The 72,089-nt window shown below is 36.2% G+C and overlaps 10 non-coding genes across 10 annotated transcripts; all 10 read left to right on the plus strand.

The window, feature by feature from the left end:
- Positions 1-19,005: 19,005 nt before the first annotated feature.
- On the plus strand, positions 19,006-19,078 carry TRNAA-UGC (transfer RNA alanine (anticodon UGC)). Its single transcript has one exon. It is a non-coding gene; the product is annotated as a tRNA-Ala (tRNA).
- A 2,264-nt stretch (positions 19,079-21,342) lies between these two features.
- On the plus strand, positions 21,343-21,415 carry TRNAA-UGC (transfer RNA alanine (anticodon UGC)). The gene has a single exon. It is a non-coding gene; the product is annotated as a tRNA-Ala (tRNA).
- Positions 21,416-23,678: 2,263 nt separating this feature from the next.
- On the plus strand, positions 23,679-23,751 carry TRNAA-UGC (transfer RNA alanine (anticodon UGC)). Its single transcript has one exon. It is a non-coding gene; the product is annotated as a tRNA-Ala (tRNA).
- A 2,265-nt stretch (positions 23,752-26,016) lies between these two features.
- TRNAA-UGC (transfer RNA alanine (anticodon UGC)) lies at positions 26,017-26,089 on the plus strand. The gene has a single exon. It is a non-coding gene; the product is annotated as a tRNA-Ala (tRNA).
- A 1,098-nt stretch (positions 26,090-27,187) lies between these two features.
- On the plus strand, positions 27,188-27,260 carry TRNAA-UGC (transfer RNA alanine (anticodon UGC)). Its single transcript has one exon. It is a non-coding gene; the product is annotated as a tRNA-Ala (tRNA).
- A 1,127-nt stretch (positions 27,261-28,387) lies between these two features.
- TRNAA-UGC (transfer RNA alanine (anticodon UGC)) lies at positions 28,388-28,460 on the plus strand. Its single transcript has one exon. It is a non-coding gene; the product is annotated as a tRNA-Ala (tRNA).
- Positions 28,461-29,585: 1,125 nt separating this feature from the next.
- TRNAA-UGC (transfer RNA alanine (anticodon UGC)) lies at positions 29,586-29,658 on the plus strand. Its single transcript has one exon. It is a non-coding gene; the product is annotated as a tRNA-Ala (tRNA).
- Positions 29,659-30,781: 1,123 nt separating this feature from the next.
- On the plus strand, positions 30,782-30,854 carry TRNAA-UGC (transfer RNA alanine (anticodon UGC)). The gene has a single exon. It is a non-coding gene; the product is annotated as a tRNA-Ala (tRNA).
- A 7,038-nt stretch (positions 30,855-37,892) lies between these two features.
- Positions 37,893-37,965, plus strand: TRNAA-UGC (transfer RNA alanine (anticodon UGC)). The gene has a single exon. It is a non-coding gene; the product is annotated as a tRNA-Ala (tRNA).
- Positions 37,966-45,294: 7,329 nt separating this feature from the next.
- On the plus strand, positions 45,295-45,367 carry TRNAA-UGC (transfer RNA alanine (anticodon UGC)). Its single transcript has one exon. It is a non-coding gene; the product is annotated as a tRNA-Ala (tRNA).
- Positions 45,368-72,089: the final 26,722 nt, after the last annotated feature.

Raw genomic sequence — 72,089 nt, forward strand, 5'->3', positions numbered from 1 at the left:
TTAGTAATAGTCATTAATTAAAAGGAGAAAATACATAAGGAAATTACGGTTGCATAAACATGCAAAACAGAGAAAAAAAAACAGGAATGCATTCAAAGACAACAAGCAACATGTAATATGCATATGAAGGGCTATTGTCTTAAGTGACGGTGGTCGGGATGGTAGCAGACGCTTGGGTTTCTGCTAGGGTCAGCCAGAGTTTCTAGGTAATCACACACACCTTCCAGATGCCTAAGACTCCCGGTGACAGTCCGATCCAAATTTTCATACCGTTCATTTAGACTTGTGGAGAGGTTGTCGAGCCGCTCATTTTGGGTTTGAAGTTGACTGTTAATTTGAGCAAGTCGGTCATCCTGGGATTGCATGAAGGATTGTTGGGCAAGTTGCATGCTCCGCATCATCTCCAACAGCTCTGAAGAATCAGCTTGATGTGGAGGGGATGGAGGAAATTCTTCCTCAACTTGGTGATACGGCTGGTAAGATTCATGTTGAGTTGTCCATCCCGTATGTTGCCATTCCCCCCAGCCACCCCATCGTGAAACATCTTCTTCATATGTATCCGGCTGCTGTACCCAAGCAGAGCCGGAGTAGTCATGCGTGCCATCGGGTGAAGGACTGTCGTCTCCACCATTGTAAGCAGCATCGTGCCTAGCTTCTTCTTCTTCTTCTTCATTTTCCACTTCATCGTCTTGTTCTTCGCTTTCATCACTGTCAGCACTTGGAGGAACGTATCCTCTTCTAACAAACTTATATTTTCTCCGCTCCTTGCACCAAATATATCCCATCATAGACATGGTTTTTGTGCTAAACTCTTTGTCAGGTGAGATTGATGTGAACGGGAAAGACGGATGATTAACATTGGCGACAGTAATGACTTCTTGAATAAATGATCCGTAGGCAAGAGCAGTCCCTCGCCCGGAATCACGTAGATTATACATTCTACTGGCAATGTAGTATGGCCAGTTGATTTTTATCTTATTTTTCAGAATGTAAATCAAATGAACCTCGGGCTGTTCGACTCTGGAGAGACCGCCCTTCTTCGGCCGCAGGATGCGTGAGACAACCCACTGAAGAATCCTTTCTCCTGCGTTCAGCTTGCCGGCAGTGACGGTTCGTGGGAACAAGTCACTTTGCACGAACTCATCAGAATATGGCCGTGCCAGCATGTCATTTAATGCACTCTTAAACTCATAGCCATCTATGTGTTGAGAGTCAGTCACCTCAGGTAGAGAATTTCCAGCATCATCCACAGACATGTCAAAATACTTGTTCCAGAAATTTGATTTAATCGATACCTTTGTAGAGCCAACTCTGGAGGAAAGCTTGTGCCCGCGAAAGGTCTCATGCAGACCGGCGTAGAAGACTCGGACAAGGTCTTCACTGTATTTGGTGTTACACTCCAAGAAGTTTATGAGGCCTTGATGCTGCAGCAGAGACAGAACTTCCGGTAGGTGCATGCGTTCGGCTTCAAGTTTGTAGAACGCATGTTGTTGCACAACTCCTCGTTTACCGATGTCTTTGTTGAAAATTTCGACACGAGCAGGTGGAACGAGTGATACAGCAGATACGGGAAGAGATGCACCGGATGATTCTCGGGGTCTTTTGCCGGAGGGTCTGCGTGATGAGGAAGCCATTTGAGTAGGTTTGAGACTGAGTGTTTGGATATAGAGAGAAGGTTTAATGAGGGTTTTGAGAGTGATTCTTCTAGAGAGGGGTTTTTCCCAATTTATAGTGGAAAGGTTAGGGTTTTGGGAAGATGGAAGAGCAAAGAACAATAGCCACTAGGTAGATGCAAGTTACAAAGTAGTGGGTAGTTTGAAAGGTGATGGAATGTAATTGCACATTTAATGATGTGAATGCATGAGAGATGATTTAAAAAATTTCTGCAGAAACATGAAATTATCGAGCGATGCGTCGACCATACCCCTGTATGCGTCGACGCATACTGTTTGATGTTTGAGGAAATGCAAAAATTATTTAATCATGCGTCGACCATAGCCCTGCTGCGGTCGACTCATACAGTTCAAATTTCCATTTTTCACTATTCAGCACATGCAATGACCAGTTTGATGCATAATTAACAGTTCATACAGCAATAAACAACCAAAGAGAGATATCAAATATATATATATAAACAACATCATTATGAGACATAACTATTGTAGTCATGAGACTTAGCAGAGAGAGAGAAAGAGAGGAACAATATCACCTTAATGCCGAAGTGACTTAGTGAACGGTAGACTTGTGCTTACAACAACATAGATTTGTTAGAAGTACAAGATTAAAGTCGTATATGGAATTAGGTAAAACAGCAGATTAGGGTGCCCGTTCCGAAATATCAAGAATGCCAAGTTCTCGGCGGATATGAAAGAAAGGTTCAGTGGCTAGCGGCTTTGTAAAAATGTCCGCTAGTTGATTTTCAGTATTTACGTGTTCAAACACAATGTCACCTTTCTCTACATGATCCCGAAGAAAGTGGTGTCGAATTTCGATATGTTTGGTGCGAGAATGTAGCACAGGATTCTTGGTCAGGTTAATAGCACTTGTGTTGTCACAAAAAATAGGAATACGTTCAAGTTTGAGGTTAAAATCCAATAGTTGTTGCTTAATCCATAGGATTTGGGCACAACAACTACCGGCGGCAACGTATTCCGCTTCGGCGGTTGACAAGGCAACAGAAACCTGTTTCTTGCTATGCCAACTAACCAAAGAGTTTGAAAATAAGTGACAGGTGCCACTGGTGCTCTTCCTATCCGATTTGCAACCGGCAAAGTCGGAATCGGAGAAACCTACCAAGGAACAATCATTACCTTTGGAATACCATAGTCCATACTTCGGAGTACCTGACAGATATCGAAGTATCCGTTTAACGGCTTTTAAATGGGATTCCTTGGGACATGATTGATATCTTGCACACATGCATACGCTAAACATAATATCGGGACGAGAAGTAGTAAGATAAAGGAGTGAACCAATTATACCTCTATACCGTTTTACATCTACTTCCTTACCGTCTTCATCTTTGTTCAAGTTGGTACACGTAGGCATGGGGGTGTCTATGGCCTTAGCTTTTGCCATGTCAAATCTCTTGATAAGGTCCAAACAATATTTTGTCTGGTTCACGAAAGTTCCTTCTTTGAGCTGTTTGATTTGCAGACCGAGGAAGTATGTGAGCTCCCCCATCATACTCATCTCGAACTCGCCCTGCATAAGGTTAGAAAATTCTCTCACAAGATTCATGTTAGTAGACCCAAAAATGATATCATCTACATAAATTTGCACTAATATCAAGTGCTTTCCTTGACGTTTAATGAAGAGGGTTGTGTCAACCTTTCCTCTTGAGTAACCTTGATCGAGTAGGAACTTGCTTAGTCTCTCATACCAAGCTCTAGGAGCTTGTTTGAGGCCATACAAAGCCCTTTTTAGTTTATAAACATGATCAGGATACTCATGGGATTCAAAGCCCGGAGGTTGTGCGACATAAACTTCTTCATTTATGTGACCGTTAAGGAACGCGCTTTTGACATCCATTTGGAATAGCTTAAAGTCCTTTGCACAAGCGAAGGCAAGGAGAAGGCGTATAGCCTCGAGTCGGGCAACCGGCGCATAAGTTTCCTCATAGTCGATGCCTTCCTCTTGGTTATACCCTTGCGCGACTAAACGCGCCTTATTACGGGTTATTACCCCGTTTTCGTCCAGCTTGTTCCTAAACACCCATCGGGTGCCGATTACTCGATGATCTCGCGGAGGAGGGACCAGGTCCCAAACCTCATTTCTGGTGAACTGATTAAGTTCCTCCTGCATTGATAAAAACCAGTGTTCATCGAGTAGGGCTTCTTTAGGGTTTTTAGGTTCCATCTGTGAAACGAAAGCGAAGTGATAACAGAAATTACTTAGCTTAGATCGAGTTGTTACACCCTTTGAGATATCTCCGATAATGTTGTCGATTGGATGGTCTTTAGAAGACTTCCAAGCTTGAGGAAGATCATCGTTTGAAGGCGGATGGTCTACCTCGGTTTCATCATGGTGTACATCTTTGTCCTCCTCAATTTTGACTATGTCGGGTTGATCAATCCCCGGCTCGCCACCTTTGAGTATGTCTTCGGTAGATGTACCTGCACCATGAAAAACACTACCCTTTCCGACGTTTCTCGGATTGGATTCATCAAAAGTAACGTGTACAGACTCTTCTACAGTAAGTAATCGCTTGTTGTATATTCTATATGCTTTGCTAGATTGAGAGTATCCGAGGAAGATACCTTCGTCGGCCTTGGAATCGAATTTCCCTAAGTTTTCCTTTCCATTGTTCAATACAAAACATTTGCAACCAAAGACATGTAAGTGAGAAACATTTGGCTTTCGCCCTTTTAAAAGTTCATACGGTGTTTTATTTAGAATGGGGCGTATAAGCACCCTATTCAAAACATAACAAGCCGTACTAATGGCGTCGGCCCAAAAATATTTCGGTAAGCCACTTTCGTTGATCATTGTTCTTCCCAATTCTTCCAAAATTCGATTTTTACGCTCCACAACCCCATTTTGTTGAGGGGTACGTGGAGCGGAGAAGTTATGATCAATACCATGGTTACCGCAATATTCTTCAAATAAGTGATTTTCAAACTCACCTCCATGATCACTTCTAATTGCAACAATGTTTGTATTTAGTTTATTTTGGGAAAGCTTGGCAAATCGTTCAAAGGCGGCGAATGTGTCACTCTTGCTTACTAAGAAAATAGTCCAACAAAATCGAGAAAAGTCGTCCACTATTACGAAACCGTAATAGTTTCCTCCTAGACTTTTAATCCTAGATGGCCCAAATAAATCCATATGGAGAAGCTCGAGAGGTCTAGTTGTTGAAACGATATTTTTGGATTTAAATGAGATCCTCGTTTGCTTCCCTTTTTGACAAGCATCACAAAGGTGATCCTTGGTGAACTTAATTTTGGGGAGACCTAGGACTAGATCTTTTGAGACTACTTTGTTGAGTAAGTCAAAGTTAACATGTGTTAAACGCCTATGCCATAACCATGAGTCTTCACTCATTGTTACGAGACATTTGTCACTTGTTAACGATACTTCATTTAAGTCAAGCATATAGACATTGTTCACACGAAGACCATTAAACATACTCTTCTTATCATCATTGTGTACAATTTTGCAACAATCTTTTGAAAACGATACATTGTATCCTTTGTCGCATAATTGACTGATGCTAAGTAGATTGTGTTTAAGACCTTCGACAAGCAACACATCAGAAATAGTAGTAGAGGAGGGATTACCTACACTACCTTTACCAAGTATTGCTCCACGGTTGTTATCACCATAAGTTACATATCCCTTCTTCTTAGCCACGAAGTCAATGAAGAGAGATATGTCTCCTGACATGTGCCTTGAGCATCCACTGTCGAGAACCCATCTTCTCTCAGTAGTCTCGAGGCATTGTACCTGTTTCTTCTTGTTCTTTTGATGAGCAGAGAGACATAGATTTGCATTTTCATTTTCATCACTAGAGCTTTCATCATCGGAGGAGTCGCTATCGCTTTCCCAAGCAATGTATGCCCTCCTTGGCTTTGATGGTTTCTTATGTGATTTGTATGAATCTTTTTCTTTTGTCTTTTTGTTCATCGGACAGTCCGGTTTGTAGTGACCCGGCTTTCCGCACTTGTAGCACGACCCTCTAGTTGTTTTTCCTTTGGAGTCATCATTTTTGGAGAACCTAGATTGCTTCCGGAAGTTTACTAAGTTCTTCTCGGAATGTTGGATGCCGTTCTTTCTCACGTAACGGTTGTAGCGTTTGACGAACAACCCCATATCTTCACTTTTGTCTTCTTCTTCTTCGTCACTCGATGAATGATCACTTTGCTCTTTTGCTTGAGACTTTGAGGAGGAAGTCTTTAGAGCTATTGATTTCTTTTCACTCACCTTTGCTTTGTCTTTCTTATCTTTCTTTTCATGTTGTTCCAAGCTTAAGAGAACTTGTTCGTGCTCTTGTAGTTTACCGAACAATGTTGTCAAGTCCAATATGGTAAGATCATTTGCCTCTTTGATGGCGGTCACTTTCGGCTGCCATTCCCTGTTAAGACATCTTAAGATCTTATTAGTAGCAACATCATTGGAAATAGGTTTGCCTAGTGAATGTAATCGATTGATTAAATGAGTGAATCTCTTTTGCATGTCGGCAATGGTTTCCCCTTGCTCCATGAAAAAGAGATCAAACTCTTGTGTTAGTGTATTGATTCTAGCCAATTTAACATCGTTTGTCCCCTCATGGGCAATTTGAAGTGAATCCCACATGGCCTTAGCAGTAGGACAATGGGATACACGATAGTATTCGTCTACCCCTAATGAGGAGATTAAGATGTTTTTGGCTTTCCAATCATAGTTGTATTTCTTTTCATCATCATCGGTCCATTGTGCTTCAGGCTTAGGCACTATTTCATTATTCTCATTGGTCATGGTTATTTCAATTGGACCATTGAGAATAACATTTCATATTTTTCTATCTATGGAATTTATGTGCACCCGCATACAGTCTTTCCAATAACTATAATTTTCACCATTGAAAACTGGAGCTCTATTGTAAGCCCCTTTAGGTTCGTTAGCCATTTTCTATCAACGTTGTATTTTGAAGCACGGAGTGAACCAGGCTCTGATACCACTTGTTAGACTATGGCACGGATCTAGAAGGGGGGTTGAATAGATCCCAATTAAAAACTTGAGTCGGCGCTACCAATTTAAAAGAAAATTGGTTTTGAAAATTTGTTTTAAAATGCGGAAGCGGCCGAGGAAAATTTTAGTCTAAACGAACCGTTATTGGAAAACCGGATATGCGTTAAGCTAATGGATAAGTGATAGATTGAGATACAAGTCACTACACTAATTGCACAATCAAGGATATAATTCACTAACTAGCAAGCCTAGTTCCAATGAATCAAAACACCAAATTTAGACTGATGCAAACTTAAGACAATTTGGCTTAAGCAAATTTTACAAACACTTGGTGTGCATAAACACTCCAAGTAATATTTGAGTTGAGTAAGTGATTCAATTTATCCTAGTACAATATAATATTGTACTTAGTATTCAAACAGCAGTTTTAAACTCTTACTCAACTTATATCAACGTTTGGTGAAAAATTGCTTAAACTGAAATCACTTAAATTTTAAGCTGAAAAACAGATTATGCAGAAAATTAAAGAAGACGCAGATTTGATGAGGCAGTTCCCCCGCCGTCCTCGCTTCGGGGTACGTCTGCCCTCAATTCTAAAAATAGAATTGAGATGATTAATTAGATATCACCTGTGAAATTTAATCGTTTATACAAGGATTGCAAAGCACGTAAACAACAGAACTTCCAATGTGTTGAATGATGCTTCCTATCCTTGCTCCTTGATTCAAGATGAATCAAGACCTTCGATCGTTGATGCTAGACCTCCGATTCCAGCCCCTTTGTTGAAGAATCTTCCGTTCTTCAAACCCTCGGCCCGGCTGATCTCAAACACAACGAGTCGAACCCGAATCCTTCACTTCAATGCCACGGAATCCGCTACTAGACTGAAGAAGACTTCCTCTTCTCAATCACCTTCGCTCGGTTGGATATTGATGAAGCGATTCGTCCAAAAACCCCCAAACACAAACCCGTATTGGAGGACAAAACCCTAATGGTTTTATTCAAGAAAGAACCTGCCAAGACTTCAACTCGAACCCGATTCTCCAATCGCAGCTACGAACCTTATCACCTTCTAACTATCACGAATCACATCAAAAGTTATTGTGTGCAGTTGATGTATTGTGAACTGTTGAAGATGAAGATGATGAATCTTTGACACCTTTTTCACTCTTTCTTGTTTCCTTGAACACTTGAATACAAATTGACAAATGTTAGTTAATAGAAGTGTTTTGACTTCTATATATAGTAACAGACAAAATCAAACAAACATAACAGTATTTCAAAAATTTGAAATAACTCAGAAAACTGGGTTGGCGCGCGAACGGTCGACCATAGGTCGGCGTGCGCTGACCCGTGGGGCATGCGCCGACCCTTATGGTCGACTCAAACATTTCATGCGCTGACCCGTGGATAGCATCACTATGCCATGCGTTGACGTATGGTCGAATCAAGGGGTTTACGCGCCGACCCGTGAGCTATGCGCCGACCCTATGGTCGACGCAAGCAGTTTTGCGCTGACCATCCTCCAGTTTGGGTTGAGCTTTGCGCTGACCCGTGAGCTTTGAGCTGACCCCTATGGTCGACTCAAAGCTTTCAAATCTGCAAAAAATTGTGTTTTGTGATTTTCATGCATTTAGTCATGATCACACTTTGTCTACATGTTTTTTGATGATTATAGTAGATTTAGAGGAACGTAGAAAAGGATATGGTGGGTAATGTGTTGCATTTGTTTGTAGACGTGCATGATGGTCTTTTGTCATCATCGAAACTTGATATCGTATGTTGTATGACACTTTGTCTTTACAGCTTTTATATCTTTAATCTCTTTTTTCATATATCTATTTCACAATTATACACGTGTCAGGTAAAAAAAGAGTATTTCTCACACACAATAATTGAAAGATATAGAATCACTACGTATCATTTTTCCATTCTTTTTTTAATTGTGCTATTTTCCATATAAAATCATTTTAAATGCTTATGTTCATTCGGTGCTAATTTTTCTCAATCAATTTGTTCTAAATTTAGATTGTTAATCCATAATATTGACAATATCACGTAAAGGTGATTATATGACTTTTGAAGGGCTAACACAAGTATTTAAAAGTAATTTTATTTATAAAAAAAAGAAGATTTAGATTTATTTGACTTTTTTTTTGTTCTTTCTTCTTTGCATGAATAAATGTGTTTGTATCAAACATGCAACTTATTTACCATTAGTTTTGATGAAATAATATTGTATTGTTGAGTTTAAAAATTAAAGAATAATTTTATATATGGGGATGTAGCTCAAATGGTAGAGCGCTCACTTTGCATGCGAGAGGTACAAGGTTTGATCCCATACATCTCCAATTAAAGTATTGTTAATCAGTGATGTATGTATAGGAATGACTTAGATTTTTATAATTCCTATTTTAGAATTTTCACGTTATATATATATAGAGAGAGAGAGAATCTCGTAATAAAACCCAAAAAAAACAAGAGGGAGATGTAAAAAATGAGAACAAAATTATTTTATTAACAAGTGAAAGCATGATGTGACCTGACCTGAGCCAATACTAATGAACCAATTGAACTAGACTTGCTTTTCGAGGAGTGTTGCACAGTGCACCATACATAAGTCACTATAGCTTCCTAGAAGTCAATTTCCTGCGGCCACTACCTCCAATAACTAGATTCGTGAGTCGTTATTAGTGGCAACATTAGCTACTTCCCCCGAACACTTCCCTACCCGACCTTCGTTTTTCTAGTTTGCTAGCTAATGAAAATAGTACAACGATTGCGATTGATGTGCCTCTTGTGGCTCAAAAACTGTTTATTTGGGGCTTTTAAGCCGCTGTTGATCTCCTTAAGATATTGTTGCTTTGCAGCTCTCATATTCTGTAATGACTTTTGATCCGTTTTTCATGTTTTATAATATCTTCAATTTTTTACCGCCTCGGAACATGTTTTCCTTTTTTTCATCACTTGAGGTTTTAATGTATGCTTCTACATCTTTAATCTCTTTTTTGATATATCTATTTCACAATTATATACGTGTCAGGTAAAAAAGGAGTATTTCTCACACACAATAATTGAAAGATATAGAATCACTATGTATCATTTTTCCATTCTTTTTTTAATCGTGGTATTTTCCATATAAAATCATTTTAAATGCTTATGTTCATTGTAATGGACCAATGAAAGAAATAATTTGAATTGGTCATCAAATAATTAAATGAGAGTTATTGGTTATTATTAGCATTTGATCCTGTCAAGTAGTTAACAAACAGTAGCTATAGTTTAGGCATCACTCTAGCTAATTCTATTTAATTATCATCATGTATTATAGCTTTATATACTGATGCAAATCTCTGTAAAATATCATTCTCATATAAGTGAAAAATATACTCTTATATGGTATCAGTAGTTTACTAGCTTTACAGCAAAACCGATCCACAATCTCACCATGTCTTCCTCGACAACATCTGAATTTTCTATTACACCAAATACCAATTCTGTTATTGCCCTAAACACTCACTCGTCAGTGAAACTGAGCAGCAGCAATTTTCCTGCTTGGCAAGTGCAATTCAATGCACTCCTTGTAGGGTATGATCTCATTGGCTATGTTGATGGCACCACTGCCAGTCCAACCCAAACTGATCCAGCATACAAACGCTGGAAAAGACAGGATCAACTGATCCTGCATGCCATCATATCATCTGTTGATCCAAGCATTATTACCATGTTGGGGAATGTCAAAACCTCAAAACAAGCTTGGGACATTCTCACCAAGATGTTTGCAAGCAAAACTCGTGCAAGAATTATGCACTTAAAAGAGAGACTCTCTCGATTCACAAAAGGATCACAATCTATTTCTGAATACCTCCATGGCATCAAGGCCTTATCTGATGAATTAGCCATCATCAACTCTCCGGTGGACGATGTCGACCTTGTCATCCACACTTTGAATGGTCTTGGAGCTGAATATCGTGAAGTAATAGCTTCTCTAAGAACTAGAGAAAATCCTATCGGATTTGATGATCTTCACGATCTCCTTTCTGATTTTGAAAGTTATTTAAAGAGGGATACACCTGTGCAAGAAACTCCTCTCATTGCCACTGCAAACACTGCACACAAAGGAAAACAATTCTACAACAAAACACCAAAACAGTACCACAATAACACAATGTCCAGATCAACATCACCGGGCTTCTCAAGGCGTGTAGTGTGTCAATTTTGTGACAAACCAGGCCATACTGCCAAGGTCTGCTACAAATTGCATGGCTACCCTCCAAAGCATCAACCACCTACTGCTCTTCATACTAGGGCCATGCCTTCTGGTGCAGCAGATTGGATCCTAGACTCAGGGGCTTCTCATCATATAACAAATGAGTTGGATAACCTGCACTTGTCTCAACCTTACACAGGTTCAGATCAGCTTCTGGTTGGTGATGGATCTGGACACACCATCTCTAACATTGATAAAATTATCTTACAAACTCCTTCTAAATCATTTCATCTTTCAAATGTTTTACATGTGCCTAAAATTACTCAAAAACTATTGTCTGTTTCATCTCTATGTCACACTAATCCAATTTCCATTGAATTTTTTTCTGATCATTTCTTGATAAAGGATTTGAAGACAAGAGAACCTCTTCTAAAAGGACAGCATAGCAATGGACTCTACCACGTGCCCCATCCATCATCATTACCTCAGGCACTTGTCACAACCACACACACTCCTCCACCATGGCATCACATATTGGGGCATCCATCTGATCGCATACTGAGACATCTCCTACCATCTCACAAAATAAAGAGCCACCAACAACCTTGTCTATCATGTAATAGTGTTAAGAGTCACAAATTACCTTTTTCCATTTCCAGTATCAAAACACAAAAACCATTAGAACTTATATATACTGATGTATGGGGTCCATCCCACATCAAGTCTTTAGATGGTTTCTCCTATTATTTACTTCTTGTTGATCACTTCACCAAATATGTATGGCTCTATCCATTAAGAAATAAATCTGATGTCTCTAATGTATTTCCCACATTCAAAAATCTTGCTGAAAACTACTTCAAAGAAAAAATCATTTCATTGCACTCTGATAATGGAGGAGAATTCATCAAACTAAAATCATTTCTCCACACACATGGCATATCTCATTTCACCACATCACCACATACACCTGAACTCAATGCTCCAGCTGAAAGGAGACACATACATGTAGTTGAAACTGGAAGAGCCTTACTACATATGTCAAATCTACCTCCCGAATACTGGTCCTTTGCGTTCAAGACAGCAGTGTACCTAATCAATAGGTTACCAACTCCTATCCTCAACATGAAATCACCATATCAAGTCTTACACAAGAAAAGCCCAACAACATCACATCTTCATTCCTTTGGATGCCTTTGTTTTCCTTGGCTGCGACCTTATGTCTCAAATAAACTTCAACCCCGATCTCAACCTTGCATATTCTTAGGATATGCAGAATCCCAATACAGTTATTTATGTCTTGACCCAACAAATCACAAAATATACACCTCTAGGCATGTCAAATTTTTTGAGCACATTTTTCCATACAACCAACTTGTCAAATCTACACCACCACCATCTCTAAGCATACCCAACATACCACAATCCCCTCATATCATCATACCTATCCTTCAACAACCACCACTTGAGTCACACGCTATGCCCCATGAAGAGGAGGATCTCTTGGTTTCAAATACAATGTCAGGTAATGATACTCATCCACCTACTCTAGTTACTACACCTATTGTCATTCCTAATACCTCTACAGCCCCTACTACTGAAACAAACCAAATCATCACAAGGTCGAAAAATAATATATTCAAGCCAAAAAGGATGTATACTGCATCAAAACACCCTCTACCTGAGAATTTGGAACCTTCAAACATCCGTGAGGCAATGAAACATGCCCATTGGCGTCAGGCAATTGCTGATGAATTTGAAGCCTTAATAAGAAATGGCACATTCTCACTTGTACCACCTAAGGCAGGGCAAAACATTGTTGGATGTAGATGGTTATTTCGTATCAAGAGAAATAGTGATGGTTCCATTGCTCGCTACAAGGCACGTCTTGTTGCCAAGGGTTTCACACAATGTCTTGGCATTGACTTCAAGGAGACATTCGCACCAGTTGCTCGCCCACAAACAATTAAGATTATTCTTACCTTAGCAATCTCTCATCAGTGGTCAATGCACCAACTAGATGTGAACAATGCGTTCTTACAAGGAGCTCTTACAGAAGAGGTCTTCATGGACCAACCGCCAGGTATGAAAGATGCAACACATCCCAACTATGTTTGTAAACTTCACAAGGCCATCTATGGCCTACGACAAGCACCAAGAGCATGGCATGATTCTCTGAAGGAATTTATTATTGCATATGGATTTCAAACAAGCAAAAGTGATCCATCCTTGTTCATTTATCACTCGGGTGATACCAAGGCTTACTTTTTAGTCTATGTAGATGACTTGCTGCTCACTAGTAACAACTCTACATTCCTTCAAAGCTTCATCAAGGCACTATCTCAATGATTTTCGTTGAAAAATATGGGACAACCTCACTACTTTTTGGGTATTGAAATCATACAAACAAGCTCTGGAATTTTTCTTTCTCAACACCGGTACATTCGTGACCTCTTACAAAAGTTTGACATGGAGGGGGCGAAACCATCTCCCACACCACTTTCCTCCACAGCAGTGCTACTACTTCACGATGGTACATCATCCACCGATGCCACGGAGTTTCGTAGAATTATAGGAGGACTTCAGTATCTTAATCTTACTCGTCCAGACTTATCATACTGCATCAATAAATTGTCCCAATTTATGCATAAACCAACTTCCCTTCACCTACAAAACTTAAAACGCATCCTTCGATACATCAAACTAACCATTAATCATGGTCTCATGCTACACAAAACTGCTGCAAACAACTTGTTAGCATACTCTGATGCAGATTGGGGTGGGAACAATGATGATTGCACATCTACCTCAGCTTATATCATTTTCTTCGGAGGCAACCCAATTTCGTGGCTCTCAAGAAAACAAAGAATTGTAGCACGGTCATCTACTGAGGCTAAATATCGTGCAGTTGCTACCGCTACCACTGAGATCATGTGGCTCCAAAACTTACTGCATGAACTAAGAATACCCATACATGACCCTCCACGACTATTGTGTGACAATGTGGGTGCCACATACCTTTGTTCCAATCCTGTACTTCACTCAAGAATGAAACATATATCATTAGATTATCATTTTGTCAGAGAACAGGTTCAAACCAACAAGCTCATCGTAACACATGTGTCTACCAAGGATCAGCTGGCAGATTTACTCACTAAACCACTTCCCACAACCAAGTTCACTGAACTCATGTCCAAGATAAAGGTCTTTGATGGAACCTTCATCTTGAGGGGGCGTAATGGACCAATGAAAGAAATAATTTGAATTGGTCATCAAATAATTAAATGAGAGTTATTGGTTATTATTAGCATTTGATCCTGTCAAGTAGTTAACAAACAGTAGCTATAGTTTAGGCATCACTCTAGCTAATTCTATTTAATTATCATCATGTATTATAGCTTTATATACTGATGCAAATCTCTGTAAAATATCATTCTCATATAAGTGAAAAATATACTCTTATACATTGGGTGCTAATTTTTCTCAATCAATTTGTTCTAAATTTAGATTGTTAATCCATAATATTGACAGTATCACCTAAAGGTGATTATATGACTTTTGAAGGGCTAACACAAGTATTTAAAAGTAATTTTATTTATAAAAAAAAAGAAGATTTAGATTTATTTGACGTTTTTTTTGTTCTTTCTTCTTTGCATGAATAAATGTTTTGTAGCAAACATGCAACTTATTTACCATTAGTTTTGATGAAATAATATTGTATTGTTAAGTTTAAAAATTCAAGAATAATTTTATATATGGGGATGTAGCTCAAATGGTAGAGCGCTCGCTTTGCATGTGAGAGGTACAGGGTTCGATCCTTTGCATCTCCAATTAAAGTATTGTTAATCAGTGATGTATGTATAGGAATGACTTAGATTTTTATAATTCCTATTTTAGAATTTTCACGTTATAGAGAGAGAGAGAATCTCGTAATCAAATCCAAAACAAAGAGGAAGGAGATGTAAAAAATGAGAACAAAAATATCTTATTAACAAGTGAAAGCATGGTGTGACCTGACGTGAGCCAATACTAATGAACTAATTGAACTAGACTTGCTTTTCGAGGAGTGTTGCACATTGCACCATACATAAGTCACTATAGCTTCCTAGAAGTCAATTTCTTGCGGCCACTACCTCCAATAACTAGATTCGTGAGTCGTTATTAGTGGCAACATGAGCTACTTACCCCCAACACTTCCATACCCGACCTTCGTCTTTCTTGTTTGCTAGCTAATGAAAATAGTACAACGATTGCGATTGATGTGCCTCTTGTGGCTCAAAAACCGTTTATTTGGGGCTTTTAAGCCGCTGTTGATCTCCTTAAGATGTTATTGCTTTGCAGCTCTCATATTTTGTAATGACTTTTGATCTGTTTTTCATGTGTTATAATATCTTAAATTTTTTCCCGCCTCGGAACATGTTTTCCTTTTTTTCATCACTTGAGGTTTTAAGGTATGCTTCTATATCTTTAATCTCTTTTTTCATATATCTATTTCACAATTATACACGTGTCAGGTAAAAAAAGAGTATTTCTCACACACAATAATTGAAAGATGGAGAGTCACTCTGTATCATTTTTCCATTCTTTTTTTAATTGTGCTATTTTCCATATAAAATCATTTTAAATGCTTATGTTCATTGGGTGCTAATTTTTCTCAATCAATTTGTTCTAAATTTAGATTGTTAATCCATAATATTGACAGTATCACATAAAGGTGACTATATTGTTGGTGTAAGCCCTAGAGGCCAATACTTTTGGTACTTGTATCGAATTATTTATTAATAATAAAAGGCTTTTTCTTTATTATGTTTGTTTAATAAAGTCCCTAGGATAGCTAGTCCGTTTAATGTATCAAGTGTGACTTGATTATGAGATCACATTAAACATAAGGAGACTATTCATAAAGTTTCCGTAGTCGAGCTTTATTGTGAAGTGAGATAACATTAAAGCATTAAGACTATTATGTATATAGACTGATGATCACATCTCATGGATCATGGATATGGAGTTATCAAGTCTTAAACATAGGTATGAATATTAAGAGTAATATTTATACTGGATTGACCCGCTATGAGAGTACTATATAGAAAGTTATGCAAAGTGTCATAAGTTATTCTCATGGTGATAATGGTGTATACCACCCTTCGACCTGAAACCACTATGGACCCTAGATGTAGAGTCAATACCACCCTTCGACCTGACGTGAGCCAATACTAATGACCTAATTGAACTAGACTTGCTTTTCGAGGAGTGTTGCACATTGCACCATACATAAGTCACTATAGCTTCCTAGAAGTCAATTTCTTGCGGCCACTACCTCCAATAACTAAATTCGTGAGTCGTTATTAGTGGCAACATGAGCTACTTACCCCCAACACTTCCCTACCCGACCTTCGTCTTTCTTGTTTGCTAGCTAATGAAAATAGTACAACGATTGCGATTGATGTGCCTCTTGTGGCTCAAAAACCGTTTATTTGGGGCTTTTAAGCCGCTGTTGATCTCCTTAAGATGTTATTGCTTTGCAGCTCTCATATTTTGTAATGACTTTTGATCTGTTTTTCATGTGTTATAATATCTTAAATTTTTTCCCGCCTCGGAACATGTTTTCCTTTTTTTCATCACTTGAGGTTTTAAGGTATGCTTCTATATCTTTAATCTCTTTTTTCATATATCTATTTCACAATTATACACGTGTCAGGTAAAAAAAGAGTATTTCTCACACACAATAATTGAAAGATGGAAAGTCACTCTGTATCATTTTTCCATTCTTTTTTTAATTGTGCTATTTTCCATATAAAATCATTTTAAATGCTTATGTTCATTGGGTGCTAATTTTTCTCAATCAATTTGTTCTAAATTTAGATTGTTAATCCATAATATTTACAGTATCACCTAAAGGTGACTATATTGTTGGTGTAAGCCCTAGAGGCCAATACTTTTGGTACTTGTATCGAATTATTTATTAATAATAAAAGGCTTTTTCTTTATTATGTTTGTTTAATAAAGTCCCTAGGATAGCTAGTCCGTTTAATGTATCAAGTGTGACTTGATTATGAGATCACATTAAACATAAGGAGACTATTCATAAAGTATCCGTAGTCGAGCTTTATTGTGAAGTGAGATAACATTAAAGCATTAAGACTATTATGTATATAGACTGATGATCACATCTCATGGATCATGGATATGGAGTTATCAAGTCTTAAACATAGGTATGAATATTAAGAGTAATCCGCCTCGGAACATGTTTTCCTTTTTTTCATCACTTGAGGTTTTAAGGTATGCTTCTATATCTTTAATCTCTTTTTTCATATATCTATTTCACAATTATACACGTGTCAGGTAAAAAAAGAGTATTTCTCACACACAATAATTGAAAGATGGAGAGTCACTCTGTATCATTTTTCCTTTCATTTTTTAATTGTGCTATTTTTTATATAAAATCATTTTAAATGCTTATGTTCATTGGGTGCTAATTTTTCTCAATCAATTTGTTCTAAATTTAGATTATTAATCCATAATATTGACAGTATCACCTAAAGGTGACTATATTGTTGGTGTAAGCCCTAGAGGCCAATACTTTTGGTACTTGTATCGAATTATTTATTAATAATAAAAGGCTTTTTCTTTATTATGTTTGTTTAATAAAGTCCCTAGGATAGCTAGTCCGTTTAATGTATCAAGTGTGACTTGATTATGAGATCACATTAAACATAAGGAGACTATTCATAAAGTATCCGTAGTCGAGCTTTATTGTGAAGTGAGATAACATTAAAGCATTAAGACTATTATGTATATAGACTGATGATCACATCTCATGGATCATGGATATGGAGTTATCAAGTCTTAAACATAGGTATGAATATTAAGAGTAATATTTATACTGGATTGCCCGCTATGAGAGTACTATATAGAAAGTTATGCAAAGTGTCATAAGTTATTCTCATGGTGATAATGGTGTATACCACCCTTCGACCTGAAACCACTATGGACCCTAGATGTAGAGTCAAGTGCTTTATTGCTAATCAAACATTGTCTGTAACTGGATAACCATAAAGACAGTTGATGGGTACTCCACGAAGCATGCTGAGGGACATGAGTGACCTAGATGAAATTTGCCCATCCTGTATAACAGGATAAATATCTATGGGCCCAATATTGAACTAGACAAGGATGACACGGTCTATGCCTTGTGTTCAATATAGACATAAGGGCAAAAGGGTAATTATGCACATAAGTATTATCACAGAAGGATTTGTCAAATCACATGACATTTTCGTGTCTTGGGTAGCAGTGATGTGTTGCTAGATACCACTCACTGTTTATTATGTTAAATATGTGATTTAATATAATTGCCAATGCCGCGAAAACCTACAGGGTCACACACAAAGGACGGATTGATGAGAGATAGAGTAACTAAGGAACACCGTAAGGTACGGTGCACTTAAGTGAATTGTAGAACATCGTAAGATATGGTGTACTTAAATAGAATACGAAATTTGGGAAGGTACCGTGGGCTTAAGTGATTTTGGGCATATTATAAGATATGGGCCACATACACTTAAGTGGGTCTTTTAGCTTGAAGCCTACATAAGTGGTTCTATAAATAGAACCCTTGTGCAGAAGCATTCCTTTTTTGCAGTTGCATTTTTTGTTTTCTCTCTCTCTCTCTCTCTCTCTCTCTCTCTCTCTCAAAGCCTTCATTCATAGCAACTAGCACTGAGATTGAAGGAATCTGTTCGTATGGACTGAGTAGAGCCGTTGTCGTCGTTCAACGTTTGTGATCGCTTCGTAGATCCGCATCAAAGGTTTCAATCGTCACAAGAGGTAAATATTCTATCACTGATCATGCCCATTCGTAAGGATCACGAAAGGAGAAAATTTTAATTTCTGCTGCATTTTAGATCGCCGTTCTCTTTCATATATGACTTTTGAAGGGCTAACACAGGTATTTAAAAGTAATTTTATTTATAAAAAAGAGAAGATTTAGATTTATTTAACTTTTTTTTTGTTCTTTCTTCTTTGCATGAATAAATGTTTTGTATCAAACATGCAACTTATTTACCATTAGTTTTGATTAAATAATATTGTATTGTTGAGTTTAAAAATTAAAGAATAATTTTATATATGGGGATGTAGCTCAAATGGTAGAGCGCTCACTTTGCATGCGAGAGGTACAGGGTTCGATCCCCTGCATCTCCAATTAAAGTATTGTTAATCAGTGATGTATCTATAGGAATGACTTAGATTTTTATAATTCCTATTTTAGAATTTTCACGTTAGTGAGAGAGAGAGAATCTCGTAATAAAATCCAAAACAAACAAGAGGGAGATGTAATAAATGAGAACAAAAATATTTTATTAACAAGTGAAAGCATGATGTGACCTGACCTGAGCCAATACTAATGAACCAATTGAACTAGAGTTGCTTTTCGAGGAGTGTTACACAATGCACCATACATAAGTCACTATAGCTTCCTAGAAGTCAATTTCCTGCGGCCACTACCTCCAATAACTAGATTCATGAGTCGTTATTAGTGGCAACATGAGCTACTTCCCCCAACACTTCCCTACTCGACCTTCGTCTTTCTTGTTTGCTAGCTAATGAAAATAGTACAACGATTGTGATTGATGTGCCTCTTGTGGCTCAAAATCTGTTTATTTGAGGCTTTTAAGCCGCTGTTGATCTCCTTAGGATGTTGTTGCTTTGCAGCTCTCATATTCTGTAATGACTTTTGATCCGTTTTTCATGTGTTATAATATCTTCAATTTTTTACCGCCTCGGAACATGTTTTCCTTTTTTCATCACTTGAGGTTTTAAGGTATGCTTCTACATCTTTAATCTCTTTTTTCATATATCTATTTCACAATTATATACGTGTCAGGTAAAAAAGGAGTATTTCTCACACACAATAATTGAAAGATGGAGAATCACTCTGTATCATTTTTCCATTCTTTTTTTAATTGTGGTATTTTCCATATAAAATCATTTTAAATGCTTATGTTCATTCGGTGCTCATTTTTCTCAATCAATTTGTTCTAAATTTAGATTGTTAATCCATAATATTGACAGTATCACGTAAAGGAGATTATACGACTTTTGAAGGGCTAACACAAGTATTTAAAAGTAATTTTATTTATAAAAAAAAGAAGATTTAGATTTATTTGACGTTTTTTTTGTTCTTTCTTCTTTGCATGAATAAATGTTTTGTATCAAACATGCAACTTATTTACCATTAGTTTTGATGAAATAATACTGTATTGTTGAGTTTAAAAATTCAAGAATAATTTTATATATGGGGATGTAGTTCAAATAGTAGAGGGCTCGCTTTGCATGCGAGAGGTACAGGGTTCGATCCCTTTCATCTCCAATTAAAGTATTGTTCATCAGTTATGTATGTATAGGAATGACTTAGATTTTTATAATTCCTAATTTAGAATTTTCACGTTAGTGAGAGAGAGAGAATCTCGTAATAAAATCCAAAACAAACAAGAGGGAGATGTAAAAAATGAGAACAAAAATATTTTATTAACAAGTGAAAGCATGATGTGACCTAACCTGAGCCAATACTAATGAACCAATTGAACTAGACTTGCTTTTCGAGGAGTGTTGCACAGTGCACCATACATAAGTTACTATAGCTTCCTAGAAGTCAATTTCCTGCGGCCACTACCTCCAATAACTAGATTCATGAGTCGTTATTAGTGGCAACATGAGCTACTTCCCCCCAACACTTCCCTACTCGACCTTCGTCTTTCTTGTTTGCTAGCTAATGAAAATAGTACAACGATTGCGATTGATGTGCCTCTTGTGGCTCAAAATCTGTTTATTTAAGGCTTTTAAGCCGCTGTTGATCTCCTTAGGATGTTGTTGCTTTGCAGCTCTCATATTCTGTAATGACTTTTGATCCGTTTTTCATGTGTTAAAATATCTTTAATTTTTTACCGCCTCGGAACATGTTTTCCTTTTTTTCATCACTTGAGGTTTTAAGGTATGCTTCTACATCTTTAATCTCTTTTTTCATATATCTATCTCACAATTATATACGTGTCAGGTAAAAAAGGAGTATTTCTCACACACAATAATTGAAAGATGGAGAATCACTCTGTATCATTTTTCCATTCTTTTTTAATTGTGGTATTTTCCATATAAAATCATTTTAAATGCTTATGTTCATTGGGTGCCAATTTTTTTCAATCAATTTGTTCTAAATTTAGATTTTTAATCCATAATATTGACAGTATCACGTAAAGGTGATTATATGACTTTTGAAGGGCTAACACAAGTATTTAAAAGTAATTTTATTTATAAAAAAAAGAAGATATATATTTATTTTACGTTTTTTTTGTTCTTTCTTCTTTGCATGAATAAATGTTTTGTAGCAAACATGCAACTTATTTACCATTAGTTTTGATGAAATAATATTTTATTGTTGAGTTTAAAAATTCAAGAATAATTTTATATATGGGGATGTAGCTCAAATGGTAGAGCGCTCGCTTTGCATGCGAGAGGTACAGGGTTTGATCCCCTGCATCTCCAATTAAAGTATTGTTAATCAGTGATGTATGTATAGGAATGACTTAGATTTTTATAATTCCTATTTTAGAATTTTCATGTTATAGAAAGATAGAGAATCTCGTAATAAAATCCAAAACAAACAAGAGGGAGATGTAATAAATGAGAACAAAAATATTTTATTAACAAGTGAAAGCATGATGTGACTTGACCTGAGCCAATACTAATGAACCAATTGAACTAGAGTTGCTTTTCGAGGAGTGTTACACAATGCACCATACATAAGTCACTATAGCTTCCTAGAAGTCAATTTCCTGCGGCCACTACCTCCAATAACTAGATTCATGAGTCGTTATTAGTGGCAACATGAGCTACTTCCCCCAACACTTCCCTACTCGACCTTCGTCTTTCTTGTTTGCTAGCTAATGAAAATAGTACAACGATTGTGATTGATGTGCCTCTTGTGGCTCAAAATCTGTTTATTTGAGGCTTTTAAGCCGCTGTTGATCTCCTTAGGATGTTGTTGCTTTGCAGCTCTCATATTCTGTAATGACTTTTGATCCGTTTTTCATGTGTTATAATATCTTCAATTTTTTACCGCCTCGGAACATGTTTTCCTTTTTTCATCACTTGAGGTTTTAAGGTATGCTTCTACATCTTTAATCTCTTTTTTCATATATCTATTTCACAATTATATACGTGTCAGGTAAAAAAGGAGTATTTCTCACACACAATAATTGAAAGATGGAGAATCACTCTGTATCATTTTTCCATTCTTTTTTTAATTGTGGTATTTTCCATATAAAATCATTTTAAATGCTTATGTTCATTGGGTGCTCATTTTTCTCAATCAATTTGTTCTAAATTTAGATTGTTAATCCATAATATTGACAGTATCACGTAAAGGAGATTATACGACTTTTGAAGGGCTAACACAAGTATTTAAAAGTAATTTTATTTATAAAAAAAGAAGATTTAGATTTATTTGACGTTTTTTTTGTTCTTTCTTCTTTGCATGAATAAATGTTTTGTATCAAACATGCAACTTATTTACCATTAGTTTTGATGAAATAATACTGTATTGTTGAGTTTAAAAATTCAAGAATAATTTTATATATGGGGATGTAGTTCAAATAGTAGAGGGCTCGCTTTGCATGCGAGAGGTACAGGGTTCGATCCCTTTCATCTCCAATTAAAGTATTGTTCATCAGTTATGTATGTATAGGAATGACTTAGATTTTTATAATTCCTAATTTAGAATTTTCACGTTAGTGAGAGAGAGAGAATCTCGTAATAAAATCCAAAACAAACAAGAGGGAGATGTAAAAAATGAGAACAAAAATATTTTATTAACAAGTGAAAGCATGATGTGACCTAACCTGAGCCAATACTAATGAACCAATTGAACTAGACTTGCTTTTCGAGGAGTGTTGCACAGTGCACCATACATAAGTTACTATAGCTTCCTAGAAGTCAATTTCCTGCGGCCACTACCTCCAATAACTAGATTCATGAGTCGTTATTAGTGGCAACATGAGCTACTTCCCCCCAACACTTCCCTACTCGACCTTCGTCTTTCTTGTTTGCTAGCTAATGAAAATAGTACAACGATTGCGATTGATGTGCCTCTTGTGGCTCAAAATCTGTTTATTTAAGGCTTTTAAGCCGCTGTTGATCTCCTTAGGATGTTGTTGCTTTGCAGCTCTCATATTCTGTAATGACTTTTGATCCGTTTTTCATGTGTTAAAATATCTTTAATTTTTTACCGCCTCGGAACATGTTTTCCTTTTTTCATCACTTGAGGTTTTAAGGTATGCTTCTACATCTTTAATCTCTTTTTTCATATATCTATCTCACAATTATATACGTGTCAGGTAAAAAAGGAGTATTTCTCACACACAATAATTGAAAGATGGAGAATCACTCTGTATCATTTTTCCATTCTTTTTTTAATTGTGGTATTTTCCATATAAAATCATTTTAAATGCTTATGTTCATTGGGTGCCAATTTTTTTCAATCAATTTGTTCTAAATTTAGATTTTTAATCCATAATATTGACAGTATCACGTAAAGGTGATTATATGACTTTTGAAGGGCTAACACAAGTATTTAAAAGTAATTTTATTTATAAAAAAAAGAAGATATATATTTATTTTACGTTTTTTTTGTTCTTTCTTCTTTGCATGAATAAATGTTTTGTAGCAAACATGCAACTTATTTACCATTAGTTTTGATGAAATAATATTTTATTGTTGAGTTTAAAAATTCAAGAATAATTTTATATATGGGGATGTAGCTCAAATGGTAGAGCGCTCGCTTTGCATGCGAGAGGTACAGGGTTTGATCCCCTGCATCTCCAATTAAAGTATTGTTAATCAGTGATGTATGTATAGGAATGACTTAGATTTTTATAATTCCTATTTTAGAATTTTCATGTTATAGAAAGATAGAGAATCTCGTAATAAAATCCAAAACAAACAAGAGGGAGATGTAATAAATGAGAACAAAAATATTTTATTAACAAGTGAAAGCATGATGTGACTTGACCTGAGCCAATACTAATGAACCAATTGAACTAGAGTTGCTTTTCGAGGAGTGTTGCACAATGCACCATACATAAGTCACTATAGCTTCCTAGAAGTCAATTTCCTGCGGCCACTACCTCCAATAACTAGATTCATGAGTCGTTATTAGTGGCAACATGAGCTACTTCCCCCAACACTTCCCTACTCGACCTTCGTCTTTCTTGTTTGCTAGCTAATGAAAATAGTACAACGATTGTGATTGATGTGCCTCTTGTGGCTCAAAATCTGTTTATTTGAGGCTTTTAAGCCGCTGTTGATCTCCTTAGGATGTTGTTGCTTTGCAGCTCTCATATTCTGTAATGACTTTTGATCCGTTTTTCATGTGTTATAATATCTTCAATTTTTTACCGCCTCGGAACATGTTTTCCTTTTTTCATCACTTGAGGTTTTAAGGTATGCTTCTACATCTTTAATCTCTTTTTTCATATATCTATTTCACAATTATATACGTGTCAGGTAAAAAAGGAGTATTTCTCACACACAATAATTGAAAGATGGAGAATCACTCTGTATCATTTTTCCATTCTTTTTTTAATTGTGGTATTTTCCATATAAAATCATTTTAAATGCTTATGTTCATTGGGTGCTCATTTTTCTCAATCAATTTGTTCTAAATTTAGATTGTTAATCCATAATATTGACAGTATCACGTAAAGGAGATTATACGACTTTTGAAGGGCTAACACAAGTATTTAAAAGTAATTTTATTTATAAAAAAAAGAAGATTTAGATTTATTTGACGTTTTTTTTGTTCTTTCTTCTTTGCATGAATAAATGTTTTGTATCAAACATGCAACTTATTTACCATTAGTTTTGATGAAATAATACTGTATTGTTGAGTTTAAAAATTCAAGAATAATTTTATATATGGGGATGTAGTTCAAATAGTAGAGGGCTCGCTTTGCATGCGAGAGGTACAGGGTTCGATCCCTTTCATCTCCAATTAAAGTATTGTTCATCAGTTATGTATGTATAGGAATGACTTAGATTTTTATAATTCCTAATTTAGAATTTTCACGTTAGTGAGAGAGAGAGAATCTCGTAATAAAATCCAAAACAAACAAGAGGGAGATGTAAAAAATGAGAACAAAAATATTTTATTAACAAGTGAAAGCATGATGTGACCTAACCTGAGCCAATACTAATGAACCAATTGAACTAGACTTGCTTTTCGAGGAGTGTTGCACAGTGCACCATACATAAGTTACTATAGCTTCCTAGAAGTCAATTTCCTGCGGCCACTACCTCCAATAACTAGATTCATGAGTCGTTATTAGTGGCAACATGAGCTACTTCCCCCCAACACTTCCCTACTCGACCTTCGTCTTTCTTGTTTGCTAGCTAATGAAAATAGTACAACGATTGCGATTGATGTGCCTCTTGTGGCTCAAAATCTGTTTATTTAAGGCTTTTAAGCCGCTGTTGATCTCCTTAGGATGTTGTTGCTTTGCAGCTCTCATATTCTGTAATGACTTTTGATCCGTTTTTCATGTGTTAAAATATCTTTAATTTTTTACCGCCTCGGAACATGTTTTCCTTTTTTTCATCACTTGAGGTTTTAAGGTATGCTTCTACATCTTTAATCTCTTTTTTCATATATCTATCTCACAATTATATACGTGTCAGGTAAAAAAGGAGTATTTCTCACACACAATAATTGAAAGATGGAGAATCACTCTGTATCATTTTTCCATTCTTTTTTTAATTGTGGTATTTTCCATATAAAATCATTTTAAATGCTTATGTTCATTGGGTGCCAATTTTTTTCAATCAATTTGTTCTAAATTTAGATTTTTAATCCATAATATTGACAGTATCACGTAAAGGTGATTATATGACTTTTGAAGGGCTAACACAAGTATTTAAAAGTAATTTTATTTATAAAAAAAAGAAGATATATATTTATTTTACGTTTTTTTTGTTCTTTCTTCTTTGCATGAATAAATGTTTTGTAGCAAACATGCAACTTATTTACCATTAGTTTTGATGAAATAATATTTTATTGTTGAGTTTAAAAATTCAAGAATAATTTTATATATGGGGATGTAGCTCAAATGGTAGAGCGCTCGCTTTGCATGCGAGAGGTACAGGGTTTGATCCCCTGCATCTCCAATTAAAGTATTGTTAATCAGTGATGTATGTATAGGAATGACTTAGATTTTTATAATTCCGATTTTAGAATTTTCATGTTATAGAAAGATAGAGAATCTCGTAATAAAATCCAAAACAAACAAGAGGGAGATGTAAAAAATGAGAACAAAAATATCTTATTAACAAGTGAAAGCATGGTGTGACATGACCTGAGCCAATACTAATATACTAATTGAACTAGACTTGCCTTTCGAGGAGTGTTGCACATTGCACCATACATAAGTCACTATAGCTTCCTAGAAGTCAATTTCCTGCGGCCACTACCTCCAATAACTAGATTTGTGAGTCGTTATTAGCGGCAACATGAGCTACTTCCCCCCAACACTTCCCTACCCGACCTTCGTCTTTCTTGTTTGCTAGCTAATGAAAATAGTACAACGATTGCGATTGATGTGCCTCCTGTGGCTCAAAAACCGTTTATTTGGGGCTTTTAAGCCGCTGTTGATCTCCTTAAGATGTTGTTGCTTTGCAGCTCTCATATTTTGTAATGACTTTTGATCCGTTTTTCATGTGTTATAATATCTTCAATTTTTTCCCGCCTCGGAACATGTTTTCATTTTTTTCATCACTTGAGGTTTTAAGGTATGCTTCTATATCTTTAATCTCTTTTTTCATATATCTATTTCACAATTATATACGTGTCAGGTAAAAAAAGAGTATTTCTCACACACAATAATTGAAAGATGGAGAATCACTCTGTATCATTTTTCTATTCTTTTTTTAATTGTGCTATTTTCCATATAAAATCATTTTAAATGCTTATGTTCATTCGGTGCTAATTTTTCTCAATCAATTTGTTCTAAATTTAGATTGTTAATCCATAATATTGACAGTATCACGTAAAGGTGATTATATGACTTTTGAAGGGCTAACACAAGTATTTAAAAGTAATTTTATTTATAAAAAAAAGAAGATTTAGATTTATTTGACTTTTTTTTTGTTCTTTCTTCTTTGCATGAATAAATGTGTTTGTATCAAACATGCAACTTATTTACCATTAGTTTTGATGAAATAATACTGTATTGTTGAGTTTAAAAATTCAAGAATAATTTTATATATGGGGATGTAGCTCAAATGGTAGAGCGCTCGCTTTGCATGCGAGAGGTACAGGGTTCGATCCCCTGTATCTCCAATTAAAGTGTTGTTAATCAGTGATGTATGTATAGGAATGACTTAGATTTTTATAATTCCTATTTTAGAATTTTCACGTTATAGATAGAGAGAGAGAGAGAGAGAGAGAGAGAGAGAGAGAGAATCTCGTAATAAAATCCAAAAAAAACAAGAGGGAGATGTAAAAAATGAGAACAAAAATATTTTATTAACAAGTGAAAGCATGATGTGACCTGACCTGAGCCAATACTAATGAACCTATTGAACTAGACTTGCTTTTCGAGGAGTGTTGCACAGTGCACCATACATAAGTCACTATAGCTTCCTAGAAGTCAATTTCCTGCGGCCACTACCTCCAATAACTAGATTTGTGAGTCGTTATTAGCGGCAACATGAGCTACTTCCCCCCAACACTTCCCTACCCGACCTTCGTCTTTCTTGTTTGCTAGCTAATGAAAATAGTACAACGATTGCGATTGATGTGCCTCTTGTGGCTCAAAAACCGTTTCTTTGGGGCTTTTAAGCCGCTGTTGATCTCCTTAAGATGTTGTTGCTTTGCAGCTCTCATATTTTGTAATGACTTTTGATCCGTTTTTCATGTGTTATAATATCTTCAATTTTTTCCCGCCTCGGAACATGTTTTCATTTTTTTCATCACTTGAGGTTTTAAGGTATGCTTCTATATCTTTAATCTCTTTTTTCATATATCTATTTCACAATTATATACGTGTCAGGTAAAAAAAGAGTATTTCTCACACACAATAATTGAAAGATGGAGAATCACTCTGTATCATTTTTCCATTCTTTTTTTAATTGTGCTATTTTCCATATAAAATCATTTTAAATGCTTATGTTCATTCGGTGCTAATTTTTCTCAATCAATTTATTCTAAATTTAGATTGTTAATCCATAATATTGACAGTATCACGTAAAGGTGATTATATGACTTTTGAAGGGCTAACACAAGTATTTAAAAGTAATTTTATTTATAAAAAAAAAGAAGATTTAGATTTATTTGACTTTTTTTTTGTTCTTTCTTCTTTGCATGAATAAATGTGTTTGTATCAAACATGCAACTTATTTACCATTAGTTTTGATGAAATAATACTGTATTGTTGAGTTTAAAAATTCAAGAATAATTTTATATATGGGGATGTAGCTCAAATGGTAGAGCGCTCGCTTTGCATGCGAGAGGTACAGGGTTCGATCCCCTGTATCTCCAATTAAAGTGTTGTTAATCAGTGATGTATGTATAGGAATGACTTAGATTTTTATAATTCCTATTTTAGAATTTTCACGTTATAGATAGAGAGAGAGAGAGAGAGAGAGAGAGAGAGAGAGAATCTCGTAATAAAATCCAAAAAAAACAAGAGGGAGATGTAAAAAATGAGAACAAAAATATTTTATTAACAAGTGAAAGCATGATGTGACCTGACCTGAGCCAATACTAATGAACCTATTGAACTAGACTTGCTTTTCGAGGAGTGTTGCACAGTGCACCATACATAAGTCACTATAGCTTCCTAGAAGTCAATTCCCTGCGGCCACTTCCTCCAATAACTAGATTCGTGAGTCGTTATTAGCGGCAACATGAGCTACTTCCCCCCAACACTTCCCTACCCGACCTTCGTCTTTCTTGTTTGCTAGCTAATGAAAATAGTACAACGATTGCGATTGATGTGCCTCTTGTGGCTCAAAAACCGTTTCTTTGGGGCTTTTAAGCCGCTGTTGATCTCCTTAAGATGTTGTTGCTTTGCAGCTCTCATATTTTGTAATGACTTTTGATCCGTTTTTCATGTGTTATAATATCTTCAATTTTTTCCCGCCTCGGAACATGTTTTCATTTTTTTCATCACTTGAGGTTTTAAGGTATGCTTCTATATCTTTAATCTCTTTTTTCATATATCTATTTCACAATTATATATGTGTCAGGTAAAAAAAGAGTATTTCTCACACACAATAATTGAAAGATATAGAATCACTATGTATCATTTTTCCATTCTTTTTTTAATTGTGCTATTTTCCATATAAAATCATTTTAAATGCTTATGTTCATTCGGTGCTAATTTTTCTCAATCAATTTATTCTAAATTTAGATTGTTAAACCATAATATTGACAGTATCACGTAAAGGTGATTATATGACTTTTGAAGGGCTAACACAAGTATTTAAAAGTAATTTTATTTATAAAAAAAAAGAAGATTTAGATTTATTTGACTTTTTTTTTGTTCTTTCTTCTTTGCATGAATAAATGTGTTTGTATCAAACATGCAACTTATTTACCATTAGTTTTGATGAAATAATACTGTATTGTTGAGTTTAAAAATTCAAGAATAATTTTATATATGGGGATGTAGCTCAAATGGTAGAGCGCTCGCTTTGCATGCGAGAGGTACAGGGTTCGATCCCCTGTATCTCCAATTAAAGTGTTGTTAATCAGTGATGTATGTATAGGAATGACTTAGATTTTTATAATTCCTATTTTAGAATTTTCACGTTATAGATAGAGAGAGAGAGAGAGAGAGAGAGAGAGAGAGAGAATCTCGTAATAAAATCCAAAAAAAACAAGAGGGAGATGTAAAAATGAGAACAAAAATATTTTATTAACAAGTGAAAGCATGATGTGACCTGACCTGAGCCAATACTAATGAACCTATTGAACTAGACTTGCTTTTCGAGGAGTGTTGCACAGTGCACCATACATAAGTCACTATAGCTTCCTAGAAGTCAATTCCCTGCGGCCACTTCCTCCAATAACTAGATTCGTGAGTCGTTATTAGCGGCAACATGAGCTACTTCCCCCCAATACTTCCCTACCCGACCTTCGTCTTTCTTGTTTGCTAGCTAATGAAAATAGTACAACGATTGCGATTGATGTGCCTCTTGTGGCTCAAAAACCGTTTCTTTGGGGCTTTTAAGCCGCTGTTGATCTCCTTAAGATGTTGTTGCTTTGCAGCTCTCATATTTTGTAATGACTTTTGATCCGTTTTTCATGTGTTATAATATCTTCAATTTTTCCCGCCTCGGAACATGTTTTCATTTTTTTCATCACTTGAGGTTTTAAGGTATGCTTCTATATCTTTAATCTCTTTTTTCATATATCTATTTCACAATTATATACGTGTCAGGTAAAAAAAGAGTATTTCTCACACACAATAATTGAAAGATATAGAATCACTATGTATCATTTTTCCATTCTTTTTTTAATTGTTCTATTTTCCATATAAAATCATTTTAAATGCTTATGTTCATTCGGTGCTAATTTTTCTCAATCAATTTGTTCTAAATTTAGATTGTTAATCCATAATATTGACAGTATCACGTAAAGGTGATTATATGACTTTTGAAGGGCTAACACAAGTATTTAAAAGTAATTTTATTTATAAAAAAAAAGAAGATTTAGATTTATTTGACTTTTTTTTTGTTCTTTCTTCTCTGCATGAATAAATGTGTTTGTATCAAACATGCAACTTATTTACCATTAGTTTTGATGAAATAATACTGTATTGTTGAGTTTAAAAATTCAAGAATAATTTTATATATGGGGATGTAGTTCAAATGGTAGAGCGCTCGCTTTGCAAGCGAGAGGTACAGGGTTCGATCCCCTGCATCTCCAATTAAAGTATTACTTAATCAGTGATGTATGTATAGGAATGACTTAGATTTTTATAATTCCTATTTTAGAATTTTCACGTTATATATATAGAGAGAGAGAATCTCGTAATAAAATCCAAAAAAAACAAGAGAGAGATGTAAAAAATGAGAACAAAAATATTTTATTAACAAGTGATAGCATGATGTGACCTGACCTGAGCCAATACTAATGAACCAATTGAACTAGACTTGTTTTTCGAGGAGTGTTGCACAGTGCACCATACATAAGTCACTATAGCTTCCTAGAAGTTAATTTCCTGCGGTCACTACCTCCAATAACTAGATGTTATATATATAGAGAGAGAGAATCTCGTAATAAAATCCAAAAAAAACAAGAGGGAGATGTAAAAAATGAGAACAAAAATATTTTATTAACAAGTGATAGCATGATGTGACCTGACCTACGCCAATACTAATGAACCAATTGAACTAGACTTGTTTTTCGAGGAGTGTTGCACAGTGCACCATACATAAGTCACTATAGCTTCCTAGAAGTCAATTTCCTGCGGTCACTACCTCCAATAACTAGATTCGTGAGTCGTTATTAGCGGCAACATGAGCTACTTCCCCCCAACACTTCCCTACCCGACCTTCGTCTTTCTTGTTTGCTAGCTAATGAAAATAGTACAACGATTGCGATTGATGTGCCTCTTGTGGCTCAAAAACCGTTTCTTTGGGGCTTTTAAGCCGCTGTTGATCTCCTTAAGATGTTGTTGCTTTGCAGCTCTCATATTTTGTAATGACTTTTGATCCGTTTTTCATGTGTTATAATATCTTCAATTTTTTCCCGCCTCGGAACATGTTTTCATTTTTTTCATCACTTGAGGTTTTAAGGTATGCTTCTATATCTTTAATCTCTTTTTTCATATATCTATTTCACAATTATATATGTGTCAGGTAAAAAAAGAGTATTTCTCACACACAATAATTGAAAGATATAGAATCACTATGTATCATTTTTCCATTCTTTTTTTAATTGTGCTATTTTCCATATAAAATCATTTTAAATGCTTATGTTCATTCGGTGCTAATTTTTCTCAATCAATTTATTCTAAATTTAGATTGTTAAACCATAATATTGACAGTATCACGTAAAGGTGATTATATGACTTTTGAAGGGCTAACACAAGTATTTAAAAGTAATTTTATTTATAAAAAAAAAGAAGATTTAGATTTATTTGACTTTTTTTTTGTTCTTTCTTCTTTGCATGAATAAATGTGTTTGTATCAAACATGCAACTTATTTACCATTAGTTTTGATGAAATAATACTGTATTGTTGAGTTTAAAAATTCAAGAATAATTTTATATATGGGGATGTAGCTCAAATGGTAGAGCGCTCGCTTTGCATGCGAGAGGTACAGGGTTCTATCCCCTACATCTCCAATTAAAGTATTGTTAATGAGTGATGTATGTATAGGAATGACTTAGATTTTTATAATTCCTATTTTGGAATTTTCACGTTATAGAGAGAGAGAGAGAGAGAGAGAATCTCGTAATAAAATCCAAAAAAAACAAGAGGGAGATGTAAAAAATGAGAACAAAAATATTTTATTAACAAGTGAAAGCATGATGTGACCTGACCTGAGCCAATACTAATGAACCAATTGAACTAGACTTGCTTTTCGAGGAGTGTTGCACAGTGCACCATACATAAGTCACTATAGCTTCCTAGAAGTCAATTTCCTGCGGCCACTACCTCCAATAACTAGATTCGTGAGTAGTTATTAGTGGCAACATTAGCTACTTCCCCCGAACACTTCCCTACCCGACCTTCGTCTTTCTAGTTTGCTAGCTAATGAAAATAGTACAACGATTGCGATTGATGTGCCTCTTGTGGCTCAAAAACTGTTTATTTGGGGCTTTTAAGCCGCTGTTGATCTCCTTAAGATATTGTTGCTTTGCAGCTCTCATATTCTATAATGACTTTTGATCCGTTTTTCATGTGTTATAATATCTTCAATTTTTTACCGCCTCGGAACATGTTTTCCTTTTTTTCATCACTTGCGTTTTTAATGTATGCTTCTACATCTTTAATCTCTTTTTTGATATATCTATTTCACAATTATATACGTGTCAGGTAAAAAAGGAGTATTTCTCACACGCAATAATTGAAAGATATAGAATCACTATGTATCATTTTTCCATTCTTTTTTTAATTGTGGTATTTTCCATATAAAATCATTTTAAATGCTTATGTTCATTGTAATGGACCAATGAAAGAAATAATTTGAATTGGTCATCAAATAATTAAATGAGAGTTATTGGTTATTATTAGCATTTGATCCTGTCAAGTAGTTAACAAACAGTAGCTATAGTTTAGGCATCACTCTAGCTAATTCTATTTAATTATCATCATGTATTATAGCTTTATATACTGATGCAAATCTCTGTAAAATATCATTCTCATATAAGTGAAAAATATACTCTTATATGGTATCAGTAGTTTACTTGCTTTACAGCAAAACCGATCCACAATCTCACCATGTCTTCCTCGACAACATCTGAATTTTCTATTACACCAAATACCAATTCTGTTATTGCCCTAAACACTCACTCGTCAGTGAAACTGAGCAGCAGCAATTTTCCTGCTTGGCAAGTGCAATTCAATGCACTCCTTGTAGGGTATGATCTCATTGGCTATGTTGATGGCACCACTGCCAGTCCAACCCAAACTGATCCAGCATACAAACGCTGGAAAAGACAGGATCAACTGATCCTGCATGCCATCATATCATCTGTTGATCCAAGCATTATTACCATGTTGGGGAATGTCAAAACCTCAAAACAAGCTTGGGACATTCTCACCAAGATGTTTGCAAGCAAAACTCGTGCAAGAATTATGCACTTAAAAGAGAGACTCTCTCGATTCACAAAAGGATCACAACCTATTTCTGAATACCTCCATGGCATCAAGGCCTTATCTGATGAATTAGCCATCATCAACTCTCCGGTGGACGATGTCGACCTTGTCATCCACACTTTGAATGGTCTTGGAGCTGAATATCGTGAAGTAATAGCTTCTCTAAGAACTAGAGAAAATCCTATCGGATTTGATGATCTTCACGATCTCCTTTCTGATTTTGAAAGTTATTTAAAGAGGGATACACCTGTGCAAGAAACTCCTCTCATTGCCACTGCAAACACTGCACACAAAGGAAAACAATTCTACAACAAAACACCAAAACAGTACCACAATAACACAATGTCCAGATCAACATCATCGAGCTTCTCAAGGCGTGTAGTGTGTCAATTTTGTGACAAACCAGGCCATACTGCCAAGGTCTGCTACAAATTGCATGGCTACCCTCCAAAGCATCAACCACCTACTGCTCTTCATACTAGGGCCATGCCTTCTGGTGCAGCAGATTGGATCCTAGACTCAGGGGCTTCTCATCATATAACAAATGAGTTGGATAACCTGCACTTGTCTCAACCTTACACAGGTTCAGATCAGCTTCTGGTTGGTGATGGATCTGGACACACCATCTCTAACATTGGTAAAATTATCTTACAAACTCCTTCTAAATCATTTCATCTTTCAAATGTTTTACATGTGCCTAAAATTACTCAAAAACTATTGTCTGTTTCATCTCTATGTCACACTAATCCAATTTCCATTGAATTTTTTTCTGATCATTTCATGATAAAGGATTTGAAGACAAGAGAACCTCTTCTAAAAGGACAGCATAGCAATGGACTCTACCACATGCCCCATCCATCATCATTACCTCAGGCACTTGTCACAACCACACACACTCCTCCACCATGGCATCACATATTGGGGCATCCATCTGATCGCATACTGAGACATCTCCTACCATCTCACAAACTAAAGAGCCACCAACAACCTTGTCTATCATGTAATAGTGTTAAGAGTCACAAATTACCTTTTTCCATTTCCAGTATCAAAACACAAAAACCATTAGAACTTATATATACTGATGTATGGGGTCCATCCCACATCAAGTCTTTAGATGGTTTCTCCTATTATTTACTTCTTGTTGATCACTTCACCAAATATGTATGGCTCTATCCATTAAGAAATAAATCTGATGTCTCTAATGTATTTCCCACATTCAAAAATCTTGCTGAAAACTACTTCAAAGAAAAAATCATTTCATTGCACTCTGATAATGGAGGAGAATTCATCAAACTAAAATCATTTCTCCACACACATGGAATATCTCATTTCACCACATCACCACATACACCTGAACTCAATGCTCCAGCTGAAAGGAGACACAGACATGTAGTTGAAACTGGAAGAGCCTTACTACATATGTCAAATCTACCTCCCGAATACTGGTCCTTTGCGTTCAAGACAGCAGTGTACCTAATCAATAGGTTACCAACTCCTATCCTTAACATGAAATCACCATATCAAAACTTACACAAGAAAAGCCCAACAACATCACATCTTCATTCCTTTGGATGCCTTTGTTTTCCTTGGCTGCGACCTTATGTCTCAAATAAACTTCAACCCCGATCTCAACCTTGCATATTCTTAGGATATGCAGAATCCCAATACAGTTATTTATGTCTTGACCCAACAAATCACAAAATATACACATCTAGGCATGTCAAATTTTTTGAGCACATTTTTCCATACAACCAACTTGTCAAATCTACACCACCACCATCTCTAAGCATACCCAACATACCACAATCCCCTCATATCATCATACCTATCCTTCAACAACCACCACTTGAGTCACACGCTATGCCCTATGAAGAGGAGGATCTCTTGGTTTCAAATACAATGTCAGGTAATGATACTCATCCACCTACTCTAGTTACTACACCTATTGTCATTCCTAATACCTCTACAGCCCCTACTACTGAAACAAACCAAATCATCACAAGGTCGAAAAATAATATATTCAAGCCAAAAAGGATGTATACTGCATCAAAACACCCTCTACCTGAGAATTTGGAACCTTCAAACATCCGTGAGGCAATGAAACATGCCCATTGGCGTCAGGCAATTGCTGATGAATTTGAAGCCTTAATAAGAAATGGCACATTCTCACTTGTACCACCTAAGGCAGGGCAAAACATTGTTGGATGTAGATGGTTATTTCGTATCAAGAGAAATAGTGATGGTTCCATTGCTCGCTACAAGGCACGTCTTGTTGCCAAGGGTTTCACACAATGTCCTGGCATTGACTTCAAGGAGACATTCGCACCAGTTGTTCGCCCACAAACAATTAAGATTATTCTTACCTTAGCAATCTCTCATCAGTGGTCAATGCACCAACTAGATGTGAACAATGCGTTCTTACAAGGAGCTCTTACAGAAGAGGTCTTCATGGACCAACCGCCAGGTATGAAAGATGCAACACATCCCAACTATGTTTGTAAACTTCACAAGGCCATCTATGGCCTACGGCAAGCACCAAGAGCATGGCATGATTCTCTGAAGGAATTTATTATTGCATATGGATTTCAAACAAGCAAAAGTGATCCATCCTTGTTCATTTATCACTCGGGTGATACCAAGGCTTACTTTTTAGTCTATGTAGATGACTTGCTGCTCACTGGTAACAACTCTACATTCCTTCAAAGCTTCATCAAGGCACTATCTCAATGATTTTCATTGAAAAATATGGGACAACCTCACTACTTTTTGGGTATTGAAATCATACCAACAAGCTCTGGAATTTTTCTTTCTCAACACCGGTACATTCGTGACCTCTTACAAAAGTTTGACATGGAGGGGGCGAAACCATCTCCCACACCACTTTCCTCCACAGCAGTGCTACAACTTCACGATGGTACATCATCCACCGATGCCACGGAGTTTCGTAGAATTATAGGAGGACTTCAGTATCTTAATCTTACTCGTCCAGACTTATCATACTGCATCAATAAATTGTCCCAATTTATGCATAAACCAACTTCCCTTCACCTACAACACTTAAAACGCATCCTTCGATACATCAAACTAACCATTAATCATGGTCTCATGCTACACAAAACTGCTGCAAACAACTTGTTAGCATACTCTGATGCAGATTGGGGTGGGAACAATGATGATCGCACATCTACCTCAGCCTATATCATTTTCTTCGGAGGCAACCCAATTTCGTGGCTCTCAAGAAAAAAAGAACTGTAGCACGGTCATCTACTGAGGCTGACTATCATGCAGTTGCTACCGCTACCACTGAGATCATGTGGCTCCAAAACTTACTGCATGAACTAAGAACACCCATACATGACCCTCCACGACTATTGTGTGACAATGTGGGTGCCACATACCTTTGTTCCAATCCTGTACTTCACTCAAGAATGAAACATATATCATTAGATTATCATTTTGTCAGAGAACAGGTTCAAACCAACAAGCTCATCGTAACACATGTGTCTACCAAGGATCAGCTGGCAGATTTACTCACTAAACCACTTCCCACAACCAAGTTCACTGAACTCATGTCCAAGATAAAGGTCGTTGATGGAACCTTCATCTTGAGGGGGCGTAATGGACCAATGAAAGAAATAATTTGAATTGGTCATCAAATAATTAAATGAGAGTTATTGGTTATTATTAGCATTTGATCCTGTCAAGTAGTTAACAAACAGTAGCTAAAGTTTAGGCATCACTCTAGCTAATTCTATTTAATTATCATCATGTATTATAGCTTTATATACTGATGCAAATCTCTGTAAAATATCATTCTCATATAAGTGAAAAATATACTCTTATACATTGGGTGCTAATTTTTCTCAATCAATTTGTTCTAAATTTAGATTGTTAATCCATAATATTGACAGTATCACCTAAAGGTGATTATATAACTTTTGAAGGGCTAACACAAGTATTTAAAAGTAATTTTATTTATAAAAAAAAAAGAAGATTTAGATTTATTTGACGTTTTTTTTGTTCTTTCTTCTTTGCATGAATAAATGTTTTGTAGCAAACATGTAACTTATTTACCATTAGTTTTGATGAAATAATATTGTATTGTTGAGTTTAAAAATTCAAGAATAATTTTATATATGGGGATGTAGCTCAAATGGTAGAGCGCTCGCTTTGCATGCGAGAGGTACAGGGTTCGATCCCCTGCATTTCCAATTAAAGTATTGTTAATCAGTGATGTATGTATAGGAATGACTTAGATTTTTATAATTCCTATTTTAGAATTTTCACGTTATAGAGAGAGAGAGAATCTCGTAATAAAATCCAAAAAAAACAAGAGGGAGATGTAAAAAATGAGAACAAAAATATTTTATTAACAAGTGAAAGCATGATGTGACCTGATCTGAGCCAATACTAATGAACCAATCGAACTAGACTTGCTTTTCGAGGAGTGTTGCACAGTGCACCATACATAAGTCACTATAGCTTCCTAGAAGTCAATTTCCTGCGGCCACTACCTCCAATAACTAGATTCATGAGTCGTTATTAGTGGCAACATGAGCTACTTCCCCCCAACACTTCCCTACTCGACCTTCGTCTTTCTTGTTTGCTAGCTAATGAAAATAGTCCAACGATTGCGATTGATGTGCCTCTTGTGGCTCAAAAACTGTTTATTTGGGGCTTTTAAGCCGCTGTTGATCTCCTTAGGATGTTGTTCCTTTGCAGCTCTCATATTCTGTAATGACTTTTGATCCGTTTTTCATGTGTTATAATATCTTCAATTTTTTACCGCCTCGGAACATGTTTTCCTTTTTTTCATCACTTGAGGTTTTAAGGTATGCTTATACATCTTTAATCTCTTTTTTCATATATCTATTTCACAATTATATACGTGTCAGGTAAAAAAGGAGTATTTCTCACACACAATAATTGAAAGATGGAGAATCACTCTGTATCATTTTTCCATTCTTTTTTTAATTGTGGTATTTTCCATATAAAATCATTTTAAATGCTTATGTTCATTGGTTGCTAATTTTTCTCAATCAATTTGTTCTAAATTTAGATTTTTATCCATAATATTGACAGTATCACGTAAAGCTGATTATATGACTTTTGAAGGGCTAACACAAGTATTTAAAAGTAATTTTATTTATAAAAAAAAAAAGATTTAGATTTATTTGACTTTTTTTTTGTTCTTTCTTCTTTGCATGAATAAATGTTTTGTAGCAAACATGCAACTTATTTACCATTAGTTTTGATGAAATAATATTGTATTGTTGAGTTTAAATTTTCAAGAATAATTTTATATATGGGGATGTACTTCAAATGGTAGAGTGCTCGCTTTGCATGCGAGTACAGGGTTCGATCCCCTGCATCTCCAATTAAAGTATTGTTAATCAGTGATGTATGTATAGGAATGACTTAGATTTTTATAATTCCTATTTTAGAATTTTCACGTTATAGAGAGAGAGACTCTCGAAATAAAATCCAAAACAAAGAGGAAGGAGATGTAAAAAATGAGAACAAAAATATCTTATTAACAAGTGAAAGCATGGTGTGACCTGACGTGAGCCAATACTAATGAACTAATTGAACTAGACTTGCTTTTCGAGGAGTGTTGCACATTGCACCATACATAAGTCACTATAGCTTCCTAGAAGTCCATTTCTTGCGGCCACTACCTCCAATAACTAGATTCGTGAGTCGTTATTAGTGGCAAGATGAGCTACTTCCCCCCGACACTTCCCTACCCGACCTTCGTCTTTCTTGTTTGCTAGCTAATGAAAATAGTACAACGATTGCGATTGATGTGCCACTTGTGGCTCAAAAACCGTTTATTTGGGGCTTTTAAGCCGCTGTTGATCTCCTTAAGATGTTATTGCTTTGCAGCTCTCATATTTTGAATGACTTTTGATCTGTTTTTCATGTGTTATAATATCTTAAATTTTTTCCCGCCTCGGAACATGTTTTCCTTTTTTTCATCACTTGAGGTTTTAAGGTATGCTTCTATATCTTTAATCTCTTTTTTCATATATCTATTTCACAATTATACACGTGTCAGGTAAAAAAAGAGTATTTCTCACACACAATAATTGAAAGATGGAGAGTCACTCTGTATCATTTTTCCATTCTTTTTTTAATTGTGCTATTTTCCATATAAAATCATATTAAATGCTTATGTTCATTGGGTGCTAATCTTTCTCAATCAATTTGTTCTAAATTTAGATTGTTAATCCATAATATTGACAGTATCACCTAAAGGTGACTATATTTTTGGTGTAAGCCCTAGAGGCCAATACTTTTGGTACTTGTATCGAATTATTTATTAATAATAAAAGGCTTTTTCTTTATTATGTTTGTTTAATAAAGTCCCTAGGATAGCTAGTCCGTTTAATGTATCAAGTGTGACTTGATTATGAGATCACATTAAACATAAGGAGACTATTCATAAAGTATCCGTAGTCGAGCTTTATTGTGAAGTGAGATAACATTAAAACATTAAGACTATTATGTATATAGACTGATGATCACATCTCATGGATCATGGATATGGAGTTATCAAGTCTTAAACATAGGTATGAATATTAAGAGTAATATTTATACTGGATTGACCCGCTATGAGAGTACTATATAGAAAGTTATGCAAAATGTCATAAGTTATTCTCATGGTGATAATGGTGTATACCACCCTTCGACCTGAAACCACTATGGACCCTAGATGTAGAGTCAAGTGCTTTATTGCTGATCAAACATTGTCTGTAACTGGATAACCATAAAGACAGTTGATGGGTACTCCACGAAGCATGCTGAGGGACATGAGTGACCTAGATGAAATTTGCCCATCCTGTATAACAGGATAAATATCTATGGGCCCAATATTGAACTAGACAAGGATGACACGGTCTATGCCTTGTGTTCAATATAGACATAAGGGCAAAAGGGTAATTATGCACATAAGTATTATCACAGAAGGATTTGTCAAATCACATGACATTTTCGTGTCTTGGGTAGCAGTGATGTGTTGCTGGATACCACTCACTGTTTATTATGTTAAATATGTGATTTAATATAATTGCCAATGCCGCGAAAACCTACAGGGTCACACACAAAGGACGGATTGATGAGAGATAGAGTAACTAAGGAACACCGTAAGGTACGGTGCTCTTAAGTGAATTGTAGAACGTCCTAAGGTATGGTGTACTTAAATAGAATACGAAATTTGGTAAGGTACCGTGGGCTTAAGTGATTTTGGGCATATTATAAGACATGGGCCACATACACTTAAGTGGGTCTTTTAGCTTGAAGCCTACACAAGTGGTTCTATAAATAGAACCGTTGTGCAGAAGCATTCTTTTTTTGCAGTAGCATTTTTTGTTTTCTCTCTCTCTCTCTCTCTCTCTCTATCTCTCTCTCTCTCTCACTCACTCAAAGCCTTTATTCATAGCAGCTAGCACTGAGATTGAAGGAATCTGTTCGTGTGGACTGAGTAGAGCCGTTGTCGTCGTTCAACGTTTGTGATCGCTTCGTAGATCTGCACCAAAGGTTTCAATCGTCACAAGAGGTAAATATTCTATCACTGATCATGCCCATTCGTAAGGATCACTAAAGGAGAAAATTTTAATTTCTGTTGCATTTTGGATCGCCGTTCTCCTTCATATATGTCTTTTGAAGGGCTAACACAGGTATTTAAAAGTAATTTTAGTTATAAAAAAAAGAAGATTTAGATTTATTTGACTTTTTTTTTGTTCTTTCTTCTTTGCATGAATAAATGTTTTGTATCAAACCTGCAACTTATTTACCATTAGTTTTGATGAAATAATACTGTATTGTTGAGTTTAAAAATTCAAGAATAATTTTATATATGGGGATGTAACTTAAATGGTAGAGCGCTCGCTTTGCATGCGAGAGGTACAGGGTTCGATCCCCTGCATCTCCAATTAAAGTATTGTTAATCAGTGATGTATGTATAGGAATGACTTAGATTTTTATAATTCCTATTTTAGAATTTTCACGTTAGTGAGAGAGAGAGAGAATCTCGTAATAAAATCCAAAACAAACAAGAGGGAGATGTAAAAAAGCATGATGTGACCTGACCTGAGTCAATACTAATGAACCAATTGAACTAGACTTGCTTTTCGAGGAGTGTTGCACAGTGCACCATACATAAGTCATTATAACTTCCTAGAAGTCAATTTCCTGCGGCCACTACCTCCAATAACTAGATTCATGAGTCGTTATTAGTGGCAACATGAGCTACTTCCCCCCAACACTTCCCTTCTCGACCTTCGTCTTTCATGTTTGCTAGCTAATGAAAATAGTACAACGATTGCGATTGATGTGCCTCTTGTGGCTCAAAAACTGTTTATTTGGGGCTTTTAAGCCGCTGTTGATCTCCTTAGGATGTTGTTGCTTTGCAGCTCTCATATTTTGTAATGACTTTTGATCCGTTTTTCATGTGTTATAATATCTTCAATTTTTTACCGCCTCGGAACATGTTTTCCTTTTTTTCATCACTTGAGGTTTTAAGGTATGCTTATACATCTTTAATCTCTTTTTTCATATATCTATTTCACAATTATATACGTGTCAGGTAAAAAAGGAGTATTTCTCACACACAATAATTGAAAGATGGAGAATCACTCTGTATCATTTTTCCATTCTTTTTTTAATTGTGGTATTTTCCATATAAAATCATTTTAAATGCTTATGTTCATTGGGTGCTAATTTTTCTTAATCAATTTGTTCTAAATTTAGATTGTTAATCCATAATATTGACAGTACCACGTAAAGCTGATTATATGACTTTTGAAGGGCTAACACAAGTATTTAAAAGTAATTTTATTTATAAAAAAAAGAAGATTTAGATTTATTTGACTTTTTTTTGTTCTTTCTTCTTTGCATGAATAAATGTTTTGTAGCAAACATGCAACTTATTTACCATTAGTTTTGATGAAACAATATTGTATTGTTAAGTTTAAATTTTCAAGAATAATTTTATATATGGGGATGTAGTTCAAATGGTAGAGTGCTCGCTTTGCATGCGAGAGGTACAGGGTTTGATCCCCTGCATCTCCAATCAAAGTATTGTTAATCAGTGATGTATGTATAGGAATGACTTAGATTTTTATAATTCCTATTTTAGAATTTTCACATTATAGAGAGAGAGAGAGAATCTCGTAATAAAATCCAAAACAAAGAGGAAGGAGATGTAAAAAATGAGAACAAAAATATCTTATTAACAAGTGAAAGCATGGTGTGACCTGACGTGAGCCAATACTAATGAACTAATTGAACTAGACTTGCTTTTCGAGGAGTGTTGCACATTGCACCATACATAAGTCACTATAGCTTCCTAGAAGTCAATTTCCTTCGGCCACTACCTCCAATAACTAGATTCGTGAGTCGTTATTAGTGGCAACATGAGCTACTTCCCCCCAACATTTCGCTACCCGACCTTCGTCTTTCTTGTTTGCTAGCTAATGAAAATAGTACAACGATTGCGATTGATGTGCCTCTTGTGGCTCAAAAACCGTTTATTTGGGGCTTTTAAGCCGCTGTTGATCTCCTTAAGATGTTGTTGCTTTGCAGCTCTCATATTTTGTAATGACTTTTGATCTGTTTTTCATGTGTTATAATATCTTCAATTTTTTCCTGCCTCGGAACATGTTTTCCTTTTTTTCATCACTTGAGGTTTTAAGGTATGCTTCTATATCTTTAATCTCTTTTTTCATATATCTATTTCACAATTATACACGTGTCAGGTAAAAAAAGAGTATTTCTCACACACAATAATTGAAAGATGGAGAGTCACTATGTATCATTTTTCCATTCTTTTTTTAATTGTGCTATTTTCCATATAAAATCATTTTAAATGCTTATGTTCATTGGGTGCTAATTTTTCTCAATCAATTTGTTCTAAATTTAGATTGTTAATCCATAATATTGACATTATCACCTAAAGGTGATTATATTGTTGGTGTAAGCCCTAGAGGCCAATACTTTTGGTACTTGTATCGAATTATTTATTAATAATAAAAGGCTTTTTCTTTATTATGTTTGTTTAATAAAGTCCCTAGGATAGCTAGTCCGTTTAATGTATCAAGTGTGACTTGATCATGAGATCACATTAAACATAAGGACACTATTCTTAAAGTATCCGTAGTCAAGCTTTATTGTGAGGTGGGATAACATTAAAGCATTAAGACTATTATGTATATAGACTGATGATCACATCTCATGGATCATAGATATGGAGTTATCAAGTCTTAAACATAGGTATGAATATTAAGAGTAATATTTATACTGGATTGACCCGCTATGAGAGTACCATATAGAAAGTTATGGAAAGTGTCATAAGTTATTATCATGGTGATAATGGTGTATACCACCCTTCGACCTGAAACCACTATGGACCCTAGATGTAGAGTCGAGTGCTTTATTGCTGATCAAACATTGTCCGTAACTGGATAACCATAAAGACAGTTGATGGGTACTCCACGAAGCATGCTGAGGGACATGAGTGACCTAGATGAAATTTGCCTATCCTGTATAACAGGATAAATGTCTATGGGCCCAATATTGAACTGGACAAGGATGACACGGTCTATGCCTTGTGTTCAATATAGACATAAGGGAAAAAGGGTAATTATGCACATAAGTATTATCACAGAAGGATTTGTCAGATCACATGACATTTTCGTGTCTTGGGTAGCAGTGATGTGTTGCTAGATACCACTCACTGTTTATTATGTTAAATATGTGATTTAATATAATTGCCAATGCCGCGAAAACCTACAGGGTCACACACAAAGGACGGATTGATGAGAGATAGAGTAACTAAGGAACACCGTAAGGTACGGTGCACTTAAGTGAATTGTAGAACATCGTAAGATATGGTGTACTTAAATAGAATACGAAATTTGGGAAGGTACCGTGGGCTTAAGTGATTTTGGGCATATTATAAGATATGGGCCACATACACTTAAGTGGGCCTTTTAGCTTGAAGCCTACACAAGTGGTTCTATAAATATAACCCTTGTGCAGAAGCATTCTTTTTTTGCAGTTGCATTTTTTGTTTTCTCTCTCTCTCTCTCTCTCTCTCTCTCTCAAAGCCTTCATTCATAGCAGCTAGCACTGAGATTGAAGGAATCTGTTCGTATGGACTGAGTAGAGGCGTTGTCGTCGTTCAACGTTTGTGATCGCTTCGTAGATCTGCATCAAAGGTTTCAATAGTCACAAGAGGTAAATATTCTATCACTGATCATGCCCACTCGTAAGGATCACTAAAGGAGAAAATTTTAATTTCTGCTGCATTTTAGATCGCCGTTCTCTTTCATATATGACTTTTGAAGGGCTAACACAGGTATTTAAAAGTAATTTTATTTATAAAAAAGAGAAGATTTAGATTTATTCGACTTTTTTTTTGTTCTTTCTTCTTTGCATGAATAAATGTTTTGTATCGAACATGCAACTTATTTACCATTAGTTTTGATTAAATAATACTGTATTGTTGAGTTTAAAAATTCAAGAATAATTTTATATATGGGGATGTAGCTTAAATGGTAGAGCGCTCGCTTTGCATGCGAGAGGTACAGGGTTCGATCCCCTGCATCTCCAATTAAAGTATTGTAAATCAGTGATGTATGTATAGGAATGACTTAGATTTATATAATTCCTATTTTAGAATTTTCACGTTAGTGAGAGAGAGAGAATCTCGTAATAAAATCCAAAACAAACAAGAGGGAGATGTAATAAATGAGAACAAAAATATTTTATTAACAAGTGAAAGCATGATGTGACCTGACCTGAGCCAATACTAATGAACCAATTGAACTAGACTTGCTTTTCGAGGAGTGTTGCACAATGCACCATACATAAGTCACTATAGCTTCCTAGAAGTCAATTTCCTGCGGCCACTACCTCCAATAACTAGATTCATGAGTCGTTATTAGTGGCAACATGAGCTACTTCCCCCAACACTTCCATACTCGACCTTCGTCTTTCTTGTTTGCTAGCTAATGAAAATAGTACAACGATTGCGATTGATGTGCCTCTTGTGGCTCAAAATCTGTTTATTTGAGGCTTTTAAGCCGCTGTTGATCTCCTTAGGATGTTGTTGCTTTGCAGCTCTCATATTCTGTAATGACTTTTGATCCGTTTTTCATGTGTTATAATATCTTCAATTTTTTACCGTCTCGGAACATGTTTTCCTTTTTTCATCACTTGAGGTTTTAAGGTATGCTTCTACATCTTTAATCTCTTTTTTCATATATCTATTTCACAATTATATACGTGTCAGGTAAAAAAGGAGTATTTCTCACACACAATAATTGAAAGATGGAGAATCACTCTGTATCATTTCTCCATTCTTTTTTTAATTGTGGTATTTTCCATATAAAATCATTTTAAATGCTTATGTACATTGGGTGCTCATTTTTCTCAATCAATTTGTTCTAAATTTAGATTGTAATCCATAGTATTGACAGTATCACGTAAAGGTGATTATCTGAATTTTGAAGGGCTAACACAAGTATTTAAAAATAATTTTATTTATAAAAAAAAGAAGATTTAGATTTATTTGACGTTTTTTTTGTTCTTTCTTCTTTGCATGAATAAATGTTTTGTATCAAACATGCAACTTATTTACCATTAGTTTTGATGAAATAATACTGTATTGTTGAGTTTAAAAATTCAAGAATAATTTTATATATGGGGATGTAGTTCAAATAGTAGAGGGCTCGCTTTGCATGCGAGAGGTACAGGGTTCGATCCCTTTCATCTCCAATTAAAGTATTGTTCATCAGTTATGTATGTATAGGAATGACTTAGATTTTTATAATTCCTATTTTAGAATTTTCACGTTAGTGAGAGAGAGAGAATCTCGTAATAAAATCCAAAACAAACAAGAGGGAGATGTAAAAAATGAGAACAAAAATATTTTATTAACAAGTGAAAGCATGATGTGACCTAACCTGAGCCAATACTAATGAACCAATTGAACTAGACTTGCTTTTCGAGGAGTGTTGCACAGTGCACCATACATAAGTTACTATAGCTTCCTAGAAGTCAATTTCCTGCGGCCACTACCTCCAATAACTAGATTCATGAGTCGTTATTAGTGGCAACATGAGCTACTTCCCCCCAACACTTCCCTACTCGACCTTCGTCTTTCTTGTTTGCTAGCTAATGAAAATAGTACAACGATTGTGATTGATGTGCCTCTTGTGGCTCAAAATCTGTTTATTTGAGGCTTTTAAGCTACTGTTGATCTCCTTAGGATGTTGTTGCTTTGCAGCTCTCATATTCTGTAATAACTTTTGATCCGTTTTTCATGTGTTATAATATCTTCAATTTTTTCCCGCCTCGGAACATGTTTTCATTTTTTTCATCACTTGAGGTTTTAAGGTATGCTTTTATATCTTTAATCTCTTTTTTCATATATCTATTTCACAATTATTTACGTGTCAGGTAAAAAAAGAGTATTTCTCACACACAATAATTGAAAGATGGAGAATCACTCTGTATCATTTTTCCATTCTTTTTTAAATGTGCTATTTTCCATATAAAATCATTTTAAATGCTTATGTTCATTCGGTGCTAATTTTTCTCAATCAATTTGTTCTAAATTTAGATTGTTAATCCATAAAATTGACAGTATCACGTAAAGGTGATTATATGACTTTTGAAGGGCTAACACAAGTATTTAAAAGTAATTTAATTTATAAAAAAAAAGAAGATTTAGATTTATTTGACTTTTTTTTTGTTCTTTCTTCTTTGCATGAATAAATGTGTTTGTATCAAACATGCAACTTATTTACCATTAGTTTTGATGAAATAATACTGTATTGTTGAGTTTAAGAATTCAAGAATAATTTTATATATGGGGATGTAGCTCAAATGGTAGAGCGCTCGCTTTGCATGCGAGATGTACAGGGTTTGATCCCCTACATCTCCAATTAAAGTATTGTTAATCAGTGATGTATGTATAGGAATGACTTAGATTTTTATAATTCCTATTTTAGAATTTTCACGTTATAGAGAGAGAGAGAGAGAGAGAGAGAGAGAGAGAGAATCTCGTAATAAAATCCAAAAAAAACAAGAGGGAGATGTAAAAAATGAGAACAAAAATATTTTATTAACAAGTGAAAGCATGATGTGACCTGACCTGAGCCAATACTAATGAACCAATTGAACTAGACTTGCTTTTCGAGGAGTGTTGCACAGTGCACCATACATAAGTCACTATAGCTTCCTAGAAGTTAATTTCTTGCGGCCACTACCTCCAATAACTAGATTCGTGAGTCGTTATTAGCGGCAACATGAGCTACTTCCCCCCAACACTTCCCTACCCGACCTTCGTCTTTCTTGTTTGCTAGCTAATGAAAATAGTACAACGATTGCGATTGATGTGCCTCTTGTGGCTCAAAAACCGTTTATTTGGGGCTTTTAAGCTGCTGTTGATCTCCTTAAGATGTTGTTGCTTTGCAGCTCTCATATTTTGTAATGACTTTTGATCTGTTTTTCATGTGTTATAATATCTTCAATTTTTTCCTGCCTCGGAACATGTTTTCCTTTTTTTCATCACTTGAGGTTTTAAGGTATGCTTCTATATCTTTAATCTCTTTTTTCATATATCTATTTCACAATTATATACGTGTCAGGTAAAAAAAGAGTATTTCTCACACACAATAATTGAAAGATATAGAATCACTATGTATCATTTTTCCATTCTTTTTTTAATTGTGCTATTTTCCATATAAAATCATTTTAAATGCTTATGTTCATTCGGTGCTAATTTTTCACAATCAATTTGTTCTAAATTTAGATTGTTAATCCATAATATTGACAGTATCACGTAAAGGTGATTATATGACTGTTGAAGGGCTAACACAAGTATTTAAAAGTAATTTTATTTATAAAAAAAAAGAAGATTTAGATTTATTTGACTTTTTTTTTGTTCTTTCTTCTTTGCATGAATAAATGTGTTTGTATCAAACATGCAACTTATTTACCATTAGTTTTGATGAAATAATACTGTATTGTTGAGTTTAAAAATTCAAGAATAATTTTATATATGGGGATGTAGTTCAAATAGTAGAGGGCTCGCTTTGCATGCGAGAGGTACAGGGTTCGATCCCTTTCATCTCCAATTAAAGTATTGTTCATCAGTTATTTATGTATAGGAATGACTTAGATTTTTATAATTCCTAATTTAGAATTTTCACGTTAGTGAGAGAGAGAGAATCTCGTAATAAAATCCAAAACAAACAAGAGGGAGATGTAAAAAATGAGAACAAAAATATTTTATTAACAAGTGAAAGCATGATGTGACCTGACCTGAGCCAATACTAATGAACCAATTGAACTAGACTTGCTTTTCGAGGAGTGTTGCACAGTGCACCATACATAACTCACTATAGCTTCCTAGAAGACAATTTCCTGCGGCCACTACCTCCAATAACTAGATTCGTGAGTCGTTATTCGTGGCAACATTAGCTACTTCCCCCGAACACTTCCCTACCCGACCTTCGTCTTTCTAGTTTGCTAGCTAATGAAAATAGTACAACGATTGCGATTGATGTGCCTCTTGTGGCTCAAAAACTGTTTATTTGGGGCTTTTAAGCCGCTGTTGATCTCCTTAAGATACTGTTGCTTTGCAGCTCTCATATTCTGTAATGACTTTTGATCCGTTTTTCATGTGTTATAATATCTTAAATTTTTTACCGCCTCGGAACATGTTTTCCTTTTTTTCATCACTTGAGGTTTTAATCTATGCTTCTACATCTTTAATCTCTTTTTTGATATATCTATTTCACAATTATATACGTGTCAGGTAAAAAAGGAGTATTTCTCACACACAATAATTGAAAGATATAGAATCACTATGTATCATTTTTCCATTCTTTTTTTAATTGTGGTATTTTCCATATAAAATCATTTTAAATGCTTATGTTCATTGTAATGGACCAATGAAAGAAATAATTTGAATTGGTCATCCAATAATTAAATGAGAGTTATTGGTTATTATTAGCATTTGATCCTGTCAAGTAGTTAACAAACAATAGCTATAGTTTAGGCATCACTCTAGCTAATTCTATTTAATTATCATCATGTATTATAGCTTTATATACTGATGCAAATCTCTGTAAAATATCATTCTCATATAAGTGAAAAATATACTCTTATATGGTATCAGTAGTTTACTAGCTTTACAGCAAAACCGATCCACAATCTCACCATGTCTTCCTCGACAACATCTGAATTTTCTATTACACCAAATACCAATTCTGTTATTGCCCTAAACACTCACTCGTCAGTGAAACTGAGCAGCAACAATTTTCCTGCTTGGCAAGTGCAATTCAATGCACTCCTTGTAGGGTATGATCTCATTGGCTATGTTGATGGCACCACTGCCAGTCCAACCCAAACTGATCCAGCATACAAACGCTGGAAAAGACAGGATCAACTGATCCTGCATGCCATCATATCATTTGTTGATCCAAGCATTATTACCATGTTGGGGAATGTCAAAACCTCAAAACAAGCTTGGGACATTCTCACCAAGATGTTTGCAAGCAAAACTCGTGCAAGAATTATGCACTTAAAAGAGAGACTCTCTCGATTCACAAAAGGATCACAACCTATTTCTGAATACCTCCATGGCATCAAGGCCTTATCTGATGAATTAGCCATCATCAACTCTCCGGTGGACGATGTCGACCTTGTCATCCACACTTTGAATGGTCTTGGAGCTGAATATCGTGAAGTAATAGCTTCTCTAAGAACTAGAGAAAATCCTATCGGGTTTGATGATCTTCACGATCTCCTTTCTGATTTTGAAAGTTATTTAAAGAGGGATACACCTGTGCAAGAAACTCCTCTCATTGCCACTGCAAACACTGCACACAAAGGAAAACAATTCTACAACAAAACACCAAAACAGTACCACAATAACACAATGTCCAGATCAACATCATCGGGCTTCTCAAGGCGTGTAGTGTGTCAATTTTGTGACAAACCAGGCCATACTGCCAAGGTCTGCTACAAATTGCATGGCTACCCTCCAAAGCATCAACCACCTACTGCTCTTCATACTAGGGCCATGCCTTCTGGTGCAGCAGATTGGATCCTAGACTCAGGGGCTTCTCATCATATAACAAATGAGTTGGATAACCTACACTTGTCTCAACCTTACACAGGTTCAGATCAGCTTCTGGTTGGTGATGGATCTGGACACACCATCTCTAACATTGGTAAAATTATCTTACAAACTCCTTCTAAATCATTTCATCTTTCAAATGTTTTACATGTGCCTAAAATTACTCAAAAACTATTGTCTGTTTCATCTCTATGTCACACTAATCCAATTTCCATTGAATTTTTTTCTGATCATTTCTTGATAAAGGATTTGAAGACAAGAGAACCTCTTCTAAAAGGACAGCATAGCAATGGACTCTACCACATGCCCCATCCATCATCATTACCTCAGGCACTTGTCACAACCACACACACTCCTCCACCATGGCATCACATATTAGGGCATCCATCTGATCGCATACTGAGACATCTCCTACCATCTCACAAAATAAAGAGCCACCAACAACCTTGTCTATCATGTAATAGTGTTAAGAGTCACAAATTACCTTTTTCCATTTCCAGTATCAAAACACAAAAACCATTAGAACTTATATATACTGATGTATGGGGTCCATCCCACATCAAGTCTTTAGATGGTTTCTCCTATTATTTACGTCTTGTTGATCACTTAACCAAATATGTATGGCTCTATCCATTAAGAAATAAATCTGATGTCTCTAATGTATTTCCCACATTCAAAAATCTTGCTGAAAACTACTTCAAAGAAAAAATCATTTCATTGCACTCTGATAATGGAGGAGAATTCATCAAACTAAAATCATTTCTCCACACACATGGCATATCTCATTTCACCACATCACCACATACACCTGAACTCAATGCTCCAGCTGAAAGGAGACACAGACATGTAGTTGAAACTGGAAGAGCCTTACTACATATGTCAAATCTACCTCCCGAATACTGGTCCTTTGCGTTCAAGACAGCAGTGTACCTAATCAATAGGTTACCAACTCCTATCCTCAACATGAAATCACCATATCAAGTCTTACACAAGAAAAGCCCAACAACATCACATCTTCATTCCTTTGGATGCCTTTGTTTTCCTTGGTTGCGACCTTATGTCTCAAATAAACTTCAACCCCGATCTCAACCTTGCATATTCTTAGGATATGCAGAATCCCAATACAGTTATTTATGTCTTAACCCAACAAATCACAAAATATACACCTCTAGGCATGTCAAATTTTTTGACCACATTTTTCCATACAACCTGTAACACCCCGATTAAAATAAGAGAATTATTTAATTGAGTTAATATTATTTTATTAATTTAATTAAATAAAGTGAGTTATTGGATTATTTTTATTATTACTATAGATGTTATTTATTTTAATAATAATTAAATAAATAAAATAAATGGAATATGAAGAGTGGAAGGGTAAAAGTGGAAATTGGATAAAAGAGGCCAAAGTGAGGACTCAGGTTGTTTTCACGTGTTTTGCCTCAGAGTCAGAGAAAGGGGGGAGAAACGCTGAAGAGAAAGAGAAGGAAGAGGAAAAGGCCAAAGATTGCTCAGAGCTTCCTTCAATCCAAAGAGGTAAGGGGTCTGAACCTTATTAAACAATAATATGCTGAAAATGGTGAAATATTGGATGAACGAAATTGGGATTTTAATCGAAGGAATTCGTAGAAATTATATGCAATGATGTTAGGATTTGTGAAATCGAATAGGGGACTATTTGTATTAGATGATATGAGTGATTTTGTGTGAAATTTGGACTGTGGAAGGATGAATTTGGATAGATCTCGTAGCAGAAAAAGCCATTGCAGATCTAGAAATCTGGTTTCTGGTCATACGCGTATGGCACTAGGCAATACGCGTATGAGATTGCTGGTACGCGTATGGCACTAGGCAATACGCGTATGGATGAGGAAGATGATGTTTTGAACGTGTTTTGGTCTCTGTTGGTACGCGTATGGGAATGTGATACGCGTAGCATACGCGTATGGACATGGGCAATACGCGTATGGATTTGGTCAGGCGTGGGCAATACGCGTATGGGCATAGGCAATACGCGTATGGGCAGACTTGTGGTCCTTCCTGGGCTGTGGTTGTGCAGTTTTGGTTGTTTAGGCTGAGCGAGGTAACTTAGCTGATGCATGGTATACGAGGGATCATTTCCCGTTGCTTTGAGTGGTACAGATATTAGTAGAGTGTGATAATACTGTGTTTGATTATGTGGCATGATGTGATATGCTTTTGTGATAGAATGTGTTAATGATGATGATAACATGAATATATGATGCTGTTGTTGCTATGTTGATTATGATGCATGCTTGGTGTGCATGCATTCATGAAAGGCCGATGCCTAGTGATGAACGGACTGAGTTCCAATGATGTTGTTGACTCCGGGCTTGTTGAGAGGCTTGGTTCCTTGCGGGGAACTCGGATTCTATGGTGATGAATCTGGGAGTGGTGATCCTATAGTTGGTCACAAAATGGATATACCGAGTCGTGTTGAGTCATGCATGGGTGTGTGCATTGCATTTGATATGTTGTTTTGTTGATGTTCATGAATATGTTGATTATGATGATTATGATGAGCTGTGTTGGCATATGTGAAATATATTTATGTTTATATTTCTGTCTTTATATTATTATTTAATAATGTAATTCTCACCCCTTCTGCATGTGTTTATGTTCATCTATGATGAGCAATGTGCAGATAAAGAGGAGTAGCTATTGTTGAGGTTTGAAGGATAAGTGTAGAGTTATTCTACAGAGTCGAGTCAAATGCTCTGGTCATGTGACACCGGGGTTATGGGATTCGATAGATAATTGATTATTATTTACGTTGCTTATGATGACTAACATGTTGAGATGTTTTGTTGAGATAATGTTGAACCATTATTATGAATTGTTATATGATGAATGATAATATTGTTGTTGTCCGCTGCGAAGTTTTAATAAAATAATAATATGTTTTATGTTGTGATGCGATAATTGTTATGTTGTAAGAAATGTAAACTCTTCTACATGTTGTACTCTGATAATCTATTTAAATATGTCGTTTGGGTAGAAGGGTGTTACATTAGTGGTATCAGAGCATGGTCAGTCCAGTCGAGTCATAATGTGATGTTTTCCCTGTTGGTCGATTAGTGTAAATGACACTGCGATATTTAACGGTTGTAGTTGTGTCGTGCAGAGTATGGCTGGAGAAAATGATCGTGCGACTGCTGAGGCTTTGGCTGCTATGGCGCAGGCTATGCAGGCGCAGCAGAATCCGCCGGTCGACGAGTTTAGGAATTTGGGAAGGTTTCTGAAGAATAACCCTCCTACATTCAAGGGGCGCTATGATCCAGATGGTGCTCAGATTTGGCTGAAGGAAATTGAGAAGATTTTCCGGGTGATGACGTGTACTGAAGCACAGAAGGTGCAGTTTGGTACGCATATGTTATCTGAAGAGGCTGAAAACTGGTGGGATAACACTCGCCAGAGAATTGAAGTACCAGGTGCTGAGATGACTTGGGAAAGGTTCAAGGCGGCCTTTCTGGAGAAATATTTTCCTGCTGATGTGCGATGTAAGAAGGAGATGGAATTTCTAGAACTGAAGCAGGGTAACATGTCTGTTGCTGATTACGCTTCGAAGTTTGAGGAGCTGGTGCAGTATTGTCCTCATTATAATAATGCTGATGCTGAGGAATCCAAGTGTGTCAAGTTTGAGAACGGGTTGCGTCCCGAAATCAAACAAGGCATTGGTTACCAGGAGATTCGTAGGTTTCCTACACTGGTTAATAAGTGCAGGATATTTGATGAAGATAGCAAGGCTAGGACTGCTCACTACAAGAGTCTTAGTGAGAAGAAGAATAAGGATCGTGGTAGTCCTTATGCATCTCCGAATGGTAAAGGTAAGCAGAAAGTGGTAGATGCGAAGAAGCCAAGTGGGGGAGGATCTCCCATAGCTGGTAAATGTTTCAAGTGTGGCGAGCCAGGCCACCGTGCTGATAGCTGTGCCAAGAAAGTGCTGAGATGTTTCCGATGCGGTCAGGCTGGTCATAGAGTTACTGAATGTAAGGATGCTGGTCCGACATGTTTTAATTGTGGCGAGAAAGGCCATATCAGTTCGCAGTGCTCGAAACCGAAGAAGGCGGCTACTGCAGCTCATACTGCTGGTAGGGTGTTTGCTCTGAGTGGGGCTGAAGCTCCTACAGAAGATAATCTGATTAAAGGTACTTGCTTGATTAATAATGTTGAATTGCTTGCTATTGTTGACACTGGTGCTACTAATTCGTTTATTTCGTATGAGTGTGCGACCAGGATTGGTGTGATTATGTCGTCCCTAGGCGGAAGTATGGTGATAGATACTCCTGCTAATGGTTCTGTGAAGACTTCTGTGGTCTGTCGAGGTTGTCAGTTGACGATCTTTGAGAGAGAGTTCGTGGTTGATTTGGTGTGCTTACCCTTGCACCAAATTGATATTATTCTGGGAATGAATTGGCTAGAATTCTATGGCGTGTTTATCAACTGCTATAGGAAGACGGTGCGATTTTCTGAAGTTGGTGAGAAGGATGAGGCAAGATTTCTATCTGCTAAGCAGGTGGGGGATTTTGTGAAAGATGAAGCTCAGATATTCGCTTTATTTGCGTCTCTGCAAGCGGATAAGAAAGTGGTGGGTGTAGATTTGCCTGTTATCTGTGAATTTCAAGATGTGTTTCCGGAGGATGTAAGTGAATTACCTCCAGAACGTGAAGTCGAATTTGCCATTGACTTAGTACCAGGTACGAGTCCAGTGTCGATGTCTCCTTATAGAATGTCGGCAACTGAATTAGTTGAATTGAAGAATTGCTTGAGAAGAAGTTTGTGCGTCCAAGTGTTTCTCCTTGGGGTGCACCAGTATTGTTAGTGAAGAAGAAAGAAGGTACGATGAGGTTGTGTGTCGATTACCGGCAGTTGAATAAGGTGACTATCAAGAATCGGTATCCATTGCCGAGGATTGATGATTTGATGGACCAGTTGGTTGGAGCTCATGTTTTCAGTAAGATTGATTTGCGGTCGGGTTATCATCAGATCCGAGTGAAGTCAGATGATATTGCGAAGACTGCTTTCCGTACGAGGTATGGTCATTATGAATACACTGTGATGTCGTTCGGTGTATCTAATGCTCCAGGTGTGTTTATGGAATATATGAATCGTATATTTCATCCGTACCTTGATAATTTTGTTGTGGTGTTCATAGATGATATATTGATATATTCTAAGACGGGAGAAGAGCATGCAGGACATCTGAGAATTGTTTTGCAGGTGTTAAGAGAAAAGAAATTATATGCAAAGTTATCTAAATGTGAGTTCTGGTTGAAGGAAGTGAGTTTCCTTGGCCATGTGATTTCGAGTGGTGGGATTTCTGTTGATCCTGCTAAAGTTGATGTCGTATTACAGTGGGAGACTCCGAAGTCTGCTACTGAGATACGCAGTTTTCTGGGGTTAGCTGGTTATTATCGCAGATTTATTGAGGGCTTCTCTAAGTTGGCATTGCCGTTGACGCAGTTGACTAAGAAGGGTCAAGTGTATGTGTGGGATGCAGCTTGTGAAGCGAGTTTTGTTGAGTTGAAGAGGCGGTTGACCAGTGCTCCAGTGTTGATCTTGCCTAATCCTGGTGAGTCCTTCGTTGTTTATTGTGATGCTTCTTTGATGGGTCTTGGTGGTGTTTTGATGCAGAATGGTAAAGTTGTAGCTTATGCTTCTAGACAGTTGAAAGTTCATGAGAGGAATTATCCTACGCATGATCTAGAACTTGCAGCTGTTGTAATTGTGTTGAAAATGTGGAGGCATTATCTGTATGGTTCCAGATTCGAAGTGTTCAGTGATCACAAGAGTCTGAAGTATCTGTTTGATCAGAAAGAGTTAAATATGAGGCAGAGAAGGTGGTTAGAATTACTGAAGGATTTTGACTTTGAATTGAGTTATCATCCCGGTAAGGCTAATGTAGTTGCAGATGCGCTGAGTAGAAAGTCTCTACATATGTCTATGATGATGGTTCGGGAGCTTGAGTTAATTGAACAGTTCCGTGATATGAGTTTGGGTTGTGAAGTTTCCGCTGATAGTGTAAAGTTGGGTATGCTGAAGTTGACTAGTGGAATTCTAGAAGATATTCGGAATGGTCAGCAAGTTGATGTCGCTCTCGTTGATCATATTACTATGGTTAACCAGGGTAATGGTGGTAATTTTGAGATTGATGAGAATGGCATCCTGCGATTTAAAGGTAGAGTTTGTGTTCCTGAGGTGTCGGAATTGAAAAAGAGTATTCTTGAAGAGGGCCATAGGAGTAGATTGAGCATCCATCCAGGTGCAACTAAAATGTATCAAGATTTGAAGAAGTTGTTTTGGTGGGCTGGTATGAAAAGAGATGTTGCTAAGTTTGTGTATGCCTGTTTGACTTGTCAGAAGTCAAAGATTGAACATCAGAAACCGGCAGGTATGATGCAACCTTTGAAGATTCCTGAATGGAAGTGGGATAGCATTTCCATGGATTTTGTGACGGGATTGCCGAGGACGGTGAAAGGTAATGATTCTATTTGGGTGATTGTGGATCGATTGACTAAGTCGGCGCATTTCTTGCCGATGAAGATTAATCACTCTTTAGAGAAGTTGGCAGAGTTGTATATTGAGGAGATAGTGAGGCTGCATGGTATTCCATCCAGTATTGTGTCTGATAGAGATCCCAGATTTACTTCTAGATTTTGGGAAAGTTTGCAGAAAGCGTTGGGGACTAAGTTGAGGTTGAGTTCAGCTTATCATCCTCAGACTGATGGTCAGACTGAAAGAACTATCCAATCCTTGGAGGATTTGTTGAGAGCTTGTGTGTTGGAGCAGAGTGGTTCTTGGGATAGTTATATGCCGTTGGTGGAGTTTACTTATAATAATAGTTTTCATGCTAGTATCGGTATGGCTCCATATGAAGCATTGTATGGTAGGAGGTGTAGAACTCCATTGTGTTGGTATGAATCAGGTGAGGGTGTTGTACTCGGACCTGAGATTGTGCAGCAGACGACTGAAAGGGTTAAGATGATTCAGGAGAAAATGAAGATTTCTCAGAGTCGTCAGAAGAGTTATCATGATAACAGGAGAAAGGCACTTGAGTTCCAAGAGGGAGATCATGTGTTCTTGAGAGTTACTCCGACGACAGGTGTGGGTAGAGCTTTAAAGTCTAAAAAGCTTACTCCGAGGTTTGTGGGTCCGTATCAGATTTTGAAGAGGGTTGGGGAAGTGGCGTATCGGATAGCTTTACCGCCGTCGCTTTCTAATCTGCATGATGTGTTTCATGTATCTCAGTTGAGAAAATATATTGCGGATCCTTCGCATGTTGTTCAGTTGGATGATATCCAGGTGAGGGATAATTTGACCGTTGAGGTGTTGCCAATTCGGATAGATGACCGAGAAGAGAAGACCCTGAGAGGTAAGAAGATTGCTCTAGTGAAAGTTGTTTGGGGAGGTCCAGCTGGTGAGAGCTTGACTTGGGAGCGTGAAGATCAGATGAAGGAGTCGTATCCGGCTCTATTTGCTTGAGGTATGTTTTCGAGGACGAAAACTCTTTTAGTGGGGGAGAGTTGTAACACCCCGATTAAAATAAGAGAATTATTTAATTGAGTTAATATTATTTTATTAATTTAATTAAATAAAGTGAGTTATTGGATTATTTTTATTATTACTATAGATGTTATTTATTTTAATAATAATTAAATAAATAAAATAAATGGAATATGAAGAGTGGAAGGGTAAAAGTGGAAATTGGATAAAAGAGGCCAAAGTGAGGACTCAGGTTGTTTTCACGTGTTTTGCCTCAGAGTCAGAGAAAGGGGGGAGAAACGCTGAAGAGAAAGAGAAGGAAGAGGAAAAGGCCAAAGATTGCTCAGAGCTTCCTTCAATCCAAAGAGGTAAGGGGTCTGAACCTTATTAAACAATAATATGCTGAAAATGGTGAAATATTGGATGAACGAAATTGGGATTTTAATCGAAGGAATTCGTAGAAATTATATGCAATGATGTTAGGATTTGTGAAATCGAATAGGGGACTATTTGTATTAGATGATATGAGTGATTTTGTGTGAAATTTGGACTGTGGAAGGATGAATTTGGATAGATCTCGTAGCAGAAAAAGCCATTGCAGATCTGGAAATCTGGTTTCTGGTCATACGCGTATGGCACTAGGCAATACGCGTATGAGATTGCTGGTACGCGTATGGCACTAGGCAATACGCGTATGGATGAGGAAGATGATGTTTTGAACGTGTTTTGGTCTCTGTTGGTACGCGTATGGGAATGTGATACGCGTAGCATACGCGTATGGACATGGGCAATACGCGTATGGATTTGGTCAGGCGTGGGCAATACGCGTATGGGCATAGGCAATACGCGTATGGGCAGACTTGTGGTCCTTCCTGGGCTGTTGTTGTGCAGTTTTGGTTGTTTAGGCTAAGCGAGGTAACTTAGCTGATGCATGGTATACGAGGGATCATTTCCCGTTGCTTTGAGTGGTACAGATATTAGTAGAGTGTGATAATACTGTGTTTGATTATGTGGCATGATGTGATATGCTTTTGTGATAGAATGTGTTAATGATGATGATAACATGAATATATGATGCTGTTGTTGCTATGTTGATTATGATGCATGCTTGGTGTGCATGCATTCATGAAAGGCCGATGCCTAGTGATGAACGGACTGAGTTCCAATGATGTTGTTGACTCCGGGCTTGTTGAGAGGCTTGGTTCCTTGCGGGGAACTCGGATTCTATGGTGATGAATCTGGGAGTGGTGATCCTATAGTTGGTCACAAAATGGGTATACCGAGTCGTGTTGAGTCATGCATGGGTGTGTGCATTGCATTTGATATGTTGTTTTGTTGATGTTCATGAATATGTTGATTATGATGATTATGATGAGCTGTGTTGGCATATGTGAAATATATTTATGTTTATATTTCTGTCTTTATATTATTATTTAATAATGTAATTCTCACCCCTTCTGCATGTGTTTATGTTCATCTATGATGAGCAATGTGCAGATAAAGAGGAGTAGCTATTGTTGAGGTTTGAAGGATAAGTGTAGAGTTATTCTACAGAGTCGAGTCAAATGCTCTGGTCATGTGACACCGGGGTTATGGGATTCGATAGATAATTGATTATTATTTACGTTGCTTATGATGACTAACATGTTGAGATGTTTTGTTGAGATAATGTTGAACCATTATTATGAATTGTTATATGATGAATGATAATATTGTTGTTGTCCGCTGCGAAGTTTTAATAAAATAATAATATGTTTTATGTTGTGATGCGATAATTGTTATGTTGTAAGAAATGTAAACTCTTCTACATGTTGTACTCTGATAATCTATTTAAATATGTCGTTTGGGTAGAAGGGTGTTACACAACCAACTTGTCAAATCTACACCACCACCATCTCTAAGCATACCCAACATACCACAATCCCCTCATATCATCATACCTATCCTTCAACAACCACCACTTGAGTCACACGCTATGCCCCATGAAGAGGAGGATCTCTTGGTTTCAAATACAATGTCAGGTAATGATACTCATCCACCTACTCTAGTTACTACACCTATTGTCATTCCTAATACCTCTACAGCCCCTACTACTGAAACAAACCAAATCATCACAAGGTCGAAAAATAATATATTCAAGCCAAAAAGGATGTATACTGCATCAAAATACCCTCTACCTGAGAATTTGGAACCTTCAAACATCCGTGAGGCAATGAAACATGCCCATTGGCGTCAGGCAATTGCTGATGAATTTGAAGCCTTAATAAGAAATGGCACATTCTCACTTGTACCACCTAAGGCAGGGCAAAACATTGTTGGATGTAGATGGTTATTTCGTATCAAGAGAAATAGTGATGGTTCCATTGCTCGCTACAAGGCACGTCTTGTTGCCAAGGGTTTCACAGAATGTCCTCGCATTGACTTCAAGGAGACATTCGCACCAGTTGTTCGCCCACAAACAATTAAGATTATTCTTACCTTAGCAATCTCTCATCAGTGGTCAATGCACCAACTAGATGTGAACAATGCGTTCTTACAAGGAGCTCTTACAGAAGAGGTCTTCATGGACCAACCGCCAGGTATGAAAGATGCAACACATCCCAACTATGTTTGTAAACTTCACAAGGCCATCTATGGCCTACGGCAAGCACCAAGAACATGGCATGATTCTCTGAAGGAATTTATTATTGCATATGGATTTCAAACAAGCAAAAGTGATCCATCCTTGTTCATTTATCACTCGGGTGATACCAAGGCTTACTTTTTAGTCTATGTAGATGACTTGCTGCTCACTGGTAACAACTCTACATTCCTTCAAAGCTTCATCAAGGCACTATCTCAATGATTTTCATTGAAAAATATGGGACAACCTCACTACTTTTTGGTATTGAAATCATACCAACAAGCTCTGGAATTTTTCTTTCTCAACACCGGTACATTCGTGACCTCTTACAAAAGTTTGACATGGAGGGGGCGAAACCATCTCCCACACCACTTTCCTCCACAGCAGTGCTACAAATTCACGATGGTACATCATCCACCGATGCCACGGAGTTTCGTAGAATTATAGGAGGACTTCAGTATCTTAATCTTACTCGTCCAGACTTATCATACTGCATCAATAAATTGTCCCAATTTATGCATAAACCAACTTCCCTTCACCTACAGCACTTAAAACGCATCCTTCGATACATCAAACAAACCATTAATCATGGTCTCATGCTACACAAAACTGCTGCAAACAACTTGTTAGCATACTCTGATGCAGATTGGGGTGGGAACAATGATGATCGCACATCTACCTCAGCTTATATCATTTTCTTCGGAGGCAACCCAATTTTGTGGCTCTCAAGAAAACAAAGAACTGTAGCACGGTCATCTACTGAGGCTGAATATCGTGCAGTTGCTACCGCTACCACTGAGATCATGTGGCTCCAAAACTTACTGCATGAACTAAGAATACCCATACATGACCCTCCACGACTATTGTGTGACAATGTGGGTGCCACATACCTTTGTTCCAATCCTGTACTTCACTCAAGAATGAAACATATATCATTAGATTATCATTTTGTCAGAGAACAGGTTCAAACCAACAAGCTCATCGTAACACATGTGTCTACCAAGGATCAGCTGGCAGATTTACTCACTAAACCACTTCCCACAACCAAGTTCACTGAACTCATGTCCAAGATAAAGGTCGTTGATGGAACCTTCATCTTGAGGGGGCGTAATGGACCAATGAAAGAAATAATTTGAATTGGTCATCAAATAATTAAATGAGAGTTATTGGTTATTATTAGCATTTGATCCTGTCAAGTAGTTAACAAACAGTAGCTATAGTTTAGGCATCACTCTAGCTAATTCTATTTAATTATCATCATGTATTATAGCTTTATATACTGATGCAAATCTCTGTAAAATATCATTCTCATATAAGTGAAAAATATACTCTTATACATTGGGTGCTAATTTTTCTCAATCAATTTGTTCTAAATTTAGATTGTTAATCCATAATATTGACAGTATCACCTAAAGGTGATTATATGACTTTTGAAGGGCTAACACAAGTATTTAAAAGTAATTTTATTTATAAAAAAAAAGAAGATTTAGATTTATTTGACGTTTTTTTTGTTCTTTCTTCTTTGCATGAATAAATGTTTTGTAGCAAACATGCAACTTATTTACCATTAGTTTTGATGAAATAATATTGTATTGTTGAGTTTGAAAATTCAAGAATAATTTTATATATGGGGATGTAGGTCAAATGGTAGAGCGCTCGCTTTGCATGCGAGAGGTATAGGGTTCGATCCCCTGCATCTCCAATAAAAGTATTGTTAATCAGTGATGTATGTATAGGAATGACTTCGATTTTTATAATTCCTATTTTAGAATTTTCACGTTATAGAGAGAGAGAGAGAATCTCGTAATAAAATCCAAAACAAACAAGAGGGAGATGTAAAAAATGAGAACATAAATATCTTATTAACAAGTGAAAGCATGGTGTGTGCCTCTTGTGGCTCAAAAACTGTTTATTTGGGGCTTTTAAGCCGCTGTTGATCTCCTTAAGATGTTGTTGCTTTGCAGCTCTCATATTTTGTAATGACTTTTGATCCGTTTTTCATGTGTTATAATATCTTCAATTTCTTACCGCCTCAGAACATGTTTTCCTTTTTTTCATCACTTGAGGTTTTAATGTATGCTTCTACATCTTTAATCTCTTTTTTGATATATCTATTTCACAATTATATACGTGTCAGGTAAAAAAGGAGTATTTCTCACACACAATAATTGAAAGATATAGAATCACTCTGTATCATTTTTCCATTCTTTTTTTAATTGTGGTATTTTCCATATAAAATCATTTTAAATGCTTATGTTCATTGGGTGCTAATTTTTCTCAATCAATTTGTTCTAAATTTAGATTGTTAATCCATAATATTGACAGTATCACCTAAAGGTGATTATATGACTTTTGAAGGGCTAACACAAGTATTTAAAAGTAATTTTATTTATAAAAAAAAAACAGATTTAAATTTATTTGACGTCTTTTTTGTTCTTTCTTCTTTGCATGAATAAATGTTTTGTAGCAAACATGCAACTTATTTACCATTAGTTTTGATGAAATAATATTGTATTGTTGAGTTTAAAAATTCAAGAATAATTTTATATATGGGGATGTAGCTCAAATGGTAGAGCGCTCGCTTTGCATGTGAGAGGTATAGGGTTCGATCCCGTGCATCTCCAATTAAAGTATTGTTAATCAGTGATGTATGTATAGGAATGACTTAGATTTTTATAATTCCTATTTTAGAATTTTCACGTTATAGAGAGAGAGAGAATCTCGTAATTAAATCCAAAACAAACAAGAGGGAGATGTAAAAAATGAGAACAGAAATATCTTATTAACAAGTGAAAGCATGGTGTGACTGACCTGAGCCAATACTAATGAACTAATTGAACTAGACTTGCTTTTTGAGGAGTGTTGCACATTGCACCATACATAAGTCACTATAGCTTCCTAGAAGTCAATTTCCTGCGGCCACTACCTCCAATAACTAGATTCATGAGTCGTTATTAGTGGCAACATTAGCTACTATCCCCCAACACTTCCCTACCCGACCTTCGTCTTTCTTGTTTGATAGCTAATGAAAATAGTACAACGATTGCGATTGATGTGCCTCTTGTGGCTCAAAAACTATTTATTTGGGGCTTTTAAGCCGCTGTTGATCTCCTTAAGATGTTGTTGCTTTGCAGCTCTCATATTTTGTAATGACTTTTGATCCGTTTTTCATGTGTTATAATATCTTCAATTTTTTACCGCCTCAGAACATGTTTTCCTTTTTTTCATCACTTGAGGTTTTAAGGTATGCTTCTATATCTTTAATCTCTTTTTTCATATATCTATTTCACAATTATATACGTGTCGGGTAAAAAAAGAGTATTTCTCACACACAATAATTGAAATATGGAGAATCACTCTGTATCATTTTCCATTCTTTTTTTAATTGTGATATTTTCCATATAAAATCATTTTAAATGCTTATGTTCATTGGGTGCTAATTTTTCTCAATCAATTTGTTCTAAATTTAGATTGTTAATCCATAATATTGACAGTATCACCTAAAGGTGATTATATTGGTTGTGTAAGCCCTAGAGGCCAATACTTTTGGTACTTGTATCGAATTATTTATTAATAATAAAAGGTTTTTTCTTTATTATGTTTGTTTAATAAAGTCCCTATGATAGCTAGTCCGTTTAATTGTGATATTTTTTTTAATTGAGAATCACTCTGTATCATTTTCCATTCTTTTTTTAATTGTGATATTTTCCATATAAAATCATTTTAAATGCTTATGTTCATTGGGTGCTAATTTTTCTCAATCAATTTGTTCTAAATTTAGATTGTTAATCCATAATATTGACAGTATCACCTAAAGGTGATTATATTGGTTGTGTAAGCCCTAGAGGCCAATACTTTTGGTACTTGTATCGAATTATTTATTAATAATAAAAGGTTTTTTCTTTATTATGTTTGTTTAATAAAGTCCCTATGATAGCTAGTCCGTTTAATGTATCATGTGTGACTTGATCATGAGATCACATTAAACATAAGGACACTATTCTTAAAGTATCCGTAGTCGAGCTTTATTGTGAAGTGGGATAATATTAAAGCATTAAGAATATTATGTCTATAGACTGATGATCACATCTCATGGATCATGGATATGGAGTTATCAAGTCTTAAATATAGGTATGAATATTAAGAGTAATATTTATACTGGATTGACCCACTATGAGAGTACTATATAGAAAGTTATGCAAAGTGTCATAAGTTATTCTCTAGGTGATAATGGTGTATACCACCCTTCGACCTGAAACCACTATGGACAATAGATGTAGAGTCGAGTCCTTTATTGCTGATCAAACATTGTTCGTAACTGGATAACCATAAAGACAGTTGATGGGTACTCCACGAAGCATGCTGAGGGACATGAGTGACCTAGATGAAATTTGCCCATCCTATATAACAGGATAAATGTCTATGGGCCCAATATTGAACTGGACAAGGATGACACGTGTAAGAACAAAAATAGTTCTACAATAGATTCCATGATTTTGATGATAACAAAGGATGAAACCAAAAGTGGCACCCTAACGAAAAGTTTCTAAGTGTGCAGGGTTCTAAAGAAAGAAGAAATAAATCTGATGATGTCATCAGATGCAAAACAAGATCAGATGCAAAATCTCAAGTATCAGAAGCATCTAAAGAGGAATCTCATTCAAGAAGCTCTAAACTCTGGACAAAACTGCAAATATCAGAAGCATCTGAACATGAAGTAAAGTCTAGAAGCTCTGACTCTGAACAAATGCCTTCTGCAAAGTCTGAAGTTATCAAGCGTCATCTGAACTTTCAAGAGATAACATCAGAAGCAATTTCTCCAGATACACAAAGACTCTAATCAGAATTGTTAATCATGATGAAGTAACGTTTAAGCCAAGTTAAAATTCTGCAAATGGATTTCCTCAATTAGAAAGAGACGTTAATCTCCACTTCCAAGAGAAAAGATACTAATTGTGGTAAGTAGTCACTTCTAAGTGAAAAAGTCTACTGCAGAAGCTATTAATGGAATGGCGTAATTACATCTCAATATCCAATAGATTCAACGCTACTTCAACTCTACTTCAACTCCTATAAATAGAGAAGAAATCTCATTCAGTAAATACCAAGAAATCACTAGCCAAAACTATACTGAAATTATATCACGCTCAAGAAAAACTTCTTTGTTCTTCAAAGATTTTCACTAAGCTGTTGCTTATCAAGTGAAAAAATTTGTTCTTAAGTTTGTAATATTTGCTTTCTTAGAAGCACTTTAGATTACACATCTTGTATCTATTTTTATTTGATTTCCTCAAGTGACTCTTTGTAGTCTGTAGACTTGAGAGGACTAAGAGATTTTCTTTTCTCTTAGGGGTTGTTTGTAATCTTTCAAGATTAGTGGATTAAGTCCTTGTTGAAGGCGAAATCACCTTGGCCGGGTGGACTGGAGTAGCTTTGTGTTATAAGCGAACCAGTATAAAATCTTTGTGTGATTTTCATTTTGTAAAAGCGCTTAATTTTTCAAACAATTCAAACCCCCCCTTTCTTGTTTTTCTCACCTTCAATTGGTATCAGAGCTCCGGCTCTGTTATTGATTTTCAAATCAAACACTTAACCGTGTAGAGAGATCCAGTGCGAGAAAAACAAATGGCCCACTCAAATGAGAAAGATTCTTACAATGCCAAGCCTCCTGTTTTTGATGGAGAAAAGTTTGATTACTGGAAAGATAGAATCGAAAGTTTCTTTCTTGGTTATGATGCTGACCTCTGGGACATTGTCACAGATGGATACAAACCTCCAACCTTAAATGGAGCTGAAGTTCCCAGAAGCAAAATGTCAGAAGATCAGAAACGTGAGTTCAAAAATCATCACAAGGCCAGAACAATACTTCTAAATGCCATATCATACAACGAATATGAGAAGATCACCAACAGAGAGACAGCCAAAGATATACTTGACTCTCTAAGGATGACCCATGAAGGAAACTCCCAAGTCAAGGAGACGAAGGCTCTGGCGTTGATCCAGAAATATGAAGCCTTCAAGATGGAAGATGACGAAGCTATAGAAGCTATGTTTTCCAGATTCCAAACTCTTATTGCAGGTCTTAAAGTGCTAGACAAGGGATACACAACTGCAGATCATGTTAAGAAGATTGTCAGAAGTCTGCCAAAGAAATGGAGACCTATGGTTACTGCTCTGAAGTTATCAAAGGATCTGAACAGTATCAGCCTTGAAGAACTTGTTAGTTCTCTCAGAAGCCATGAGATAGAACTAGAGGAGGATGAGCCTCAGAAAAGGAACAAGTCAGTGGCGCTGAAGTCCAGACCTGAAAGACGGAAGTCAGACAGAACCAAAGCTCTCCAGGCAGAAACTGCAGATACTGACGACTCTGAACCTGAAGACTCTGATGATGAAGAAGAACTGTCCTTACTAACCAGAAGAGTTAAGCAACTCTGGAAAAGAAGGAACAACAACAACTTCAGAAGATCAAGACCCAGAGGGGATAGATCAGAGTCAACTTCAAAAGGTAAACCTAATAAAGATATTACCTGTTTTGAATGTAAAGAAACAGGTCATTATAGAAATGAATGCCCCAAGTTGAAGAAAGATAACTCTAAGAAGGAAAGCTTCAAGAAAAATGCCTTCAGAACAAAGAAAGGATTAATGGCCACCTGGGACGATAGTGATTCAGGATCATCAGAATCTGACTCTGATGAACAAGCCAACGTAGCATTTATGGCTACCACATCCAGCAGCTCAGATGAAGAATCTGAAGAGGTATTCTCTGAACTTTCTAGATCTGACTTAGAATCATGTTTATCAGAAACTCTTACCTCTCTTCAGAAATTAAAACAAAAAGTTAAAAGCATTAAAGGTCTTCTTAAAGCAAAATCTGAAGAATGTAGTGAACTTGAGACAACAATTCTAGCACATGAAGATACAATCAAATCTTTAACGTTAGAAAGAGATGGAGCTAAAACAAAAAGCTTAAAATTAGAAGAAGTGTTGTCTCAAGCACCACAAACTTCAAATGAAATTATTTATAAGTATGAAGAAGCCTTTCAACAATTTCTGAAGAATGGGATAAATAGGAGTATTATGGCATCCATGATTTATGGAGTAGGTCAGAATAATAAAAGGGGAATTGGGTATGATTCTGATTCTGATAAAACTTCTACCAGTAACCAAATTAAATCACCTTTTTCATACCACTATACACACACACAAGAACACAAATTTAAAAATGCTAGAAGACCCAAAGTTGTAAGAAACTCTGGGAAAACTAATCTGAAAGGACCCAAGAGATTCTGGGTACCGAAAGATAAGATTATCTATGTTGCAGATATCCTATGCAGCAAAGTTCAGACACCAGTCATGGTACCTGGACTCTGGATGCTCGCGACATATGACGGGAAGAAAGTCTATGTTCCAAAGCCTGGAACTTAAAGACGCTGGCTTTGTAGGCTTCGGAGGAGATCAGAAAGGAAGGATCAGAGGCTCCGGAACTATTGGTAATGGTACTCTTCCCTCTATATCTGATGTTCTTTATGTAGAAGGTTTAATGCATAACCTGTTATCCATAAGTCAATTAAGTGATAACGGTTATGATGTAATCTTTAATCAAAAAACGTGTAAAGCCATTAATCAGAACGATGGCTCTGTCCTTTTCACAGGCAAGAGGAAAAACAACATTTATAAAATAAATCTTTCTGATTTAAAAGATCAAAATGTTAAATGTTTAATGTCAGTTCACGAAGAGCAATGGGTATGGCATAGACGCTTAGGCCACATTAGCATGAGGAAACTTTCTCAGCTAACTAAACTTGAGTTAGTCAGAGGCTTACCTAAACTGAAGTTTTCTTCAGATGCTCTGTGTGAAGCTTGTCAGAAAGGAAAGTTTTCAAAAACATCTTTTAAAAAGAAAAATGTTGTTTCTACCTCCAAGCCTCTGGAGCTTCTTCACATTGACTTATTTGGTCCTGTGAAAACAGCATCAGTCAATGGAAAGAAGTATGGACTAGTAATCGTTGATGATTACAGCCGCTGGACATGGGTAAAATTCCTAAAGCACAAGAGTGAGTCTCACTCTGTATTCACCAGTTTCTGTTCTAAAGTGCAAAAAGAATTTGACTCTAAAATTATTAGAGTCAGAAGTGATCATGGTGGAGAATTTGAAAATAAAGATTTTGAAGAATTATTTGATTCTAATGGAATATCCCATGATTTCTCCTGCCCTAGAACTCCACAACAAAATGGAGTTGTAGAGAGGAAGAATAGGACACTCCAAGAAATGGCCAGAACCATGATCAATGAAACAAATGTAGCAAAGCACTTTTGGGCAGAAGCTGTAAATACAGCGTGTTACATTCAGAATAGAATCTCTATTAGACCTATTCTGGATAAGACTCCCTATGAACTGTGTAAGGGAAGAAAACCCAACATTTCTTATTTTCATCCTTTTGGATGCATTTGTTTTATATTAAATACTAAAGAACATCTGAACAAGTTTGATTCCAAAGCACAGAAAGGTATTATGTTAGGATACTCAGAACGCTCTAAAGGCTACAGAGTATACAACACAGAAACCAAAATTGTGGAGGAATCAATTCATGTTAGATTTGATGATAAGCTTGACCCTGAAAAGTCAAAGCTAGTTGAAAAGTTTGCAGATTTAGAGATCACTCTGGTAGAATCTGAGAAAATTCCAGAAGCACCTGTCACTCCAGACTCTGAAGAAATTAAATCTCCAGAAATTCCAAGGAAAGTCAAGAGTCGTAGCAACGTATCTGAAGACTTGATTTTGGGAAACAAAGATGAACCTGTTAGAACCAGATCTACCTTCAGAACTTCTGAAGATATTCCTCTGGGACTAGTGTCTCTGATTGAGCCTACGTCCTGTGATGAAGCTCTTCAAGATAATGATTGGGTGGCAGCTATGCAAGAAGAGTTAGATCAATTCTCCAAGAATGATGTCTGGGATCTTGTTCCTAAACCCAGAGGCACTCATGTCATTGGAACCAGATGGGTGTTCAGAAACAAACTGAACGAGAAAGGAGAAGTTGTCAGAAACAAAGCACGACTGGTAGCTCAAGGTTATAGTCAACAAGAAGGTATTGATTATAATGAAACTTTTGCTCCAGTCGCAAGGTTAGAGTCTATTCGTCTTCTTGTATCATTTGCTATTAATCACTCTATAAAATTATACCAAATGGATGTCAAGAGTGCATTTCTAAATGGTTATATTTCAGAAGAAGTGTATGTAAATCAACCTCCTGGTTTTGAAAACTCAAATTTTCCAGAACATGTTTTCAAACTTAAGAAATCTTTATATGGACTTAAACAAGCTCCCAGAGCTTGGTATGAACGCTTAAGTAATTTTCTTCTGGAACAAAATTTTATCAGAGGGAAAGTTGATTCTACACTCTTCTGTAAAAATCATGAAAATGATCTCATGATATGCCAAATTTATGTTGATGACATTATTTTTGGTTCTGCTAATATCTCTGTTTGCCAAGAATTTTCTAAGTTAATGCAGGCAGAATTTGAAATGAGTCTAATGCAAGAACTAAAGTTCTTTCTGGGAATTCAAATCAATCAAACTCCAGAAGTCACGTACATTCATCAAAGCAAGTACATTAAAGACGTTCTGAAGAAGTTTGACATGACTGAATGCAATTCGGCAAAGACTCCCATGCATCCAACTTGCATTCTGGAGAAGGAAGAGGTAAGCAACAAGGTTTGTCAGAAGCTCTATCGAGGTATGATAGGCTCTCTTCTCTATCTGACTGCTACTCGTCCTGATATTCTCTTTAGCGTCTGTCTTTGTGCCAGATTCCAATCAGATCCTAGAGAATCTCATTTAACAGCTGTTAAGAGAATTCTTAAGTATCTGAAAGGAACCCCTAACCTGGGCCTGATGTATGAGAAAACATCAGAGTATAGGCTTTCTGGTTATTGTGATGCAGATTATGCAGGAGATAGAATAGAACGTAAAAGCACATCTGGAAATTGCCAGCTTCTGGGAAACAACTTAATCTCCTGGGCTAGCAAAAGACAGTCAACAATTGCTCTATCAACTGCAGAAGCAGAATATATCTCAGCGTCACTATGCACAACTCAGATGCTCTGGATGAAACATCAGCTAGAAGATCTACAAATCTTTGAGAGTAACATTCCTATCCTTTGTGATAATACTGCTGCTATTTGTTTAAGTAAGAATCCCATTCTACATTCCAGAGCCAAACACATAGAAATTAAACATCATTTTATTAGAGACTATGTTCAGAAAGGAATAGTAACGCTGAAGTTCATTGATACAGAACATCAATGGGCAGATATCTTTACTAAGCCTCTAGCTGAAGATAGATTTCGTTTCATCTTAGAAAATCTGAACATTAAAAATTGTCCTGAGTAAAATTTGGCTCTGAACATGTAAAATGAGACTCTGATAAAAACAAATATACTTCTGCCTCTGACTCTGATACTTCTACCAAGTTAAGAAGATATCTGAGTTAGAAATCTTCAGAAATCCTTTTGTATTCCTGAAGATCAGAAACATCAACACGTGGGGAACATGCGTCTAACCCTAGAACTTCTAGACAGCTGTCAAGAGAAATCAAAGGTCAGAACGCTTGAAATCTCCTCGAGCAGTGTGCTTACTGTTGGGATTAGACATTCATTAATGAGCTGTAATCATTTTTCCCCCAAACGTGCCATTTTGGTTTTTGTGCTAACGCTGGTATGTGTGTCGTTTTGCATGTGTTTAATCTCCTTAGGTATATAAACACTTTTCTCACATTTCACACACTTATCACTCTCACTCACTCTTAAACCCTAAACCCTCTCTCGAAGTTTTCTCTGCAACCTTCTCAGTTCTTCATCTTCTTCATCAATCTTCATCATGAATCCTCAAGAACAATCTGTTTTTGACTTCTCCCAACAAATGGAAGCTGCTTCTAACCCCCAAACCTCAAACACTCAAACACCCATGGTTGTAGATGTTACCACAACCCCAGTTTACAAAGAACCTCACATTTTGGAACGCGAACAACACATAAACCTTTCAACTCCCTTTG

Source organism: Lathyrus oleraceus, chromosome 7, assembly GCF_024323335.1.
Source record: "Lathyrus oleraceus cultivar Zhongwan6 chromosome 7, CAAS_Psat_ZW6_1.0, whole genome shotgun sequence".
NCBI lineage: Eukaryota > Viridiplantae > Streptophyta > Magnoliopsida > Fabales > Fabaceae > Lathyrus > Lathyrus oleraceus.